The 53448-nt window shown below is 43.7% G+C and overlaps 1 protein-coding gene across 5 annotated transcripts; it reads left to right on the forward strand.

Annotated features, from left to right (window-relative positions):
• Nucleotides 1-421: 421 nt before the first annotated feature.
• ENTPD7 (ectonucleoside triphosphate diphosphohydrolase 7) lies at nucleotides 422-47023 on the forward strand. Of its 5 annotated transcripts, none has more exons than XM_058671604.1 (13): nucleotides 422-606; nucleotides 1512-1614; nucleotides 2651-2833; nucleotides 14369-14574; nucleotides 15151-15301; nucleotides 22385-22488; nucleotides 27747-27803; nucleotides 31772-31905; nucleotides 37028-37194; nucleotides 40653-40977; nucleotides 43576-43661; nucleotides 44406-44567; nucleotides 45998-47023. In XM_058671604.1, the coding sequence occupies exons 2-13, from the start codon at nucleotides 1607-1609 to the stop codon at nucleotides 46212-46214; spliced, it is 1800 nt and encodes a 599-aa protein (XP_058527587.1). In that variant the 5' UTR covers nucleotides 422-606; nucleotides 1512-1606; the 3' UTR covers nucleotides 46215-47023. The 5 variants fall into 5 exon arrangements, with proteins under 5 accessions (XP_058527587.1, XP_058527586.1, XP_004580027.2 ...); XM_058671603.1 differs by lacking the exon at nucleotides 422-606 and adding an exon at nucleotides 828-1365; XM_004579970.2 differs by lacking the exon at nucleotides 422-606 and adding an exon at nucleotides 828-1215.
• The last annotated feature ends 6425 nt before the right edge of the window (nucleotides 47024-53448 follow it).

Consider the following 53448-nt stretch of genomic DNA (forward strand, 5'->3'; position numbering starts at 1 on the left):
TTGTTGATAGCCAGCTCTGAATGAATTAACCACTTTGTCCTCATTTGGGTGGTCTTCATTTCCCCTTCACAGTCATGCACTCAGGTATTCATCTTCTATTAGTTGCATTTTACTTGCCAGCATCTAGAATGTGTGGAAGCAGAATGTGTGTTAACGCCATGAAGAATATTTTGCCTAGTGGGACAGACTAACATTACGATTCAACGTGGAGTGAAACCAAAGGCACACTTACTAAAAAGGAAGTGTGAGTCAAGCACGGCTTTTCAAGCAATGCGACCGTCAAGGGGTGGATAGGGGTTGGTTTGGCCAAGAGGTGGGAAGGTTCCTGAAGGTACGCGGGGTGGCCGAGGTGCGTGACTGGCGCGCCGAAGGGAGGAGCGGCAGATGCGACGGGGGGGGGCGGCTCATGGATGGGGGTGGGTGAGCCACGCTGGAGAACTTGGACTTGACGGTGTCCAGGCAGTTCCCTCCTGGAAACGACTAGAGCGATTGCTGTCGGCAAGCAAAGTGAAGCAGCCGCAGCTTCCGTGCGCGTGACTGAAGGTCCAGGAGGGCGGCGGCACTGACGCGTGGCACCCAACGGGCATTCGTGGGACGCTGACTGATGTAGGCGTCCTGATTTCTGGTTTATTTATTTATTTTTTTCTCTCTCTCTTCCTCTCTCATGGGCAAGATAGGCTGGGGAGGGAAGTTTGAGCTAGAAGAACTGCTATTCTGAGGGGAGGGCTGGTGGCTACGGAACCCTCAGGAGGTTGAGGGCAAGGAGTGCGCGGCTGCGGCGAACATTCTCGCAGTGGCCGCTGAGAAAGCAGCCGGCAGAGTCCTCAGCCGGAGAGCAGCGGGCGCCGAGCCTCACGATCAGCCTCAGCTCAACGGCCACCACCGGTCCCCTCAGGGCGGGCCTCGGCACGACAGCTTTCCGATTGGGCGCGGCCCGAAATCCCAGGGCGGGCATTAGAGGCCGAGCACTCTTGGGGATTGGTCACCGTGGCGGACGGACGTGCTGCCGGCGGGGCTGGTTCGCCCGCGGCGCCGCTGCGTGGCGGGCGGGCTTCCTTCTCTGATCCCTTGTCGGTCATTGGCTCAGTGCGGTTTCCTTGGGGACGTGGCGGCGCCGCCGGCTTGGGCCCTCCTTCCGGCTGGGCTGTAGCCGGCGGAGAGATTCCCTGCTTGGAACCAAGCGGAGCACCTTGAGCCGGCGGGCCGTTGGATCCCGTGAGTATCGTCGCGGGAGAGTGGCGGGACCAGGAGGATCGGGAAGAGGGAGCAGGTCTACTCCCCCTCGTCCCCGTGCCATCCTGAAGAACGGCCGGTCCCTCGAGGACAGAGCTGACCACGAGAGCCGTGGGCCCTTAAGATGCGCGGGTACGGTCCGCTGGGCCTGAGGAGCAAGAGCGAGTGGGTTTGGGGTGGGAACCCGGGTGGCGCGTAGCAGCCTTGGGATTTCCGGGTAGGGCTAGTCTCATGGGCTTTGGTGGAGGTGTGACTGACGCGCAACCAACTCTTCCCAGGCTGCAGGCGTGGGAGATGCCTGGGACAACGAGGCCCCCTTCTCAGGGCAAAAGGAAAAGGAGGTGACACGCATTGAGACCACTCAAGGGAACCCATGGCTAGGTAAGGCTGCGTGCACACTGTCTCCGGCCGTGGGGGCTCAGTGCAGGGTGGCAGGCGGGCAGATGGCGTGGGGGGGGGGGGGGGCGCCTCGGAGGCTGTGACAAGTGAGATTTGTTCTGGGGTTGCACCTGGACTTTACAGCCATGCCAAGTGGATACACAGATGAGCCAAGACCCCGGGTGGGAATGATTGAGTGTGCACGGTCAGCTGTGCAAAGCACCTGTTTGTACATGTATCAAATTGTTTCAAATTGAATGAAGCTAGGTTCCTCCCACAGAAGGTTAAACCAAAAAGGTTTTTTGTTCGTTTCCTCCTTTTTGTAACGAAGTGGTTTTAAATCAGTGTAGAAAGGGAGCTTGACAGTTTCCTGCACTTGTTTATAGATTATAATTCTCTGAAGCTTTTTCAAAAAAAGTTAGCCTGGGTTTACCTGTACCAGCGTGGGACTATTGCCAAATAGCCAAGGTTGGGTGGACAGGCAGGGGAAGCAAAACCGTAGATGTGTTACACTGATCTGTGGTGTAACACCAAACGAATGAAGACACACAGAGATCTAGAACCACATATAACATTTATATGTTAGTGTTTGAACAGCTGTAGGATATCCCTGGAAAAATACATAGAAACCAGTGGTCACCTCTGGGAGAGATAGTGGGGTCAGGGAAAAAGCTTTGCTTTCACAACATAGCCTTTCAACTGATTAAAAAACCACACACAGACACGTACGAAATAATTGTTTCTTCTCCAGTGGTACCAGGTTGCCTTGGGAGATGTGTTGTTTTCATTAACATGAGATGAATTCTTTGAATTACACTCAAAAGTACAATTTGGGGGAAAAAAAAGCAGATTAAGCTTTTCTGATTTTAATAGTAGATGAAGCATCATGAGCAGTTTAGATCCTTTTCTGAAATTCCAGACTGAAAGAACACTTAGACTTGTGTTGACGTGGGTTTTTGACTTTGTGAGGAGGTCTTCCAGCTAGCTGGAAGCCCTGCTGTAGAAATGTTTTCAGACTTCCTGATGTGTCTCCTTGCAGGATCAGTTTTTCCTACCTCTGCCCAGCCTCCTGGTACTTCACGGTGCCCACAGTGAGCCCCTTTCTGCGCCAGCGCGTGGCATTACTGGGATTCTCCTTCGTATCCTGTCTCCTTTTACTTCTGTTAATCATGGACTTTCGACATTGGGGTGCTTCATTACCACGAGACAGGCAATATGAAAGGTGAGTCAACTTTAATCACTTCGATCAGCTTTGGCACTGAAGGCATAAATGTTTTGATAAGCTGTTTAACTTACTGCTACCTTTGACCCTTCTTTGGGGAGCGGGGAGGAAGGAGGATTCTACATTTGTGAGTACACTTTGCACACTATTTGTGACAGAGTGAAATTGCTATTCCCTGTTTTGATGATGTGCAGTTTGGGTTCAGGAGTGCAGATTCTGCGTTTTTCACCCTGCAAGGGGCCTTTCTGTTTCTTTGTTTCCATGGGCTGAGACTTTTTGGGTGCACAAATGTTTAGAACTGTGGTGGGATAGGGAGTGGGTTAAGTGTCGCTTGTGAGGCTGGCATCTGCTTTGGGTCCTGATTTGAGCCTCAGCTGCTCCACTTGCCATCCAGCTCCCTGCCTGTGCACCTGGGAAAGCAGTGGAAGATAGCCCCAGTGCTTGGGCTCTGGGTTTAGGCCTGAATGGACCAGCATATGGAAGATTTCTGTCTCCTTTTCTGTTTCCCACAGAGAAGTCTAGATAGCATTGTCAGCTATCTTGATAAATGTTAGCATGATGAATTTTATTTTCTACTTTTCAGTTTAACCTATGTATGTCTTTAGAGTGAATTTTGTATAGATAGTGTTTAGGTGAGTTTTGCTTTTGCTTTTATCCAGTCTCACAGTTTCTGCTTTTTATTTGTGTGTGTGTGTGTGTGTGTGTATATTAAAGATTTATTTACTTTTATTGAAAAGTCAGGTATACAAAGAGGAGGAGAAACCAAGATCTTCCATCTGATGATTCACTCCCCAAGTGGCTACAACGGAGCTGAACCAGGCCAGGAGCCAGGATCCACTCTGGGTGTCCCACCTAAAACTCACTGTTTTGAGTTTTAGTTTTGTATCTGAATGTTACTAGTTCTGCTTTAAATAGTCACTTTTTTTTTTTAAAAGATTTAGTTTTTGTTTTGTTTTGTTTTGCTTGAAATATAGTCACAGAGAGGGAGCACTTTCACCTCAAAGGACTACATTGGCCATGGCTGTTTTGATTGAAGCCAGGAGCTTGGCGCTCCATCTCAGTCTGTCGTGTGGGTGCAGGTGTCTGAGCATTTGTGCCATCTTCCACTGCTTTTCCAGGCATGCTGGCTGGGAGCTTGGAGGGAAATGGAGTAGCCAGGACTTGAATCACCATCCATATGGGATGGCAGTGTTGTACAAAGTGGCTTGATCTATTGCGCCACAAAATGGAACTCTCAAATATCTTTTTTCCCCCCAAATATCTTAAAGCGGTTTTAAAAAGGGGGGAGGGAGAAAGGCTCACGTATATAGTTACATACTTAGTATTTTTGGCTTCTTCCTTTGAAAATCATATTTTAATCTGATATCATTTGCCAATTGCTTAAAGAAATTTAACATTTCTAGTAATGCGAACCTGTGGTGATGAATTCTTTACATTTTTGTATTACTGAAAAAAGTCCTTATTTTGTTTTTCTTTGGAAAGAAACATTTATTGGCTATAGATTTCTGGATTGATTGTTTTCTCACCTTTCTTTACTTTAAAAGTGATGTTCCTGGTCTTCTAGTTTGCAGTCTGACAGTTTTTCTGTTTTCTCTGCATAGAATGTTTGTTTCTTTCTTTCTTTCTCCAACTGCTTTTAAGAATTTCTTTTTATCACTGATCTTAAACAGTTTGGTTATGCTGTGTTTGGTTTTAGGATTTTTGTGTTTGCTTGTTTGTTTTTTCATGATTGCTGTTTTTTGATTTGTTGTCTCCTGGATATATGGGCTAATAATGTTTAATCAAATTTGGATACTTTTTAGCCATTATTTCTTCCAGTTTTTCTCTGCCTTTCTTCCACTGAGGTCTCTGTAATTACATATGTAGTCATGGTATGTTTTTCCATTTTTTGCTGAAGTTTTGTTAATTTTGGTTAAGTTTTTTTCTCTGTGTGTTTTATTGCTGTCCAATCTGCTATTAATTTCATCCATTAGAGTTGAAAATCTTTTGTCACAGAAAGTACATCCGAGTTATTTCATCTATTTTTAATACTATACCAATTGTAATACTGTATTTTTTTGGTAATACTATGTTCTTTTATAGCAGTCTGTAATCCCTAGATGTCAGCAGTATTGTGAAAGATGGTTAGGGAGTGAGTGTCCAGTTGGATGGCTGGAAGAGTTATCTCAGTGAGTTAGACATATCCTAAGGGCAGAGAAAAGGCTATGAAAGATTTTGGAGAGAAATGTAATCTAAACCACATTTATAAGTTTATTCCAATGGCATTTTTCCAAACAGATGGAAGGTGAAAAAAAAAAAAAAAACTTGAGGGTGGTTGTTGTGGTACCGTGGGTTAAGCTGCCTCTAGGAGTGGCAGTTCAATCCCAACTCCTCTGTGAGTGCTTAGGTTCCCTGCTTCTGATCTAGCGTCTTGCTAATATGGTTGGGAAGCAGCAGAGGATGACCCAAACGCTTGAGTCTGTGCACCCACATGGGAAACCCAGATGGAGTTCCCCATTCCTGGTTTTGGCTTGGCCCAGCCCCAGCTGTTGTGACCACTGGGGAAGTAAATCAGTGGATGAAAGAGATCTCTGCTTGCTTCTCTCTCTCTCTTCTTGTCTGATATTCTGCCTTTCAAATAAGTAAATTTTTTTTAAGCAGTACTGAGGAAGCAGGCTTTTACCCGGTTAAGATGCCCATACACTGTCTCATTGCTCCTGATTCCAGCTTGCAACAGCGCAGACTGTGATGGCTCAAGTGTTAGGTTCTTGTCACTCCTATAGGAGATTGGATTGTGTTCCCAGCTCCTAACTCTGACCCCAATCCAGTCCTTGGCCATTGCAAGCATTTGAGGGAGTGAACCCCTAGACAAGATCTCTGTTTTCCTGTGTCATATAAGTAAAAATTGACTAGTTAATTAATTAAAAGCGAGTAACAGAGTAGTGAGGCTGGCACCGTGGTGCAACTCAATCTGTGGTGTAACCGATTGAGTTGTTGTCTCCAGGGCTGGCAGTCCTGTGCCTATCCGAAGACCTAGCTGCTGCACTTCTAATCCAGGTCCCTGTTAATAAGCCTGGAGAAGTAGCAGAAGATGGGCCAGCGTGTTGGGCCCCTGCTGTCTATGTGGGAGACACTGGTGGAGCTCTTGTCTCCTGGCTTTGGTTTAGCCCAACCCTGGCCATTGTGGCCTTTGGGAAGTGAACCTGTAAACAGAAGATTGCTTTTGTCTTGTCTCTCCTTTGCCCTCCTTTGCTCTTCTCTGTAACTCTGCCTTTCAAATAAATGCACAAAGTTGTGAAACTAATTGGAGTAAAATTGTGAAACAAATTGGAGCAGAGCACTTCTATAGAGAGATGAAGGTGGCCTGAACTTGAATGACAGCAACAAGAATGGAGAGAGATGAAGGTATTTGAGTGGTGTGTGGGAGGCATTGCCACTAAATAGCTCTTGTCTACACTGCACTCCTCAAGTGGCTAGATCCAGTAAACACTGGTTAGGTTGAATTCACTGAAACAAGTTAGCTGTAGAGCTGTGGAGCACACGAACTATGTGGCATTGTGTCCTGTAGTGCCCTGGCTGGGCAGCTAGCAGCTGCTTGCCCCAGAGCTCATTGTTATCTAGTGAAAGGTTATGTACATATTGCTACAAATTATCATGCATTGTTGAGCTTTACTCCTTTTTTAAAGCTTTTATTTTTATTAGAAAGTTGGATATACAGAGAGGAGGAAAGACAGAGAGAGAGATCCTCTGTTCGATGATTTACTCCCCAAGTGGCTGCAATGGCTGGAGCTGTGCCGATCCAAAGCCAGGAGCCAGGAGCCTCCTTTGGGTCTCCCACATGAGTGAAGGGTCCCAAAGCTTCGGGCCATCCTCTCCTTTCCCAGGTCACTGTCAGGGAGCTGGATGGGAAGTGGGGCCACTGGAATTAGAACCAGTGCCCATGTGGGATCCCGGCTCATATAAGGCGAGGACTTCGGCCACTAGCTACTGTGTCAGGCCTGAGCTTTACTCTTGACGGCCTCAATGAGTTATGCAGGAAGGGAACATTTGCTGAGAACTTGTTGTGCACTGAGTGTTGGGGTACAAAATGAGTGAGACGTGGCTCCTCGAATCAGTGTGTAATCTGGTTAGGGAGACAGAAAAGACGAGACATCATTTCCCAGTGAGATCATAGTTCAATACAGTAGTGTGGAGTCAGGATCAAAGATTCGGAAACTCTACCCAGTTACGACTAACAGATTAATCAGAGGAGGCCCAGAGTAACCAAATTTGCTATCACTAAGTTCATATTTGAAAAGGCTGTGTATTTTACTGAGCAGATAGGTTATCACATAAAGCCTGTTTGCTTTTATTTTGTATGCTAATTAGCACAGGTCTCTCTTGTCTTAGCACAATGGTAACAGCAGAGCAGAATGGTGGTGGCCGTGGGGTGGGGTACATTAGCTTAATTTTGTAGCTGTGTAGGTGAATTTAAAAGGTCTCCTAACTCCTCTGGCAGGACACAGTCCCTGCAGGTAAGCGCAAGAAGCACAATAGGAAACAGCCCAGAACAGGCTATGGAATCAGAGCGGAGAAAAGGGTGCTTTGGAAGGCCATTGAAACTCTTAAGAGATTGATTTTTTTAAAAAATATTTTTCTTTTATTTCATAGATACACAGAGAGGAGGAGTACAGAGAAAGATCTTCCATCTGCTGGTTCACTCCCCAAGTAGCCACAATGGCTGGAGCTGAGCCAATTTGAAGCCAGGAACCAGGAGCTTCTTCCTGGTCTCCCACGCGGTTGCAGGGTCCCAAGGCTTTGGGCCGTCCTCAACTGTTTTCCCAGGCCACAGGCAGGGAGCTGCATGGGAAGCAGAGCAGCTGGGATATGAACCCCTTTGGGTGCCCATTTGGGATCCTGGCACATGCAAGGTGTGGACTTTAGCCACTAGGCTACCATACTGGGCCCAAGATTGATTTATTTTTAAGATTACTCCTATAAAGACATAGAGACATTACTAAAAAAAACCAACATAAAAAATTTTTGGAAAAGTGGAATTAAAAGATAAGTCAGTTTTAGTGCAAAAAAATTTGAAATCTACAAATACAAAGATTTTCAGAAAGCTCATGGAAAACAAATATTTTTTAAAAAGAGTTGATTTCAAGATTGTTTGCACTAAGATAACCCAAATTTTGACTTCATTTTCCATGAATGGTTTGAAGAACCTTTGTCGTGAGCTTTGATACTGCATTCATCAGCTTTTCTTCACTATAAATAAAATAGCCTGTGGCAACTCATTTTATGATGCAAAAATAGCTGGGCCCAGCACGATGGATCAGTGGCTTAAATACTTGCTTGCATGCGCTGGTTTGTATCCTCGCTGCTCCATTCTTCAATCCAGCTCCCCGTCTGCAGTCTGGGAAAGCATTAGAGGATGGCCTTGGGAACCTGAACCTGGGTGGGAGATCTGGAATGAGCTCCAGGCTCCTGGCTTCGGGTTGGCTCAGCTTCAGCCATTGTGGCCATTTTGTGAGTGTACTAGTGCATGGATCTTTCTCTGTAAATCTGCCTTTCAAATAAAAATAAAGTAAATATTTTTTTAAAAAAAGGAAGAAAAAAGGAAAGAAGAAAGGAAGGAAGGAGGGAGAAAGAGAGAAAGAAAGGAAAAAATTAGTTAGCTGACAGATGAGGTGGTTCCAGGGCTGCCTGGGCTTGGCATCTGGTGGATGTGAGTGCAGAGGATGCAGCAGCATGGCTAGCTGGAAAGCAGAGAGCCACGGAGCCCAACTCAGGCTGCTGCTGCTCTTAAATATGTGTGTGTTTATGTGTGTATGTATTTGAAAGGCAGACTGACAGAGAGAGGAAAGGCCAGGGAGAGAGAGATCTTCATATACTGTTTTGCTCCCCAAATGCTTGTAACAGGTCAAAGGCAAGAGTCAGGAACTCCATCCTGGTCTCCCTTGTGGATTATAGGAGCCCAAGTATTTGGGGCATATACTGCTACATTCCCAGGAGGATTCATGGGAAGCTGGATAGGAAGTGGAGCAACCAGGATTCAAGCTGGCACTCTGACAGGGGATGTTAGCATTGTTAAGTGAGTTTTGGCCTAACTCTGTAGGCCACAACAATGCCCTGCACCCGCTTCTTTGTAACAGCCCAGCCTACCTGTGAACACTTATTCAAGAACCTCCCACTCGTCTACACCTGCTGATCACTCTGTTGGCAAGGTACCATCCCCTTAGCCATGCTTGAGAAGCAGTTGCAGTGGAGTAAACAGATGTGGAAGAAGTGTTAGGGGCTCACTGAAATCCCACCAAACTGTTGATAGGAAGCCTAACACTTCATAGTCTAGAACAGGATGAGCTTTAAAGTGTGGATACTATAAGAATATTATTGATTAGAGAATACTTTTTCAGTTTAAAAAATTATTTTCTTTAAAAAAAAAGATTTATTTATTTGGAAGGTAGCATTACACAGAGAGACAGGCAGTGGGAGGTCTTTCGTCTGCTAGTTCACTCTCAGAATGGCTGTAATGGCTGGGGTTGGGCCAGGCCTGGTCTCCCAGGTAGATGCAGGCGCCCACATGCTTGGGCCATCCTCTGCTGCTTTTCCCAGCTGCAGTAGCAGGGAGCTGGCTCAGAAGCAGAGCAGCTGGAACTCGGAAGAGATTCCTGGTTCCCAGCATCGGATCGGCGTGCATCGGCCCGTTGCAGCTCACTTGGGGAGTGAATCATCGGATGGAAGATCTGCCTCTCTGTCTCTCCTCCTCTCTGTATATCTGGCTGTAATAAAATGAATAAATCTTTAAAAAAATATATCTATGTATTTGAAAGGCAGAATTACAAAGAGAAAGGGAGAGAGAGACATTGAGAGCTCTCTGCTGATTCATTCCCCAATGGCTGCAACTAGAAGAGCTGGAGCCAGGAGGTTGTTTGCAGGTCTTTCACAAGGGCACAGAGACCCAAGCACCTGAACCATCCTCCGTTGCCCTCACAGGCCATGAGCAGGGAGCTGAATTTGAAGTGGAGCAGCCAGGACTCACCTACTCATACAGCCTACTCTGTATGCCACAGTGCTGGCCCTCCCACTTTAAACTTGTTAAATATTTATTAATTTATTTATGGAGGCAGAGATACAGATCTTTTATTGCTGATTCATTCCTCAGATGCCTACAACAGCCAGGTCAGAACCAGAAACTCAATTCATGTCTCCCATGTTGGTGGCAAGAAACCAAGTACTTAGCCTGCCTTCCCGGGGTTCTAGTCTGGCAGGAAGCTGGCTTGGAAGGGAAGCTGGGACCTGGACCAGGCTGTCTGATAAGTAATGTGGATGTCCCAGGTAGCATCTTCACCACTGCACCAAACACCGGTCCCATATCCCAGGTGGAAGCTTTGTAAAAGCTGGGAAGCACTGTGGGAGGAGCAAGAAAGCTGAAGAATGTATAGAAAAGCAGATGAGCAGAGAGAAAAGTTGTATCAGAGCAGTGACTTTCAAAGTGTTTGCTGCCCATAGGGAATTCCCGAGCTCCTTCCAGGGAATCTGTGAAGCAAGAACTGTTTCCATAATAATGCTAAGCAGTATGTTTAGTAACACATATCATCAAATTTCTTTAAGCATTTTTCAGAATATAGGTCCATAGCATTTGAGCATTTACTTTGCTGGAGTGGATCTTGCAGGCTGGAAATTCTATACTCATTAAACAACTCTCCTTTATTTCATCTTCCCAGTTTCTGTTTCTGTGAATTTGACTGCTTAAGCCATCTCTTAGAAGAGTAATCGAGCAGTATTTGTCTGTTTATGACTGGCTTATTTCACTAAATTGTTATGCCTTTGGAGTCATTCAGGTTATAACATGTGATGGGGTTTCTTTGATTTTTAAGGCTGGATCATATTCCATTATGTGAGTACAAGTTTTATGAAGAGCATGTTGGTTACTTCCCACGTTTGACTGACATGATGTTGTTTGCCTTTGCCACCAAGCTGCTGTTTGCTCAGATGGCGCAAAAGCAGCGCTGGTGCCTTAGTGTAAAATTCACGCTTCACAGGGACCTTGGGCTTTTTTTCATTTTCACTCAACTGCCATGGGAAATAAGATCCAGTTCCACGGGCCCGGCGGCGTGGCCTAGCGGCTAAAGTCCTCGCCTTGAATGCCCCGGGATCCCATATGGGCGCCGGTTCTAATCCCGGAAGCTCCACTTCCCATCCAGCTCCCTGCTTGTGGCCTGGGAAAGCAGTTGAGGACGGCCCAATGCATTGGGACCCTGCACCCGCGTGGGAGACCCAGAAGAGGTTCCAGGTTCCTGGCTTCAGATCGGCACGCATCGGCCCGTTGCGGCTCAGTTGGGGAGTGAATCATCGGACGTAAGATCTTCCTCTCTCTCCTCCTCTGTGTATATCTGGCTGTAATAAAATGAATAAATCTTAAAAAAAAAAAAGATCCAGTTCCACTTATGAGTATCTTTTTAACATTCTGTGTGATCAAGTGGGAAGTAGCTATTATTCTAAATACTGAAGTTATCTCAAAGATAAGTACTGGGGAGATTGAGTTGAGATAAACTTAGTTACTTTTATCCTGGAACTCTGTGTTTGGCTTGAAGAGTAACTGCCAGAAAAACTTGTTTTTAGACTTGGATATTTCATAGGCACTTTTTTGAAAATGAATGAAGTAAATTTGTTATTTGAAGGAAGACAGCTGTTACTATTTATTGCCAGTGCTAAAGTAGTACTTCCAGGGATTTTAGCTCTCAAGTGCAGCTTATCTTTAGGAAACTCCCCTTGCTGTGGCCAGCACAGTGGTGTAGTAGGCTAGTCCACCACCTGTATATCCTGGCTGCTCCACTTCTGATCCAGCTCCCTGCTAATGGCCTGGGAAAGCAGCAGAGAACAGCTCAAGGCACGCACTTAGGAGACCCAGAAGAAGCTCCTGGATTCCAGCTTCAGACTGGCCTAACTCTGGCTGTCGCTGCCATTTGGGGAGTGAATCAGCAGATGGAGTAGCTCTCTGTCTCTCCCTCAGACTTTTCAAGTAAAATAAACCTTAAAAAAGAAAACCTTCTTCATGCTGAGTTTTAGTATAGTATTAAAGAAGAGTATTCACTAGGGTCTCAAAGTGCTGTTAACATATGTCCCTCTTTGCCAACATGTATACAAAGCTGGATTTTTACAGAACCATCTCAGCCTAAACAATGTATCGTAAGAGATTGACTATGGAAGCAAATAGGAAACTACTGCAGTCTGCAGAAGTGATGTCTTCTATTGATTTAGACGCTGTAGAGATTTATAAAACAAATAAGACTATTTTTAGAACCTATGGTTATTTTCATTAAAAATGTGTAAATGTAAATACACTTATTTTTTCCTCTAAATTAATAATAAATATTTAATTTTTTGGTCTTATTTCCTGCTATAGTAAATATTGAGTGAGTAGATGCTGCCAGTGTACTCAAAAGCTCCTTGGGATGCAATCACTTCATAAGAGTTTAAAGGATCCTGAGACTTGAATATTTGAGAACCAATGCACTAGAAAGCAGTTATTCCTGAAGCAGAATGGGCTGGAAATCAGAATGTTGTTGACTGAGAGGTGGCAAGGGGCAGGTTCTCGGAGAGATGAGAGCAGAGAACATTCTGTGGTACATGTTGAGGCAGAAAGACTGCTTGATGGGAAATGGAAAGTTGCTTTGGACTGGGGGAATTATCTTGCCTTGTTTTCTTTCTTTTTTGTTTGAATCTGTGGTCTTCATGAGGTCACTACTTGCAAGACACCTGTAACTTGAACCCAGACTTCTGTCCAGCTGTCCTGTTAGCTGTGATAAGTTGATTGGTGAATTCTGAGCCCAGTTCAGCCCAGTCACTTGACTAGAACAGGAAGGACTGTGGCGAAGGGAATCTGTGGGACTGTAAACAGTCTAGTGTGCAACAGGTGTCTGCCACCTGCTTCATTTCCCGCAACTAACTCCCAACATAGACTCGCAAAATATTTCCACCTGACCCTGTCCGTCCATTATCTTTCTCAGGGTACACCCTGTTACTTCTACTTATTTCACAAATGAGGAAACGGCCTAAGAGAGGTTGAATAACTTGCTGTAAGTCACACAGTATAGAAGGGGATGGAGCTGACTCAGAACCTGGTGTGTTTGATGGTACTTTGCTGGCTTCATCTTCCTGCTGTCAGCCAGATATCTTGAAACAGATATCTAGGAAAAACACCCCAATATAAAATACTAATGTTCTAGGGCATAGAAGCACTCTCCCTTTTCTTACTTTTTAGAATCATGTAATAGTTTATTATTATTATTTGAAAAGATTTATGTATTTTTATTGGGAAGGTAGATTTGTAGAGAGAAAATGAGAGACAGAGAGAGAAACCTTATATCTTCTGGTTCACTCCCCATGCAGTTGCAACTTCTGGAGCTGAGCCAATCTGAAGCCAGGAACCAGAAACCTCCTCCTGGCCTCCCAAATTGGTGCAGGGGTCCAAGAACTTGGGCCCTTGCCTCACTGCCTTCCCAGGCCACCAGCATGGAGCTGGATTGAAAGTGAAATAGCCAGAACTTAAGCCAGTGCCCATAAGGGATGCTTGTGCCTCAGGTGGAGACTTAGTTTGCTACTCTACAATGCCAGCCCCATGGTAGTTTATTTTTAAAATTGAGCGAATAGGGATTGTATTGTGTTCGAGTGATTTAAGCCTGCAGTGCTAGTGTCCCATATGAGCTCTGCTTTATGGCCTGGCTGCTCAGCTTCTGATCCAGCTCCCTGCTAACATGCCTAGGGAAGTAGAGGAAGATGGCCTTACTGTTTGGCCCCTGCACTCACTTGGGAGATCTAGATAGAGCTCCTGGCTCCTGGCTTTAGCTTAGTCCAAAACGGGCCATTTGGGATGTGGATGGAAGATATCTCTTTCTCTTTCTCTCTCTCTCATTTTTTCTCTCCTGATGTATCTCTCTCTGTAATTCCCTTTCAAATAAAACAAATCTAAAAAAAAATAATAAAACTAGTTAGTAAATACACAGGCATTTGTTTTTGTAATTATTATTATCCTATAAGTACACATATTTTGTGAGTATTTCTGTATAAGATACTTTAAAATACAGCAATGAATATTATTCTTATGAAATGTATTTTTATTAATGGAATTCTAACAACATATGTACAAATAACAAAAACCAGAAACCCAATTAAAATATTGCTATTGAGACACATACATTAAATGATAATCATTTCACAATGTTCTTTATGTGTATTTATTCAGAGGATAAATAGAAATGATTAATATTGTCTGAATTATTTAATATGTATAATACTCTATAACCTATTATAACAACAACAAAACAATTATTCAAGTCTATAAACTCTTCAATGCGTGGTAGAAGATTTGCTTCCCCAGCCGGTTTCATTTTCTCGTTACTAATTTCACTGACTTGTAGGAAAGTGAACCAGATGTTGCCTCATATATGTCAGCATATTTGGTCAATATTGTCAACATTGCTGCAAACCTTTATTAGGGTTTATGGTCCCACTGAGTGAGGTTACTGATAGGCCTGGCTGTTGGCCACTGATTTCTCTTCCTGCCTGTCTTAGGTATTTGGCCCGAGTTGGAGAACTTGAAGCTACTGACACTGAAGATCCAAACCTGAGTTATGGACTTGTTGTGGACTGTGGCAGCAGTGGCTCTCGGATTTTTGTGTATTTCTGGCCGAGACATAATGGGAACCCCCATGACTTGCTGGACATCAAACAAATGAGAGACCGTAACAGCCAACCAGTGGTTAAAAAAATCAAGCCAGGTACTGTGGGAATATTTTGTTTTCAGTCTTACTTGTCTAGGTGTCAGAGGAGAAAAGAGAAGGGCAAGAGGCCGCCCTGGTTCCTAAGAGTCTGGGTCAGGGCAGAGAGATACTGCCGTCCGTCCTCTCAGAGAAGTAAGTGTTGAACATCTCATGCTCAATCTCAAGGGGGTGAGTTTTCTGAGTCTTTTTTTTTGTAAAGGTTTGTTTTTATTGGAAAGGCAGATATACAGAGAGGAGGAGAGACAGAGAGGAAGATCTTCCATCCGATGCTTCACTCCTCAAGCAGCCACAACGGCCGGTGCTGAGCCAATCTGAAGCCAGGAGCCAGGAGCTCCTCCGAGTCTCCCACGTGAGTGCAGGGTCCCAAGGCTTTGGGCCATCCTCAACTACTTTCCCAGGCCACAAGCAGGGAGCTGGATGGGAGCGGGGCCGCCAGGCATTAGAACCGGCAGCCATATGGGATTCCGGCGCGTTCAAGGCGAGGACTTTAACCACTACACTATCACGCCGGGCTCGAATTTTCTGAGTCTTACGTAATCTACTTTTTCAGAAAACTATTTTGTTGTACTTTAGGAATCTCTGCCATGGCTGACACCCCAGAACACGCCAGCGATTACCTGCGTCCTCTGCTGAGCTTTGCTGCTGCTCATGTGCCGGTGAAGAAGCACAAGGAGACCCCCCTTTACATCCTCTGCACAGCCGGCATGCGGCTGCTCCCGGAGAGGTGAGGCGCAGGGCTGAGCTGCTAGTTAACTCTCAGAATGACTACAGTGGCTGCAGCTGGGCCAGGCCAAAGGCAGAAACCTAGAACTGTGTCTGGTCACTCACAAGGGTGGCAGGGGTCCAAGGACTTGGACTGCCCTCTGCTGCTTCCCCAGGGATGTTAGCAGGGAGCTGGAGCAGAAGTGGAGCCTCCAGGACTCCAACACTCAGTGGGATGTCACTGTCACAAGGAGGCCACTTAATCCACCATGATACAACAGTGGTCCCCGGTGCTGTGTTTCTTAACTTATAAATTGTCTCTTGATAAATATATGTGTTCTTTCTTTCCTTAAAACAGTAACATCAAAACTCTCAACCATATATGTGGAACTCTGTGTTACTGAAGTCACACATGCTGGACAAGATAACATGTATCAGCTTTTCTTCCTGTGGACTTCTTTCCTTCTGTTTGAAACACAGTTACTGGTTTATGGTAGCCAAGTAGGTTATTTATACAGCCAATTGTCAACAAGAGAGATCCTCTAGTCATCTCCCCACACATCTTGGTCTTTTAAAATTTTTTCTGGGCCCGGCTTGGTAGCCTAGTGGCGAAAGTCCTTGCCTTGTATGTGCCAGGATCCCATATGGGCATTGGTTCTAATCCCGGCTGCCCTGCTTCCCACCCAGATCCCTGCTTGTGGGCTGGGAAAGCAGTTGAGCACGGCCCAAAGTGACCCTGCACCTGTGGAAGACCCAGAAGAAGCTCCTGGCTCCTGGCTCTTGGCTTCAGATTGGCGCAGCACCGGCTGTTGTGGCTGCTTGGGGAGTGAATGAGCAGACAGAAGATCTTCCTGTCTCTCCTTCTCTCTGTATATCTGAACTACAATAAAAGTAAAATAAATCTTAGAAATTGTTTTATTCTGTTTTTATTTTTTTATAGTTTAAAAATATATTTATTTTTGTTTAGAATGCAAAGCTAGAGAGAGAGAGAGAGAGGGAGAATTTTTCACCTGCTCATTCACTTCCCTTTCAGCTGCAGTGGTCAGAGCTGAGATGGTGGGAAGCCAGGAACCAGGATCTTCTGGGTCTCTCCCACACGGATACTGGGAACTAAGGACTTGGCCCTTCCTCCAGTGCCTTCCCAGGACATTAGTAGGGAGCTAGATTGAAAGTAGAGTTCCCAGGGCTCAAACCAGCACTCATATGGGATGGTAGCAATGAAGTTAGAGGGTTAGCCTACTACACCATGGCACTAGGCCCTGTTTTATTTGCTTTTAAAACCAAACTTTAATTATAGCTGCAACCTCATATCACTAAAGGAAAAATTGTTAAACAAAGCGAGACACCTTACAATCCTCCTGCCCTGTCAAAGTAATTTTATTTTCAGAATTGTAAATGTACTACACATACAATTTAGAATTTTTATTTCTGACATAAGTAATATTCAAATCATTCCAGCATCATAGGACCCTGGCAGGAGTCTAGATGACAAAAGAGGAATGTCAGGACAGACCATCTGACTGGGCTGGCATCTCACAAACCAAGGAATAGACAGAGGGTCCAGAGCACAAGCCTGCTGGGGGCCAGAGAGGCAGAGACGGCCTCCTCCTGGTCTGAGGAGGTGGGCTGGTGGTTTGGCAGCCTTTTTGTTGGTCAGGAGCAAAGGGGATAATTACCTCACCCCCTTGCTCTCCTCAGCACTGCCTCTGTTTGTCAAAGAAGGTTCTAGCCGAACAAAACCTGCCTTGTAGTTACATGTCTAAGATGTTAGCTGTTGGCATGAAAACTCTGGATATTAGTATTTATTATGAGGCATTTTAAAAAGATTTACTTATTTTTATTGGAAAGACAGATTACAGAGAGTAGGAAAGATAGAAACAGCTTCCATCTGCTAGCTCACTTTCCAGGTGGTGTGGCCAGACCTAAGCTGATCCGAAGGCAGAAGCCAGGAGCTTCTTCTCGGTCTCCCATGCAAGTCTCCCATGTGGATCTCATGTGCAGGGTCCTAAGGCTTTGGGCCGTCCTCGACTGCTTTCCCAGGCCACAAGCAAGGAGCTGGATGGAATCGGAGCAGCTGGGACATGAACCAGTGCCAATATGGAATCCTGGCACATGTAAGGCAGGGATTTAGCCACTAGGCTATCACGCTGGGCCCATATTAAGGATTTTTTAAAAAGAAATTTGCCTTTTGTTTATAGATCACCCCTGTGTGTAATGAATGCATCTGTTCTGAGCCTATGAAATCATTGCTGCCTCTGAGGCCAGGCTAGTTGTTGATTTAAGAATGATTATCGGGCCTGGCGGCGTGACCTAGCTGCTTAAGTCCCTGCCTTGAACGCCCCGGGATCCCATATGGGCGCCGGTTCTAATCCTGGCAGCTCCATTTCCCATCCAGCTCCCTGCTTGTGGCCTGGGAAAGCAGCCGAGGACGGCCCAAAGCCTTGGGACCCTGCACCCGTGTGGGAGACCTGGAAGAGTTTCTGACTCCCGGCTTCGGATTGGCGCGCACCGGCCCGTTGCGGCTCACTTGGGGAGTGAATCATGGATGGAAGATCTTCCTCTCTGTCTCTCCTCCTCTCTGTATATCTGACTGTAATAAAATAAATAAATCTTTAAAAAAAAAAAAAAGAATGATTAGCACTGTGAGAACCTGTGTTGTAGGTTTAATGCTTTACTGCTTGTTAGCATTTATGAGTAATATATTTTTTTAAAGATTTATTTATTTTTATTGCAAAGTTAGATATACAGAGAGGAGGAGAGACATAGAGAAAGATCTTCCATCTGCTCATTCACTCCCCAAGTGACCGCAACGGGCCGGTGCGTGCCGATCTGAAGCCGGGAGTCAGAAACTCTTCCAGGTCTCCCACGCGGGTGCAGGGTCCCAAGGCTTTGGGCCGTTCTCAGCTGCTTTCCCAGGCCACAAGCAGGGAGCTGGATGGGAAGTAGAGCTGCCGGGATTAGAACTGGTGACCATATGGGATCCTGGTGCGTTCAAGGCAGGGACTTTAGCCGCTAGGCCAGGCCACCGGGCCCTATGAGTAATATTTAAAATGAGTTTGAATCACCTGGAGTGTATTTTAAATCTGTTAGTGCTTGGTTTTATTTTATTTTATTTTTTGCCAAAGGCCTGGGCTAACAGATTTTTTTCTTTTTTTTTTTTTAAGATTTATTTATTTTTATTACAAAGTCAGATATACAGAGAGGAGGAGAGACAGAGAGGAAGATCTTCCGTCCGATAATCCACCCCCCAAGTGACCCGCAACGGCCGGTAAGGTGCTGATCTGAAGCCAGGAACCTGGAACCTCTTCCAGGTCTCCCACGCGGGTGCAGGGTCCCAAATCTTTGGGCCGTCCTCGACTGCCTTCCCAGGCCACAAGCAGGGAGCCAGATGGGAAGTGGAGCTTCCGGGACTAGAACCAGCGCCTATATGGGATCCCGGGGCGTTCAAGGCGAGGACTTTAGCCACTAGGCCACGCTGCCGGGCCCTCTTCTTTTTTTTTTAATAGTGAATATTTCCTTTAAATATAACAAACGCAGTGCAAAGCTATACTTAATTTAAAAACGAATTGCAGATGGAGGCAGTGTCGTTTTGCAGTGTGTTAAGCTGCCATCTGGGATGCCTGCTGCATGCCATGCTGGAGTGCCAGTTTGAGTTCTGGAGTTCTGATTCCTGTGTTTCAGGCTCCAAGCAGCAGGTGATGCCCTAAGTGCTGGGGCCCCTGCCACCATGTGGGAGGCCCCAGTGGAGTAAAGGCTGTGGGCTTCTGCCTGGCCCAGCCCTGTCAAGCGCAGGTTTTGGGGAGTGAACCGGTGGATGGAAAATCTGTTTGCATGTATATATCTCTTCCTCTCTTATGAATGTTCTACCTTTCAAATAAAGTTTTAAAAAATATTTATTTTATTTGAGAGTTAGAGCTACAGAGAGAGTTGAGAGAGGGAGAGAGAGGGCTTTTATCTACTGTTTCCCTCCCGAAATGGCCATAACAGCCAGGATAGGACCAGGCTGAAGCTAGGAGCTTCTACTGGCTCTCCCACATGGGTGCAGGGTATGAGGTATTTGGGCCATTCTTGGCTGCCTTCTCAGCCCATTAGCAGGGAGCTGGATCAGAAATGGAACAGCCAAAACTAAAAGCAGTACTCAAATGGGATGCCACAGTACCGCAGGTGATGGCTTAACCCTCTATGCCACCATGCTGGCACCTCATACATATATATATAAATCATTACAAAGCTTAAACAGTTAGCAATGCCTGGCCATTGAAAGTTAAGTTTTATAAAGAAATAATGTTATTTTACAAAAGGAAATTTCCATTACTATGTAACACAAGGAGTCTTTTTCATTTTTAGCATTAAGTGGAATCACTTATGTTTTGTAACCTATTAGAACTGAAAAAAATATATGTTTCTTCATGCCAGTACACATAGATATAAATCCATCTCACTTATTTTAATGTCTAAATGGGACATATATAAACAGTGTATCAATCACTGAGGCAATCCCAAAGTGGTTATTACCACTTTTTCATTGTTGTCAACAGTGCTGCAGTATTCCCCTTTGTGATCAGTCTGATCATTTCCATGGAGTACATTTCTAGAAGTGTGGTGGCCGAGCCAGTGGTTAAGCACATTAAAAAAAGGTGGAACACAGTCCTGCTTGCCCTTTGGAAGAGTTGTTACCAGGAGCTCACATCCTGAAGAGCCCATATGCTGGTGCACTTCTTCCATGTCACTGCTGAGGCCTGCAAGCCCTCCTTTTAGGGTAGCCCAGCAGCAGGGTCATCAGAGAGGGGAAAAGAGCCCCATTTGTTCCCCCATGGAATTTTTTTAAAAAAGATTTATTTATTTTAATTGCAAAGTCAAATATACAGAGAGCAAGATCCTCCATCCGTTGGTTAACTCCCAAAGTGGCCTCAACAGCCAGAGCTGCGCCAGTCCGAAGTCAGGAGCCCAGAACTTCTTTCAGATCTCCACATGCAGGTGCAGGGTCCCAAGACTTTGGGCCTTCCTTGACTGCTTTCCCAGGCCACAACAGGGAGCTGGATGGGAAGCAGGGTTGCTGGGATTAGAATCAGTGCCCACCTGGGATCCCGGCGCATGCAAGGCGAGGATTTAGCCCTTAGGCTAACATGCTGGGCCTCCCCTGGGGGAATTCTTAGTGTCAGAATTTAATTTGCATATCAGAGTCATTCTTGATGTTATATTGAGTGATTTTTACCTTACATATAGTTCTTCATGCTCAAGTGCTAAAACCCTTCATTTAAGTCGTCCTGACAGGACGTGAGCTGTAGAATACTTGTAGTAAGTAGTTTGAAGTGTCCAAGGCAGTTGATCTGATTTTTAGCTCACATTTTCACTTGATTTATATTAGTTCCACCTTTATTCCTTTGCTTTTTTCTTTGAAAATATGGTAGCTTTTTGAAAACTTTTCAAGAAAAATAACCCTGTAGATATTAAATTTCAACTTTACCTCTGTACTGGAAATACTGTCATAACCATTGAACTTTGATTCTGATTTGGATTTTCAAGCAATAAGATTTATTTTATTGTATTATTGTTTTAAAGTTCTATTTGATTTGGAAGTCAGAGAGAGAGAGGGAGAGATAGAAATATCTTCCATCTGCTGTCTCACTCCCTAAATGGCCTCAATATCCAGTGCTGGGGTGGTCCAAAGCTGGGAGCCATGAGTTTCTTCCAGGTCTCCCATGTGGGTACAAGGTCCCAAGGACTTGGACCATCTTACAACTGCTTTCTCAGGTACCCTAGCAAGGAGCTGGCTCAGAAGCAGAGCAGCTGTGACTAGAACCTGAGCCTGTAAGGGATGCTGTCACAGCAGGTAAAGGATTAGCTTGCTATGCCACCACACGGGCCCTTAAATAATAAGAAAACCAACCTTTGAAATAGGGAAAAGGGGTCCCAGTGGCCTGGCCTAGTGGCTAAAGTCCTCACCTTGAATGCCCCGGGATCCCATATGGGCGCCGGTTCTAATCCCGGAAGCTCCACTTCCCATCCAGCTCCCTGCTTGTGGCCTGGGAAAGCAGTCAAGGACAGCCCAATGCTTTTGGACCCTGCACCGTGTGGGAGACCCGAATGAGGTTCCAGGTTCCCGGCTTCAGATCGGTGCAGCACCAGCCGTTGCGGCTCACTTAGGGAGTGAAACATCGGATGGAAGATCTTCCTCTCTGTCTCTCCTCCTCTCTGTATATCTGACTTTGTAATAAAATAAATAAATCTTTTTTAAAAAAAAAGAAATAGGGGAAAGGATATTGAAAAGTTCATTTTTAGTTCACATGAAAGATTATGTACAACTTTGTGGAACTAATAGTACTGCTTGGGTAGGGATGTGAAGTATTGTTTCTGTTTTATGCTCAGATCCCAGGATGAGATTTTGTTCCTTATTTTAACATCTTTTTTTCACAGCACTTAGGAGTAATGTAATTAAATCATCTTTATGGATTGTGAAAACTATGCTGCAATTTCCTGTGGTTTATTCATACTCAGCAGTGAAAGACCAACAAGCACTGGTCTCATTGTTTAGCACTATTTGTATTATAACACTTTTTGAAAAGATTTATTATGTTTATTTGAAAGGCAGAGTTAGAGAGGGAGAGAGATATCTTGCATCTGCTGGTTCCTTTTCCAGATTGCTGCAGTGGCCAACACTGTGCCAGGCCAAAGCTAGAAGTTTCTTCCAGGTCTCCCACATGGGTGCAGGGGCTTACGCACTTGGGCCATCCTCTGCTGCTTTCCCAGGCACATTAGCAGAGGGCTGGATTGCAAGTAGTCAGGACTTGAACTGGTGCCTGTTTGAAATGCTGGCATTGCAGGCAGAGGCTCGACTCATTACTCCTCAGTGCCAGTCCTGAATGATGTTATGTTAAGAGGAAAGTTGCCACGACTACCACTCTGCCTTTTATATGGGAGGCTGTGCTTTGGCGGGTATTTAAACCCTTGAAATCAAAAGAGATATTAGAAAGAAGCAGGGCTCAACAAGTAGATGAGATAGATGAACAATGATGTCATTACAAGGCTAAGTGAAATGACTAATTGAGGCAGTTTGTGAGAAGAGCTTATAAATAATCTTTGTACTGTCTGTTCTTTCTTGCAGGAAGCAGTTGGCTATCTTGGGTGACCTGGTGAAAGATTTACCACTGGAGTTTGACTTCCTCTTTTCTCAGTCTCAGGCAGAAGTGATCTCTGGGAAGCAGGAAGGTACGGGGCCTAGAGGGAGGGGCTCAGCTGACCACTCATCAGCTACCTGCATTGTCATTTGTCATCATCCATCATCATCTAATGAGTGATCTTTATCTTTGTGCCAACAACTTTATTGGTTCTGCTATATAGTTCTTTTGTTTATTCTACTTAAGTGATTGAGAATGCTGTTTTTTAAAAATCATACATTTGTATCTATTTTAACTGAATGCAAAGAAATATATTTATAAGACTGTGTTAATGTTTAATGGCTCTTTGGTTAGCTAACTATACTTTTGAAAACATGTAGTAAATTCAAGTGAAGGGAAGCTTTAATTTGAGGGAGTGATCAAGGTGAATTTTGTTATGTGCCATCTCTTTACTGTAATCATTGTGCAGGATTGATGCTTCCCTAAAAGTTTACACTGTTGGGTTTGGGGTAGAATTGGTTCTCATGCAGCCCAGATGTGACCTGTGGCATGGTGGTTAAGATGTGCTTGGTATAGGCAGCAAGGTTTGGGCTGGGTAGCCCGGGCCCTTCAGTCAGCCACTGGATTGGAGTCGGGTGAGTCGGTTTGTCTCTAGACATGGCTTGGGTCTGGATGGAGACCTAGGCCCACTGGCCCACCATGTGCTCAGAACCAGTGGGTCGATTTACCCCAGGGGCAGGACTTGGGTCTGAAGGGAGGACTGAGCTAATGGCCTGCTGGCTGCCATTAGCTCCACCTGTCCAGATGCGTGTGGGGTGGCTTGGGAAGGGGGTGAACTGGGCAGAGCCAGCCCAACCTTAGTTCACTGGCAAGTGCAAGAACCAGGCTGGAATGAGGGACATGTCTGGCGAGGCTATTACACCTGCTGGTTTGCATGAGTTGTGCATGGATGAGAGTGGACTGGGCATGGCCAAGCTGTAGCACTCACCAGCAAGAGTTGGGACTGGACACGGGCCAGGACAGGCCTAGCTGCAGCATCCAGTGGCAAAGGTCAAGGCAGGGGATGGGCTGTGCAGAGCAGGGTCAGATCAACCACTGGCATGCACAAGATCTTAGGTTTGGAATAGGCCTGGTTGGGAAGTTTAGGGGATGCCCCGGTAAGTTTGTGATTCCCACTGGTGAGCGTGAGAGCCAGAATGGGGTGGTGGGCTGGGCTGGACATCAGTACGGTGTACCTTGGCATAGGCTTGGACAGGCTCTGGGGCATGCTAGACTGGGCTAGATTCCAGCATTCACTGGTGCTTGTGAGACCCAGAGTGGATGTAGGACAGGTTGGGCTACGTTTCAGCTCCCACTGGGTCACATGAGAGCTGTCTCAGGGCATGGACTAGGTGTGGCTGGACTATAACACACAACAGTAAGATCCAGATTGGGTGTGGATCAGTTGGGAAAGGCTACTGTTCCTGCCAGGGTAGGAGGTGGATTAAGCCCAGACCAAGGATTCACCAGTGTACACAAATCTGCTACTGAGAGGAGGCCCAATAGAGTGACTTGGGGAGCTCCTTTGTCAGGGCACAGTCCCTTCAGATGAGTGCAAGAACCAAAGCAAGGAGCAGCCTAGAGCAGACAAAGTTACAGTACCTGCCAGCATATGTGTGGCTCAGGTATGGGGGCAGGCCAGACTGGACCAGTTCATGACACTTACTGGCAGATCTGAGAACCAGAATGGGGTGCAGGACAGGCTGGGTCAGGTCATATCACCAACCAGTTCACATTAGGGCTAGGACTGGAGTTGACTGCTGGTTGGGCAGCAGCCCCAGCCAGTGCGAGCTGGAATAGGGACAGACTGGGCCAGGCCATGCAACGGTACCCACCAACTAATGCTGAGGTGCGACAGGCCATGCCATACTGGGCCATAGCACTCACCAGCACGTGCGAGACTGGGACGGGGGTTGAGCTTGGTAGGCAAGTGGTGGGAACTCCAATGCTGACCACCACTCATGCTGGCAACCAGGTTGGGCAGGGCTGTAACACTCCTTGGCATACCTGTGAACTAGGGTAGGAGGAGAGCCAGGCTCGGGTGGCTGATTAAATCCACTGGTACAGGCATGAGCCAGAATAAGGGCAGGTGGGTTGGGCTTTACTGCAGCATCAGCTGGCAAGTGCTGGGACTGGGGGCAAGTCATTTCAAGGTAGACCGCAAAACTACCTGGAGAGTGTAAGATCTGGGGTGGGGAATGGGTCCAGTGGGGAAATTGTGGGCTCCTCTCTGATGGGCTGCACCTCCCACTGGTGAGCATGGAACTAGGACTGGGGGCAGACCTGGCTGGACAGGCAGTGACACCAGCTGGCATGAGTATGTGCTGGAGGGGAGATGGTTGGGTTGAGTTAGACTTCAGTGCCAAGTCATGTATACAGAATTTCAATGGGATATGGGGCAGACCAAACCAATCGAATGCGCATGCTGGCAGGCACAGGAACCAGAGCTGGGGTACCAGTCCAGTGAGGTTAAATTGGGGTTTATTGCTCTGACTAGGCTACAGCTCCCCCTGTGGTATGTGACGGCCAAGCGTGTGTTGGGCAGGGCTGGTCTGGGCCGCAGCACCCATTGGTTTGCTGAGGATGGAGGGAGGGCAGAACAAACCGATCAATTACCCCAGTAAAGCTTGACAGCAAATTTCTGTGCTGATGAAGACTTGGAGGTGGACAGCCAATCGACCTTGGAAAGATTTGGCAATGTCAGCAGTATCTAGGAACTATCGAAAATACAAGAACAGAGCTCTCAGAAAATGCTCCACAGTGGGGAACTTGGGATGTTCCTCAATCTCCAGGGTAATGTGGCAGTTAGGAAGATGGGTGTGGTTTCTCCTCTTATATCCTCCTCTTCCCCGTATATGGGAAGAAGAAAAAGAAAATGTGTAAACAGGGGTCTCACTATCCTTGACCCTTCCCACACTGATCAACTATGTAAACATCAATAATTAAAAAAAAAAAAGATGTGCCTGGGATGCCATGGGATGGAGTGCCTCAGTTGGAGTTCCTGCTCAGCTCGTGATTCCAGCTTCCTGCTAGTGCTCACCCTGGCAGCAGCAGGTGATGGTTCAAGGACTTGGGAACTTGCCGCTCCAGTGAGAGATCTGGATTAAAGTCAGGGTAGCTACCTTGGGCCTGAGCCATCCCTGGTTATTGCAGGCATTTGGCAAGTAAATCAGGAGATGGAAGATCTTTAGCTGTATTTCTTTCTCAGTTTTTTAGGTTAAATTTTTTTTTTTTTTTTTTTTTTTTTACGATTTACTTGTGTGGCTTGAAAGAATTACAGAGAACAAGAGACACAGCATCCATGGTTGCTTTTCTAAGGCTATTAGCAGGGAGCTGGATCAGAAGTGGTGCAGCCAGGACTAGAACCAGTACCCGTGTGGAATGCTTGTGCCACAGGTGATTAGCCTGATAGACCACCATGCCAGTTTTTGAGATAATTTTTTTACAAAGAGCAGGTCTTACATTGTTCCAGGTGAGATCTACAAAAGGGAAGTTATTGGACTTTACCTTGCATTTTGCATTACTGATATTTCCATTTTCTCCTTAATATTGTTTCTTTGATGAGAATCTGTGTTCTTTGAAATTCACTTAAGATTGCATGTATTCTTGGTTAGATACCTATTTTAAGATTTTTGATAATTCTGTTGTGTATATCACTTCAGGGTTTTGACAGTCTTGTGAGTTGAAAATTTCCTGATTTTTCATATGCCAGATAATTTTACATTGTAACCTGGAAATTTTGAATATTCCTCTATAAAACCATAATCCCTATTTTAGGCATAAAAAGAGAACACTTTTTTTTTAAGGCAGTTAACCTGGTTAGGGTCATGTCTCAAGTTCTGTTGTACCTTCTGTGGGCTGTGTGATTGTTTCTGTCTGTTTTCTGATGACTGGACATCGCTGTTTGGACTTTTCCAGCCTTGCCAGTCAGTAGACTGGAACCTGGCAGTGGGCCTGCCCTTAGTTCTGTTCTCAGAGTCTTTGGTGTATTGTTAGGATCAGACCAAAGTATGCTTGGCCTGGAGGTCTGTGTAGCTATCCATGACTTCACTGCCTGCTCTATAATCTGTGCCACTCCTTGTGCTTCCTTGGAGTTCAATTTCACGGTCTTTTAGTCAGAAAACGAGGTTTTTAATTTGTGCACTTTGCCACTCGCTTCTTGTGATTGCATCTGTACCTACCACCTGGTGGCAGGAAGACAGATGGAGAAAAATTAGCAGTATGAATGCACTCCTCAGCCCTGAGTTACAGACCTTCTGGTCAGGGGGAAAATGTGCATCCTTTAGAATTTCTAGTACAGGGCCCACCACGATAGCATAGTGGTTAAAGTCCTCGCCTTGCACGTGCCGGGATCCCATTTGTGCGCTGGTTCTAATCCTGGCGGCCCCGCTTCCCATCCAGCTCCCTGCTGTGGCCTGGGAAAGCGGTCAAGGACGGCCCAAAGCCTTGGGACCCTGCACCCGCATGGGAGACCCGGAGGAGCTCCTGGCTCTTGGCTTCGGGTTGGCTCAGCTCCAGCTGTTGCTACCGCTTGGGGAGTGGACCATTGGACGGAAGATCTTCCTCTCTATCTGTCCTCCTCTTTGTGTATCCACCTTTCCGATCAAAATAAATAAATCTTTAAAAAAAAAAGAAAGAATTTCTAGTGCTTGCCAGACTCCTCTAGTACATGATGGCTTAGGGTAGGAAAGAGAAAAGATTTCAGAAAGAAAGGGGGAAAATATGCAGACCAGTTTTTCTCTCTCTGATCCTTTGGAGTCGCCCTCTCTGCTGTTAGGTCCAGGAGCAAGATCTTGTAGTACTTTCTGTCCACGTCTGGTGCTTGCCTTTGTGTTTCAAGCTGCACCTGAGTCCAGGCCAAATGATATCTGAGGAGGTAAAAAAATGGGATAGATACTCAGGAGCGGTTTGGTGGTACTTCAGCTTGGTTTCTGTCCCACATCGCTTACTTTGGGAGCTTTCAGAAAGCTGCTCTGTGCGTCTGTCTGGAGTTGATATTTGTGTTTGGCGTCCAGACAGCCTGGGGGTGCTTATTTCCTCCATCTTGCCCAGAATGACAATTCCAAGATTTACATTTTTTTTTTAACATTTGTTTTTGCAATTAATTCCTAGTCACTGTAGGAATTTGGGATAGTGCAAATAATTATAAAGGGGAGGAAAATCACAAGATAAATGGTTTTAAATCTATATACTGAGATTATGTAATAAAATTATGTAACTACAGGAAAAAGGCAGAGTAGCTATAGTGAGAGGTGTATAGCTGGTGTAACAGCATAGAATTAACTGAGACCTTTTATATTTTCTACTTAGGGGTTTATGCGTGGATTGGAATAAATTTTGTTTTGGGAAGATTTGACCATGAGGATGGTGAGTAATAATGTCTTCATGTATCAGTTCCTTAAGTGCTAAAAGTTTAGTTTTAATCTATCAGTGTATGTGTGCTCATTTTTAATTGTTTTTCCTTTTTGCTTTTTTTTTTTTAAGATTTTATTTTTATTACAAAGTCAGATATACAGAGAGGAGGAGAGACAGAGAGGAAGATCTTCCATCTGATGATTCACTCCCCAAGTGAGCCGCAACAGGCTGGTGCTGCACCGATCTGAAGCCGGGAACCAGGAACCTCTTCCGGGTCTCCCACACGTGGGTGCAGTGTCCCAATGCATTGGGCTGTCCTTGACTGCTTTCCCAGGCCACAAGCAGGGAGCTGGATGGGAAGTGGAGCTGCCGGGATTAGAACTGGCGCCCATATGGGATCCCGGGGCTTTCAAGGTGAGGACTTTAGCTGCTAGGCCATGCCGCCAGGCCGGGCCCTCCTTTTTGCTTTTTTTTAAAAAACTTAAGATGCTTCATTTCCAGTCATGACTTGCTTTCCTTTATTTGTTTTTATTTTTTTAAGTCTGTTTTAAACATATAGGCCAGTGTTGTGGTATAGTGGGTTAAGGCATGACCTATAGCATCAACATCTCATAGGTGCTAGTTTGAGTTCATAGCTGCTTCACTTCTGATCCAGCTCCTTGCTAATGTGCCTGAGAAAGTGTCAGAGGATGGTGCAGGTTCTTGGTCCCTGCAACCACACGGGAGATCTAGAACAAGTTTCTGCTTCCTGGCTTTGGCCTGGCTCAGTCCCAGCCACTTTGACCATTTGGGGAGTGAACCAGCAGATGAAAGACTTTGTTCGTTGTCTCTCTCTCTCTCTCTCTCTCTCTGTAACTCTGCCTTTCAAATAAATAAAAATTTAAAAAAGAATTATTTATCTAAAAAAATTTATTTATCTGAAGGCAGAGGAAGAGGAAGATGTATTTTTATCTACTGATTTACTCCCCAAATGACTGCAGCAGCCAGAACTGAGCTAAGCTGAAACCAGGACCCTGAAACTGTGTCTGGGTCTCCCTTGTGGGTGGAAGGGGCCCAAGAACTTGGACTGTCTTTGACTGCCTTCCCAGGCGCATTAGCAGGTTGTTGGATTAGAAGTGGAGCAACCAAATTTGAATTAGCACTCATAAGGGGTGTCAGTGTCACAGGCAGCAACGTAATCCAGTGTGCCATTAAACCAGCTTCTGTTTTCAACTTTTTAATATGAAAAGTTTAAAATATCCTAAGTGGAATAAACAATAAAATGAACCTCTATAAATCCATAACTGAGACTCAACAGTTTTGTTTAACATTTAGTCATTTTTGGGATCCTAACATTTAGTCATTTTTGGGATCCCCGTCACTCTTTCCATATAATTCAGGTTCCCTTCCCTCATTGGATTTTTTTTTTTTTAAGATTTATTTTATTTTTGTTACAAAGTCAGATATACTGAGAGGTGGAGAGACAGAGAGGAAGTGGAGCTGCCGGGATTAGAACCAGCAGCCATATGGGATCAAGGCGAGGACCTCAGCCACTAGGCCACGCTGCCGAGCCCCCCTCATTGGATTTTAAGGGCAGAGTTACAGAGAGCAGGAGAGAGATCTTCCATCTTCTGATTCACTCCCTACATGATTGCCATGACTGGAGCTGGGTTGGTCTGAAGCCAGGAGCTTTTTCCCAGTCCCCCACATGGATGCAGCGGTTTAAAAACTTGGGACATCTCTTCTGCTTTCCCAGGCCATTAGCAGGGAACTGGATTGGAAGTACAGCAGTTTGGACTTGAGCTAGCACCCATTGGGATGTCAGCACCACATGCAGAGGCTTAAGATGTTATGCTATGCTACTGTCCACAGATTTTTTTCGTAAAGATTTATGTATGTATGTGTATATTTAAAAGGCAGTGTTACAGAAAAAGTAGAGAGAGAGAGAGAGAGAGAGAGAGAGAGAGAGAGAGAGAGAGGAAATCTTTACTCCTTAAGCAGCTGCAACAGCCATAGCTGGGCCAATCTGAAGCCAGGAGCAAGGTACTTCTTCCAGATCTCCCACATGGTTGCAGGAGCCCAGTCATTTGGGCCATCCTCTCTCATACCACATTAGCAGGGAGCTGGATCAGGAGTGCAGCAGCTGGTACTTGAACTGGTGCCCATATGGGATGCTGGTGTCACATGTGGTGAGTTTATAAGTTAGGTTACAGCGGTGGGCTCCTATTCAATTTTTTAAAGCAAAAGACATGCCATGTTATCTTCATGTATGTTTTTTGTATCACGAACAGATAACGAGTTTCAAAGCAAAAGAAGGAAACATTTCTGCTTTGTCATTTTGTGAACTTCACAGAACTAGGATTCCTAATACTATGCAATTCCCATCTAATATCTAGGTAGAGGTTTTCCTGATTTTCTCAAGAATACTTGTTATACTTGGCTTGTCAGAACAAACTGCACAGGAGTCACGCATCACATTTGATTTATAGCCTTTGATCTTACGCCCCTCCTTTTGACTTTTTTCACACTGTTCATTAAAAACCAGCAGACAGGGACCAGTGCTGTAGTAGAGGTGGTTAAGTCACCATTTATAGTGTCAGCATCTCACATGAATGCTGAGTAAGTCCCAGTTGTTCCACTTGTGATCCAGCTCCCTGATAACCCAAGTCATTGTACTGCTGCCACCCAAGTGGAAGGCCCAGATAAATTTACTGGCTTCGTTTTGGGAAGTGAGCCAGTGCATGGAGGATCTTTCTATGTCTGTAACTCTACCTTTCAAGTAAAATAAATAAATCTTTGAACAAAACAAAAAGTAAAGACCAGAAAACAAAGAGATAAACCAAGCCAAACTGGATCACGTTCAGAGTGAATTTTCCACGTTCTGAGTTTGTCGATTGCATCTTTGTGAGATATTTTCAGTTGCTTCTCATCACTTCACCTGTCCTGTGCACTGATGGTCAGAGAAGCTTGGTTCAGCTTGATCTGCAAGGGAAAGATCATAGGTGGCGCTGTGTTTCCTTCAACCTCACAGCAGGAGCGTGTGTAGCCGGGTGCGTCACTTTGGGCGTGTTTAGACCAGGTATTCAGGGCTCAGGTATTGTTACCCTGACATAATCTGTTACATCACTTCTTCATCTGCTTCTTAAAGCTGTGTAGCCGTTCATGGTTTTTGCTCGCATAAGTTTTTTTGCATTAGAGATTGCGAGTGGTGCATTTTCTAATTCTGTCATTTTTTTTGCAGTTAATATGTATGCTATTTTTTATAAATTTAATTTTTTGTAATGATTACATGGTGGATCAGGGTGGGAAGGATCGAAATTTAGGGAAAATTGGGTGTACTCGTTTGTAAATTTGCTCTTTCTTCTTGTTTCTAGGGGAAGGGGAGAGACAAAGGTGGAAACCACTCATGATTTTCATTTTTTATATAATGAATTGTTTTCATTAATTCTTTGGTTATCCTACAATAGTTTTTATGAGAATGAAAGAATAAATCCACAGTTCTTTTCTTTTTTATCTTGAATTTTTGAAAGAGCTGGATCTTATTGGTTTTGAAAAGTAACCAATAAAAATCTTTTGTTTGTTTTTATATTACTATGAACTCATGCATTTCAATATGCTTGATGCATTAGGGTCTATCACATTATTCTAGGAGTATCTTTAGGCTGACTCCTGTACCCTTTAAATATGACCCCACTACCCTTTCATGTTTTCCTTGCTGTCTTCATACCAAGAGATTTATGTTCATCTTGTATACTTTCTTCCTTTATTTTGTTATTTTTAAAAAGGACTTTGATGTCTTTTAGTGGAAAATGAGATTCGGCAACTATAGATGGTAGGGTGCTGATTGTTTTGGGGTTATCATTGTTTCTAAGCTTTTCAGTGAAAAGAGTGAGGAAATATATGCTTTCCATTTTTAAAGGGATTGCTTCCCACCCCACCCCACTTTTTATTTAATTTTTGTTTCTAGTTTCTAAAACCTTCTTTTGTCTTGTTGATTTCAGAATCAGATGCGGAGACTTCCCAAGAGCTGGCAACAGGCCGCAGAAGGACAGTGGGGATACTAGATATGGGAGGAGCCTCTCTCCAAATTGCTTATGAAGTTCCTACCTCAACCTCTGTCCTTGATCCAAAGCAGGTATTTATATTTTGTGGAAATTCAAGTTGCTTGGAAAGGCAGTATTCCAAGAGAAAAGAACACCATCTTTGAACCAGCCTGCCTGAGTTCAAATGTTTGTTCAGACTTTCTAGCTTGTGTTTTCTTCAGTGGGTTACCTTTCTGAGCCACTGTTTCCCCATGTACGAAAAAGGAAAAATAATAGTATCTACCTCATAAAGTTGTGCAGATGAAACTATTGCATGAGTAAAGCAGGCTGCCTAACAGATGACAATGTTTGGTACATTTTAGTATTTCTATTTAATGTTGGTTATCACCTAAGGTTACCTGTGGATTAATCTTGATGATACATACAGATCCTGGAGCATGGTATTTGATGCATGCCTTTTAATTTAGTGAATGTTATTTCCTTTCCCCTTACTGAGGGTTCCACTCCTCTGCTTCTGATATTCCTTACCCTATTAGAATGTGAATAATGTATCTTGAAAGAGACATTTCATCACAGAGACAGAGAAAAATGCAGACAATTTTGAACACCTAGTGTGTGAGGAATAAGACATGCTAGTTGCACTGTTCCCCCAGAGCTCATAATCAGTCCATGGAGTCGGTCAGTGAGAACAGGCAGAACCTGATGGGGTTGTAATCTCTCATCTTTGGTACTACTGACTTGGGGGCTGGATGACTGTCCCATGTATCATATGGTGTTTAGCAGCATCCCTGGCCTCTACCAGATGCCAGCAACAATTTACCACTCCTCTAGTTTGGATAATCGAAAGTGTTACCAAAGAATGCTACATGTCCGTTTTGGAATTAGAATGGAAATCACCTCTGGTGACCTTTCTGGTTTAAACAGGGCTGTGACATTGGGATTGGTTCCTGGCAGGGTTGACCGCATTTGGAAGTGGAAATGAGAACCATGGAAGGTAGCATATTTACCTGGGCCTTGAATGATGGTAGCCGTTTGCATAATAGAGGTTGAGAAAAGACCATCTGCACAGAGTGGGACAGGATGTATGGAGGCACAGAAAAAACAGTAAGAGCTCAGAAGATTGTAAGAATGTTGAATAGCTTGTTGCAGTAAAGACTGGGAAGGTAATGTGGAGTTAGACCACAAGGAACCTGGAATGCCATGCTAGGAGACTGACTTCTGTAGGTCATGGGAAACCAGTGAAAGTGTTTGATAGGGAAATCGCATGGGCTTCACTTTCATTATCTGTAAATAATTAAACTCTGAAGGTTCTTTCCAGCTCTGAAGTTATGTTAACTACATAACTATGATTTGGTGTATTTTTTAGGGAAATGGTGGTGGTGTCAATAGGAGAAAGAAATATAAGTCAGGACTGCTTGAGTGAGAAATGATAAGGGACTGAACTCAGCAATATCAATAGAAATTAAAGGAAGGGAACAGATGTCCAGTGTTACTTCAGAATGATGGATAGTGGTGGTGTGGGCAGGACAGGGAGGGATGGCTGGTGATGCTGAGTGTCTCTCCTAGGTAACTAAAAGGGTGAGAAGCCCATCACTTAGAGAAGCCCCACAGGAGAAAGGGCCAACTTTCTGGATCTGAGAGTTTCAGTAAGAGCGTATCTGGATTTTAGTTCTGAAGTCCTAACACTAGTGAGATCAGTTTTGGGTTATGTTGTATTTGCAATAGCCTAGGCTCATATGTGTCACAAGATCCATGGGACTACTGGAAATGGGACTTGAGCAGTTTGCAGTGGGATTGAGTATTTGTGGAACTAACGTTTGTGTGACATACTAGTATTGTTGGTATGTTAGTACTAGTATTGTTAGTATGTATTCAGCAAATATAATGATGATGTATTTCTGATGTTGAGAAATAGTAGACAAAGACTTAAGTGGCTGTTTGTATTTAGAAAGCAACATCAGTGTAGAAAATATGCTTCCAAGCAACACATTAAGTGTATCAGAGTACTTCAGACAATTTATAGAAAGATAAAATGAAAAAGTTTTTATTTTGGCAGAAAAATGTTTGAAAACATGCAGTTTTTTATACTATGGATTTTCCATTCACTTTGGTAAGACTCCTTGTGCATTTAGCAAAGTGATAATCTTAAAGATGGATCTTTGTTTTTAGTGGAGAAAAAAAGGAGGAAATGAAACATGATGGTTCTTCAGAAAGTTTGGGAAAATGGAATTTAAAAATGCTTATTTGGGTGTAAAGGATTTTGAAGTTCACACATAGTTCTTTGTAATATGAATTTTCCACAAAATTTTTGAAATACTCTTGTGCACAGAAACATTGTTTAAAAGCTAAATATTCCTGACAGAGTTGTACATGGCCAGTTGCTCAAACCCTGCTATTGAATTCCAGAACTTCCTCTCTTCCTTCCTCTCCATCTCACTTTCTCCTTTCCTTCCTTTTCTCTCTCCTCCCTTGCTCTTCCCTTTTCTGTTCTCTTCTTCCTTCCCATGTTTCAAGTGGTTTTTTTTTTTAAGATTTATTTAATTTTATTGGAAAGCAGATTTACTGAGAGAAAGAAAGATCTTCTATCTGCTGCTTCACTCCCCAAGTGGTTGCAATGGCTAAAGCTGAGCCAGTCTGAAGCCAGGAGCCAGGAACCTCCTTTGAGTATCCCATGCAGGCTCAGGGTTCCAAGGCTTTAGGTGGTTTTCTACTTCATTTCCAGACCAAAAGCAGGGAGGTGGAAGGTAAGTAGAGAAGCCAGCATACGAAATAGCACCCATATGGGATTCTGGTGCCTGCAAGGTAAGGGCTTTAGCCACTAGACTATTGCATTGGGCCCTCAAAATTTTTTTTCCAATATATTTTATTGACTTAAGAACGAAACAAGGCAACATTTGTTAAGTGTTGTACATAGTAGGTTAAGCTGCTGCCTGGGATGCCGGTGTTCTATATGAATGCTGGCTCATGTTATGGCTGCTCTACTTCCAATCCAGCTTCCTGCAGTTGTGCTTGGGAAGGGAGCAGATGAGGGTCCAAGTGTGTGGGTTGATCTATCCACTTAGAGACCCAGATGAAGCTACTGCCTGTGGTCTGGCCCAGCTCTAACTGTTTTGGTCATCTGGAGAGTGAACCAGCAGATAGAAAACCTCTCTCTGTGTATCTTTCCTTCCCCTACTCCTTGTAGCTCTGACTTTCAAACAAATATGTAAGTAAATATATGTATTTTTTAAAAAGGCAATTTGTCACAGTGTTGTCTAGTGATACCAGTTACAAGATTTGAGGACCTATGTGGGATTCTGGCTCATGCTAGATAAGGACTTTAGCCACTAAGCTACCACATTGGGCCCCAGGTTTCTCTTTGTGCTCCTCCATGGTGTCCGCAGTATTTTGTGCTGTCTCACAGTCCCAAGCAGTGGTGTCTAAAAGAAAACCGTTTGCATGAAATGTTCTCCAGGTTCTTTTTCCTGAATTCCACTACCATTTTGTCACTCATCACTTTCCCAGCATTTATAGTTTTTCTTCAGCTTTTCTCCCAGCTCTGAGCCAGAAGCTCCCATGGCCCTCAGCATGCCCGTCAGGGGCCCAATAGCCAGCGCAGATGTTTTCTGCCGATCTAATGAGTGTCTGCCCTTAGCAGCCTCACCAGCAAGTCCTGGAAGTCTTCAGCGTCCAATTTGGTTGTTGGCATGTTGGGAGCTGGGCCTGCCAGAGTCTTTCAGAATGTTTTCATCACGCCTCAGAACAAATCTCTTATTCCTTAGCAGTTATTTTCTGTTTTGCCCCCTACCTAGCCCAAACGACCTCTCATCTGCCTTCTGTCTTCAGTGAATCTGTCTGGGTATAAATGGGGTCGAATGATATGTAGCCTTTAGTATCTGGCTTCTTTGATTTAGCAAAGTGCTTCTAGGATTTTGTAGCATGTTGTAGTATGTGTCACTACTTCATTCCTCTTTATGGATGAATAACCTGCATGGCATGACCATGCCACATTTTGTTTGTCCATTCATCTGTTGATACAGATCTGGATTGTTTCCATTTTGGGGGTTATTACGGATAATACTGTTAGGAACATTCACATACACATTTTTGGTTAGGTGCAAGTTTTCAGATCTGCAGGGTATATACTGAAAGTTGACTTACTGGGTACAGTACAGCCTAAAACTAAGTATAATACAAGAAGAAATCCCAATTTTTCAAATAAATATAAAATAATATTGCATATTAAGCACATTAGAATGATTATGTCAGTGAGTGGGAATGGGATTGGACTGGGAATAAAAACAAAAGAGATACTTTGCCATGATGATAGGCCATGAGCCAAGGAATCTCATTACTTGAACCTCTGTACTTGAGGTTCAAGAAAAGAAAAAGAGCACCAAGCCAGGCACAGTAGCCTAGTGGCTAAAGTTGTCACTTTACATGCTCCGGGATCCCATGTGGCACGGGTTCTAATCCCGGTGGCCCTGCTTCCCATCTGGCTCCCTGCTTGTGGCTTGGGAGGGAAGTCAAGGATGGACCAAAGCCTTGGGCCAAAACCTGCATCTGTGTGGGAGACCTGGAAGAGGCTCTGGGTTCCTGGTTTCAGATTGGCTCAAGCTCCGGCCATTGCGACTGCTTGATGAATCACTGGATGGAAGATCTTCTCCTCTACCTCTCCTCTTCTCTGTATATCTGACTTTCCAATAAAAAAAAAATCTTAAAAAAAAAAAAAGCACCTTTTTTTGGAGGCACAGTAAGATAAACTTTCTCCATCCCCAAACCGTTTATAAGCAATATGAAGACTTCCTGAATAGTTTCAAAAAGATCATAGGATAAATCTCATGATGGATTTCTCAAGTTCCTTAAATTTGTTTTTGTGTTACAGGATAGTTTTATTACAAAAATAACACATTCTCATTATGGAAAATTGGAAAACCCTGCAAAGTAGTGTAAGCAAATGATATCATCTGTAGTTCTATAGCCTGTTTAGCCAAGGATAGTGTTTCAGTCTCTAATTTAGTGTTTAGTCTGTAATTTGTACTTTTTTGGATCAGCCTGTCACGTTACATCTTTCTTTGGTGTAGTGCTATGAAGATGAAGGGATGCTGCAGGAAATTTTAGCATAGTCACAGAAAATAAAGCCTACTCTATTTGTAGTACTGTAGCTTTCTAGAAAGCAATCAAAAGTAAAATCCTCCCACCGCCTTTTTTCTTTATCTTGCCATTGTGTTATAGGAAGAAGCTGCCAAGAACCTACTGGCTGAATTCAACCTGGGCTGTGACGTGCAACATACTGAACACGTGTACAGGGTTTACGTCACCACCTTCCTGGGTTTTGGAGGCAACTTTGCCCGGCAGCGCTATGAAGACCTTGTGCTGAATGAAACTCTTAACAAAAACAGGTGCATTTGACATCTGAGATACAATGTTGTCAGAAGTACCAGCTTTTACATGCTACTGAAATAAATATGTTAAGGCTTTCTTGTTTCTCACTACCTTTGATGATGGTTAACACCTATTAAGGACCTCTGATTAGTATTTCCACTTGATCTGAGACAGGGTGTTTTCTTTTTTTTTTAAAAAAAAAAAGATTTATTTATTCTTATTGAAAAGTCAGGTATACATAGAGAGGAGAAGAGACAGAGAGAAATATCTTCCATCCAATGATTCACTCTCAAAGTGAGCGCAACATCTGGTTCTGCACCGATCTGAAGCCAGGAGCCTGGAGCCTCCTCCAGGTCTCCCACGCAGGTGCAGGGTCTCAAGGCTTTGAGCCGTCCTCGACTGCATTTTCAGGCCACAAACAGGGAGCTGGATGGGAAGCAGGGCTGCTGGGACATGACCCAGCACCCATCTGGGATCCCAGCACATACAAGGCGAGAACTTTAGCTGCTAGGCCCCAGCACTGGGCCCGAGAGGGTGCCTTCTTAACTTTGGGGTTGTGACTCTGAAAAACATATCAGCCATTTGTGATCTCTGGGTGTGTCCCACATTCAGATGTGGCCTCATTGGCTTGGCTATTAAAAAATTTTTTTTAAGATTTATTTATTTTTATTGGAAAGGCAGATGTATAGAGAGGAGGAGAGACAGAGAGAAAGATCTTCCATCTGATGGTTCACTCCCCAAGTGGCCACAATGGCTGGAGCTGAGTTAATCCAATGCCAGAAGCTTCCTCTGGGTCTCCCACGTGGTTGCAGGGTTCCAAGGCTTTGGGCCATTCTCCACTGCTTGCCCAGGCTACAAACAGGGAGCTGGAAGGGAAGTGGAGCAGCCATGATATGAGTCAGCTCCTATATGGGATCCTGACACATACAAGGCAAGGATTTAACTGCTAGACTATCATGTCGGTCTCTAAAATGTTTAGTATAACATAGCTCCCAGTAGTTCTTTCTCCATGGAAGTGTTTGTTGAATTAGGGTGGTATTGCATTTTAAGTGAGAGTTAACATTCCTCAGTGTGTGTAAAAGTACAGAGTTTGTGTTAATATTATGATCCCTCACTGGGTCCAGAATAGGTCAGTTTTTCTTGGAGAATTGGGCAGATTACTGTTGTTGTTTTTTGTTTTGTTTTGTTTTGTTTTGTTTTGTTTTTCATTTGAATACCGAAAGAAGTTGGGCCATATGTATGTATGATTGATTGTGGGTTTCTTGTGTTTTTTAGGATTTTAAATTATTTTGTCATTATGCACATTGAGGGAGAGCATAGTAGACGGCAGAATTCTTCTCCACCTTAAAATTATTTTTATTTTTCTATGGCTTCTCTGAGTTTATTTAGCCAGAAACACTAGCTTGAAGAGGTACAGGCACATTCTGTTTGTCTTATAGTTAGAATATGTCTAGGAAAATTGTCTTGTGGCTTTTTTTTTTTTAAGATTTATTTATTTTATTACACAGATATACAGAAAGGAGGAGAGACAGAGAAGATTTTCCATCTGATGATTCACTCCCCAAGTGAGCCGCAACGGGCCAGTGCACGCCGATCCGAAGCCAGGAACCAGGAACCTCTTCCAGGTCTCCCACGCGGGTGCAGGGTCCCAAGGCTTTGGGCCGTCCTCAACTGCTTTCCCAGGCCACAAGCAGGGAGCTGGATGGGAAGTGGAGCTGCCGGGATTAGAACCGGTGCCCATATGGGATCCCAGGGTGCGTTCAAGGCGGACACTTTAGCCGCTAGGCCACGCCGCAGGGCCCTCTTGTGGCTTTTTTGTTTGTGTAAATCTCCATCACCAGGAGCTCAGGTGCTTTGGAGAATCCTGGTGTGCTGGATGAATGGATGCATCACTGTTAACCAGTGTGTCCTGCATTTCCTCCTAAATCCCATGACACTGCTTGGGGACCGGGCCATGCTGATGCCAGCTATCTTCTGGCGTTTGAAGAACACTGACTGCGAAAGCTTCACATCAGTTTTTGTTTTTTCGTTCTTCATTAGCTGATGTGCCTCTTTTTGTTTGTATGTTGCTCTGTTTTCTTTCTGTTTTTTTTCTGCCACTGCAGGTCAGTATCTCTCTTTTTTTTAAAGATGCATTTATTTTTATTTGAAAGGCTGATTTTCAGTGAGAGCAGAGAGGGAGGGAGGGAGAGAGTTCACACATCAATCAGGTATAACAGCTGGAGCTTTGCTAGCCTAAAGCCAGGAACCTGGAGCTTCTTTCAGGTTTCCCATGTGGGTGCAGGGGCCCAAGGCCTTAAGCCATCTTGTGTTGCTTTCCCAGGCACATTAGCAGGAAGCTGGATTGGAAGTGAAGCAGCTAGGCTGCTGGCAGCACAGGAGGAGGCTTAGGTTACTACACCACAGCACCAACCTCTTCATGTCTTTTGGTCAGGCTGTCACATCTTTCCCATTTTCTTTGCAAGCATCTACCTAAGTCACCTGCATATTCTAGAAGGTTGATAAGCTAGTGGCATATCATGTTTGGCTGCCACTTTCCTGAAGGGACAAGTAACTTCATGGTTCCCACTTTTTAAGAACAATTTTATGAGTTTTCCTCAGAGTTAGGATCATATTGGTAAAATAGTCAAATCCCTGTTGTTCAGATTATTTTGCTGTGTTGCCACAATCTCATTCCTTTCTATAGTCATTATAGTTGTGAGTGCATCCTCATCCCAGCAAGTCTGTTCTTCATTGTGTGTCCTTGTAGAAGCTGATGAATTATGAATTGCAGTTGGCCAAGTTATTTGGTCTCCCTTTCATTTCTAGCTTTGCACAGATGTGCATATTAGTCTCTTTAAGAAGAACACAGGGGTCCTGATGCAATAGTCTAGCAGCTAAAGTCCTTGCCTAGCACGCGCCAGGATCCCAAATGGGCACTGGTTGTAATCCTGGCGGCCCTGCTTCCCATCCAGCTCCCTGCTTGTGGCCTGGAAAAGAAGTCTAGGATGGCCCAAAGCCTTGGGGCCCTGCACCCATGTGTGAGACCTGGAAGAAGTTCCTGGCTTCAGATCAGACCTGGAAACAGCTCCTGGCTCCTGACTTTAGATCAGCTCAGCTCTGACTGTTGTGACCACTTGGGGAGTGAACCAGTAGACAGAAGATCTTTCTCTCTCTCTTTCTCTCCATCAACCTGACTTTCCAATAAAAATAAATAAAAATCTTAAAAAAAGAGGATGTGGAAGTGAAGACAGAATGGAAAACAGTCTGTGACCCCGGCTACACTGTATACAGGGAAGTTTGCATTATCTGTCTGTCTGTCTCTCTCTTGGCAAAGTGGATTGGCTTAAGTTAACTGTATAGCTGATGCCATCGCCTGGTGATACTCCACTGCATCCTTGTTTGCAGAGAAGCCGTCTGTGAAGCACATTGGGTTTTTTTAGATAAAACTGAGTACAGTGGTGTCTTGTTTTGTTTTGATCATTTCATGTTTTAGATTACTGGACCAGAAGACGGGTCTGAGCCCCGACAATCCATTTCTGGACCCCTGCCTGCCTGTGGGACTCACAGATGTGGTGGAAAGGAATGGCCACATCCTGCATATTCGAGGAAAAGGAGACTGGGCAACTTGTGGGGCAATGCTGAACCCTCTGCTGGCTCGCTCCAACACCAGCCACGCCTCCTTGAATGGCATCTACCAGTCACCTATTGACTTCAACAACAGTGAATTCTATGGCTTCTCTGAGTTTTTCTACTGTACAGAGGACGTGCTGCGCATTGGTGGCCACTACCACGGGCCGACATTTGCTAAAGCCGCTCAGGTAAATTACTGAGAGTAAGCATGACTCATGCTGGCAGTGCCACTTTTTGCCTGGCGCTGTGGACAAGGTTTTGCAGGCAATTGCTTCTTTGCCAAGTGCTCTCTGAACCTTCAAGTTAAGGAATGTACCATGCTTTACTGCCTTCTAGCTGCTGGTTAAGTTTTCTGTAGGGGGACATAGCACCCAGTTTATTACCCAAGCGTAAAATTGCTGTGGCAGCTAATTGTTTTCCTCTAACTCTCACACATGTTTGTGGCAAAGTGAAAGTGTCATCGTAGGTGTGTTTTCCTTACCGGGTACTCTCGGTTGTTATGTCCTTTGGCAGAAATTATCATACAGGTGGGCAAGTATTTTCTTTTCTTTTGATTTACACTATAAATCTAAAGTGATGTGGAGTCACTTAGCATGTTAGAAAGGAGTTGTGAAAAACCATGATAGTGGAAGTATTGTTTAAATTAAAAATTGAGGAGTTTAAAATGTGCTTGGAGCCAGTGTAGGACTTAAGCATTTTATATGCTTAAACCATTAGTTACTTGGACAGGCAAAAACTGCTTTCTTTAATTCCCTGAATTCATTTAGTCTTCTCTTTGACTTACAAAAATATGTATTTCCTTGTATATTTGAAGCAGTTACAGAAAGAGAAGGATAGAAAGAGAAAGAGATATCTTCCATCAGCTACTTTATTCTCCTTTTGACTGCAACAGCCAGGACTGAGCCAGGCCAAAGCCAGGAACCCAGGTACTTGAGCCATCTTCCATTGCCTTTCCCAGGCCAGTAACAGGGAGCTGGATTGAAAGTGGGAGACCTCAAGCATTGTGGAATGCTTTATTTACATCTGGTCTTTCCTTTCCATCCTCCAGGAATCTGCTCGTATTTCCTTTCCTTTTTCAGAGTCCAGGGCTCCCTGTCTGTGCGCCCTTGACCAAAATCTTACTCTTCCCTCAAAACAGTTTCAAATTCTATTCTCTTTAAGTCTAAGGGCTCAAGACTTGCTAGTGACCTAGTATTTTTTTTTTCTCAAGTAAAAGATGGTTCTGTTCTCTTAATGTTTTCTATTCTGACTCAAATGTTACTTTGCCAGAACCACCTTTCCTTTGCCCTATTCAAAACTTTCCCTCCACATGTTACCTGTTGCCCTTTCTTGCTTTATTTTCCCCTTGAACATTTACACCTTGTATTACTATAATATATGTACATGGGTGTGCGTATATGTGTGTGCGTATGTATATGTATGTTTATTGTCTGTCTCCTACCAATAGGATGTAAGCCGTGTGAGAATAGGAGTTTTTGTCTTTTTTTTTTTTTTAATTCTGTGATTGACCTTCTGGCACTTAGAATATTGCTGGCACATGGTTGACATTCAGTAAATGTTAAGTCACTGAACAAGGACCCAGCGCGATAGCCTAGTGGCTGAATTCTCACCTTGCATGTGCTGTGATTCCATATGGGCACCAGTTTGTGTTGCAGCTGCTCCACTTACATTCCATCTCCCTGTTAGTGGCCTGGGAAAGCGGTGGAGGGTGACCCAGCTGTTAGGTCCTTGCACTCAGGTGGGAGACCTGGAGGAAGCTCCTGGCTTTGGACTGGCTTGGCTGCAACATTTGCAGCCTTTTAGGGAGTGAATCAGTAGATGAAAGATTGTCCCTGGATCGTTCTCTCACTCTGTCTCTCCTTTCCGCTCTGTAACTCTGCCTTTCAGATAAAAACAAATCTTAAAAATTGAGTTTTATTAATTGATTAATGAATTGAAATGCAAAGTTACAGAGAGAAATCTTCCATCCACTGGTTCACTCCCCAGATGGTCATAATGGCTAGAACTCAGCCTGGCCAAACCCAGCCAAGAGCTTCTTCTGGGTCTCCCACATGCATGCATGGGCCCAAGTGCTTGGTCCATCCTCTTGCTTTCCCAGGTACATTAACAGGGAGCTGCATCAGAAGTGTAGTAGCCAGGACTGGAACCAGCACCCAGACAGGATGCCAGCACCATAGGTAGCAGCTTAACCTGGTGTGCCTGAAACTCAGCCCCTCTCTTTGGCTTTTTGTCTTAGTTCATTATTATTACTGTTATTATTGTTTGAAAGTTAGAGAGCCAGCAGGTAAGCAAGCACAAGCACAGACATGCTGCCCCTCATCCGCAGGTGCCTGCAATCCTAGCGGCTGGGCTGAGCCCAGAGGGGCTCAGTTACTTGAAGCATTCCTGCTGCTTCCCAGGATCTTCATTACCAGAAGGCTGGAGTCAGGAACCAGAGACTGACATTGAACCCAGGTTCTCTGATACCCATGAGGGATGTGTGCATCCTACCAGCATCTTAACACCCACCCTGTCCTAGGCTTTTGATATTGCTCTTCCTATCCTCACTTGAACATTGCCTGAAGCCTCAGGGACTTAGGAGCTGACTTGGACAGGATTGTGCTAGATTTGGAAGCAATGCAAATAGAGAGTGGTCCAGCACTCCTTGGTGAAACAAATATGCTGTTTCTGTTTCCTTCATAAGCTGGTAGCCCACAGCTTGCTTTAGAGGTGGAACAACTATGACCCTAGGGGAAGCTGGAATGCCTCCAATTTGTGTTTGCATCATTTCTATGTGATTGTTTTAGGATTACTGTGGCATGACGTGGTCAGTTCTAACTCAGAGATTCAAGGATGGCCTCTTTTCCTCACACGCAGATGAGCATCGCCTCAAGTAAGTAGCTTCCCGTCTTCCTTCAATGCAGCCCTGAAGTGTGAGTGGATAGAGCACAGTGAAGAGATGGAGCAAGCTGTTAGGGCCAGTTGGATTTTATGTTGAAGGAGAATTTTGTTATTTCAGATTTTGATTTTCTAAAGCGACAGGGGCCAATATAGCCTGCTCCCTTCAGAAGCCAGTGCAACCAGTGGTTTCCAAAGGAGTGTTCCCAGTGGTTTGTGATCAGAAGGATTGGTCTTTTTTAATCAACTTTTTATCATAGAAAATGTCAATAATGTGGAAAAGTAGATGGAGTAATAACATATTGTCATGGCAACTCAACAGACATTAACATTTGGTTACATTGGTTCACTGCTCCTGCACTCTATAAATGCTTTAGTTAGTTTAAAAATTTAAAAACAGAATTACACAGAGAACAGCAGAGTGAACTTCTGTATGGTTCTATTAACAGTTACCAACTCCTGATCAATTTCTTGTTCATTGGTTTTTCCCTCCCACTGTCCCCTCTGATTACAAGTGGGTTATTTTTAAGCAAATTCCAGGCAGATATTTCAGCACCTTCTCTTAAGGGAGAGGCTCTAAAAAATAAATAAAGAGAAAAAGGATCATAATAGTAAGGAAAACAGCCACAATATCATTAACATCTAAAGTATTCACTTTTATGATATACAGAGGTAAAAACAGGTTCAAATAAGGGTGTTAGAATTAATTTTTTAATGGAATTAATTTGTTGTCTCGCAGATACCAGTGTTTTAAGTCAGCATGGATGTACCAAGTCCTACATGAAGGATTCCACTTTCCTTATGACTACTCAAACCTGCGCACAGCTCAACTGGTCTATGACCGAGAGGTTCAGTGGACCCTGGGAGCCATTCTTTATAAAACCCGATTCTTACCACTCAGGTAAGTGATACTCACCATGCCCAGAGCGTGGTAGCCAAGGCCTTAGAATAGGTTCCTCCAGTGACCCCACTCCTCGTCCATTTTGAGTCCACATGAAATATGTTGAAACAGCGAAGGCTGAGAAGGATAGTGCCTGCCCAGCTAAAACGTCATTCTTAAGATGCCCAGGAAAACACACTTGATTAGGGAGCTAGGCTGTTGTATCAAGCAATTTTTTCTCTTGGGTTAAGTATTTCAGAAATTTTGTGATTGGCCTGGCAGAATTTTTGATGAATTCAAAATAGGATGAACGACCTGAGATGTTCTTGGGGTAGATGTTTTTTTTTTCTTTGAAGCATTTATTTTTTATTGGAAAGTCAAATTTACGGAGAAGGAAAGACAAAGAGAAAGATCTTCCATCCACTGGTTCACTCCCCAAGTGGCTGCAATGGTCAGAGCTGAGCTGAGCTGAAGCCAGGAACTTCTTCCAGGTCTCCCACACGGGTACAGGGTCTCAAGGCTTTTTGGGCCATCCTCAGCTGCTTTCTCAGGCCACAAGTAGGGAGCTGGATGGGAAGTGGAGCAGCCGTGACCCAAACCGGCAGCCATACGGAATCCTGGCACTTGCAAGGTGAGGATTTAGCCCCAAGCCATGATAGACAAATATAGTAGTGCCTTTATATATTGTAAGATTTTGAATTTTTTTTTCTTGCCACTGGACTCTTTCAGATAAACCAAGATGAATTTCAAATGTTTGGTGCCTGTTCCTATAAACTATCAGGAGCCAGGCAGATGCTAGACATGAGAAGCCAGAAATCCATATTGTAATTTATACGGAAGTCTTTTACTTTGGAGACTCACATTGGAAACATAACAAAACTCTGCAGATCAAACAAAGAAAAAGGAATCCAGTATCTGGACCAGCCAGGAGCAGCTTTTTGTCTAACCAGACCAGTAGATTGTTACCCTTTTGTTTATGTATCTTTTTTTTTATTTTATTTTACTTAGATTATGGTATAGTTGATCAGGTGATAGCTTTCTCTAAGATACAGCCTAGATTGTAAAGGGAAACAGCAACTTTAAAAAAAAATTAGACACATGTTGAGTTTTTTGGTTGGATTCAGAGGATACCCTAATTCCTATTAGTACTGCATTTATAAGCTGTCGTTTTCGATTTAGGTTACAGATGGCTAGGTTTGTCTTTGTTCATTTTTTTAGCTTCAGTGTCAGAGGCCTTCCAGGTTGTCCCTACATTCGAAAGGATATGAGCCTGTGAGCCTTGAAGCTCTCTCTAGGCAATGGAAAGCAGGGAATAGCCTGCAGCTGGAGGCAGTCTTGAGTTTGGGTTGCTCTGTGTAGCCAGCGAGAGAATGTGAGCACTATCTTGTCAAATCAGGGCGAACCATGCCCTGTGAAATTAACAGTTCTTTCTGCCCCCAACTCCTCCCTAGGGATCTTCGGCAGGAAGGGGTCCGGCAAGCCCACGGTAGCTGGTTTCGTCTCTCCTTTGTCTACAACCACTATCTCTTCTTCGCCTGTATCCTGGTGGTGCTGCTGGCCATCATCCTGTACCTTCTGCGACTACGTCGGATCCACCACCGACAAACTCGCACATCAGCTCCAATGGACTTGCTGTGGATTGAAGAGGTGGTGCAGGTGGGGCCATGAGGCTGGACCAGAACTAGACAAACTCAAGTACCCCCAGACTTCCTCCACTTTTCTTGTATTGGCCTCAGATGCTGCTTTGCTTGACCTTGTGGATATTTTTCCATGGAATTTCTACTTCTAATTCCTTCTCAGTTCCCAAGTCCTCTTCTTTGAGAGAAGCTGTGATTTAGTCTGTGAGGAACTAAATGATGAGAGATTGGTGCTAACAAAGGGGACCACATGTGGGCCAAGGGAAAGCATCTACTCCTCTGCCTGAGAGGGCTGGGTGTCCCGGGGTCTGACCTTCTCTCCCCTTGCTGAAGCATGAAGTTTGGCGTTGGGCACTCCAAGGGCCTAGCTGAAACCAAACTTGGAGCATCTGACACAAAGCTATGGAGCACGTGCAGCGGCTCCTTCTTTCTCTGTAGCAGAGATACCATTTATGTGGAGATCCACAGTCTTTCCTAGGGAACCAAGGTCTTGGCAATTCAGTGGACCAAACAGGAATTTCCAGGCAGCCAATATGACATGGCTTCCTTGCTAATTTGAGGGTATGATCTGAGATCCCTGACGTATTGTTGACTTATGGTAGTATCCAACTTTAAAAAGTTAGAACCCTTTCTAAATGAATGGTCCATTGAAGGCTTTACAATATTATCTGATTCCTGGTATGACTAGGATAGAAAAGTTCTATGTCTATGTGGCTCACAGGCTGTTTGGGTATTAACCTTGGTTTTTGGTTTTTGGGTTGGTTGGTGGGTTTTTTTTGTGTATGTGTTTTGTTTTGTTTTGAGCCTAAGTATGCTGGTAGGATGGAGAAACTGATGGGGACCAGGGACCTGGATTTATCTAGGAGATATATATATATGTGTGTGTATATATATATATATATATCCTTATATATTATTTATATATGATATATATTTATATATTATTATTATTTTAAGCCTGCATATAGATAGAATGCCTTCATTTCAATGCTAAGATCAATATGCAATTTGGAAAGGACTGCATTTGAGTCTTCAAAGATAGAAGGGATAGTGTGAGCAGAGTTGAGAAAAAGCAATAAAATCAAAGCTCTTGTTTATATTTGAGAAATGGACAGCGTCTCGATTTGGGACCCTTAGAATGTCTGAAAGGGAGTAAATTCTAAACTTTGCAATATATGGATCTGCTAATAAGCCACCTGGAAACCTCCAGAACTTCTGTTAAGAACAACAGATTGCTCAGTCACAAGCACCACTTCCATTAAGGAGAGAGGAAAAGCCATAGCAATCCTGTTTTTATCCGCTACCTTGAGGAGCTTGCTTCTCCTCTATGGTTAGCCTTTAAATTGCACAAAACTTTGTTTGCATCAACTTCTTCCCTCACGGAGTCTTTACTGTTTACCCTTTATGTACATGGTTGTGATTGTTCTGTCTACAAGTAAGCCTCCTTTTTGTCACCTTTGATTTCTAGGATTAAATGAATGATTGAAAGTATCACATTATAATGAAAAAAAGCAAACTTAAAAAATAAAAAACAGAAGAAAAATTAGGATCCTTCTAGAAATAAATTGTGCTGAAAGTATACTGACCCTTGGTTGATAGCTAAAAGGGTATTGAGTCTAAATTGTTTTCATATTGTATAAACATGGATCTAGCAAGCAGGTTCCTTTGGAAATATCTCCTGCCTTTCAATAGGTATTAGATCCCAGAATTCCTTTAATCTTTTAAGACCTTTACATTGTCTTGACTTCATTTTACTTCTTCATTTTACTTCCATGACTGAGTCCTCATCTGTGAATGCTGCTCAGAAATGATGTCCACATGCTTTTTCCGGCTATTGCCTACTCAGGTAACCTTTTCTTTTCCCCTTGTCTTGGTTTCCAAACACTATTTCTATTTTTTTTTTTTAATGGTATCTCGTTGATGACCTTACCAAAAGCTGCCTGAGTAGCTAACAGCAATCATATTTGCATGCTTGATATGATACTGTATCAGGGACTTAATGATTAGTTCAATTTGAAAGTTCTCATTAGCAAAACTATTTATCCTGGATGCAATAATAGCTACAATTTGTTAAGCACTTGTTGTGTATCAGACGCTCTGTTAAGATTTGTATATCTATTATTTAATCACCATGATGAGCTTTCAGATTGACATTATTATATTCTTTTTATAGTTGAAAATCTTGGTACACTTATGTCTAGCAATTTTTGAATATAAATTTATTTCTTAATTTATTTTAATTAGTCTGAGGTATTTTTAGTGTGTCTATATCCTGTTTATATTATTACTGTGGTCCTAGACCTGTCTTCATTACTGTTGGTCTTCTCAGAGTCTCATGATATAGAAGATAAGGAACAGTCATAACCCTCAGAACTGAGGTGTTGCTTCCTGTGTTTCTCCCAGTGCTCCCAGTTAGTACATTTTAAATGAGTTGTTACTAGCCAGGAACAGAAGCCATTTATTCCTTGCCGAGGGCCAATCATAATCTTCATATTGCTTCCTTTTATGAAATATTCTTGTCCAGGAGCACAAATCTATCTTGCTGTACTCTTTACTGTCTTAGCTTATAGATTTTAAAAAATTCTTTCATCTTTTTTTACATTTTGAGTGACTCTTCCATGAAGATTATTATTTGCTGTTGAATCTTTACCAACCGTTCCTGATAACAGCAACAAAAAAACCTGAACTGTAGTTAGTACATCTGTTATTATTGAGGTCAAGATCGGAATCCATGGTTGATGCATAACAACTATCCCTTTCCCTTGAGTTCCTGTCGACAGAACACAATGAAAATATGTGCCACTAAGGTGGCATTATGTTCTCTTTAAGTTGCCCTAAGCCAGATTATTCATCTTTCTTATTATACCTTTGTTGCTTGAATTTCCTTTGAGGAATTCTGATCATTTTTGCTAACCTTATATTTATTGTGTGAAGTTCACCCAAATTATTCCATCCTTCTATGTCTTTTTATCTCCAAGAATTGTGACAATTGAAATGTGTTTGACTGGCAGTCTGCTATATAGTTGCTAAGCTAATCCAATAGGCATCAGCATTCCACATCAAAATAAAAATAACTAATGCTTCCCACTGGTATTATCTAAACAGATTCTCCCTTCCCCCATTTACCTGGCTCATGGTTTTTTTGTCTTGTTTTTTTTGTCAAGGGTGAAAGACAAGTGGGAATATGGTTTGAGGGAAAAAAACACTGGACCTGTTATAGAGCAGGCTTGGATTCTAGTCCTGATGCTGTCATTTGGTAGCTTTGGTACCAAGACAAGTCATTTGATCTCTCTGGTTCAGTTCCTACCTATAAAATGAGGAGACATGATAAGGAACTAGAAGGCAGGGGACAAGATAGAATAGTCATACAGGTGTGGACAGAGGGTTTGAGCTTTTGAGTTAGAAGACCAGGCTGCACAAAAGAACCTCCTGTTTTTAAAAGTTTTTATTTATTTGGAAAGCAGAAAGAAAGATAAGGACCAATTTTCCATCTACTGATTCATTTCCCAAATGTCCACTATAGCTGGGACTGCCAAGCTAAAGCCAGCTTTGGAACTCAGTCTAGTCTCCCACATGGGCAGCAGGAAAACAAATATTTGAGCCATTATCTGCTGGCTCCCAGGATGTGCATCAGCGGGAAACTGGAATCTAAAGTGGAGCTAGGACTTAAACCCACGTGCTCCAATTTGGGATGTGTCCGTCCCAAGTGGCGTTTTAACCACAGTGCCAAACACCTGCCCCAAGCCTATTTTTTTACAACCCGTGATGATATGGTTGAAAGGAATGACATTTCTGTAGCATTCTTAAATGGCAAATCCCCTTGGTTCTATATACGATGAAACTGGGGCCTAGCACAATGTATTTGGAATATTTGTACAGTTGTGATAAATGACCTCATAGAGCCTAGGTTTTTCTTTATTATGGAACACATACATACCCCAACCTTCCCCTTTTTTAATGAAGGATATTTTTTGAAAGGCAGAGTTACACAGAGAAAGATCTTCCAACTATTAGTCCAGTAGCTACAATGAAATGCTTGTTGACAGAATCCTTATAGCTGGCTGCAATAAAGCACACCCAGTTTTCTAACTGCTTCTGATACTCATTTGTGATTACTTTATTCACATTTACGATTATGCTTTACAAGAAATACTTTGATTTTAATTTTTGAAGTCTCTTAAATACTTAATTTTGTACAATTTTCTTAACCATAACATCCAAGCAGTTTATATGCTGGGTAAAATATAAATGAGGTTAGAAATACCAATTAGGTCCACCTCATTAAAGAACTTCGTTTATGCTCTTGAACAATTTCCATATACCTTGAGAGAAAAGTATTGTTTTTTTGCTGGTGTTTTTTTTTTTTTTTTTAACTTTTTCAGAGTAATTTAGAGCGGATTCTTAGACCCATTTTTTGCTGTGGTATGTACTATAACTTGGTTTCAATTGGGATTAAGAATTCAGGTCTAGTGATTCAGACTATATGCTTCTGTCATACTTGTGATGATTTTGTTGGTATTACAAAAATACTAATTTTGAAAGATGAGGACTGAAAAACAAGTGGCTCCTGGTTAACCATAAAGAATAGGAGATATTCCTGCAAACAGTGAATGTCATTGGAATTCTGTATTCCAGCTGCCTCTAGGATTTCTCAAGCCTTGGATCTGAGATCTAACCTTTAAAGTATCCTGTTTGGGTATCCTCCTGTTAACCGTTTTGGCAGGTGGCTTATTGGAACTTCATTTTTAAGGCTGTTTTGTCTCTTCTTAATGCTTGATAGAATTCCTGTATATTATTGCCTGTTTCCCCTTTCCCAATCATATTATTTCCACCTTTGCCAATAGCACTGGTAGAGAAACATGGAAAGATTAATTTTCTGGAAACTTGGGCAATAGAAATCCTTCTGTGTGTGACTGATTACTCATAAGGGCTTTCACTTTAATATTATAATCACTTACTGCTTGCTGTCTTTTATAAAGACCAAAGTTGAAGACTGTTCTGTATCATAGGAGTTCATAGCCATGTATGGAAGGTGTTGGGCCAGCCTGAAGACATGTCTGCTTCCGCCTTTTAAGTGGGGCTGCCACCACTCTTAAGTCCACTGTGGTAGTAATTCCCTAAATTGCTCTTTCTACAGAGTACCTGTCAGTTTGGCTTGTCTATTAGTAGGTTTATAATTCCTTCTCTGCAAACATCACAGATAAATACTTTGCTCTAGCATTTCTGTGATTATGCTGTATTTGGAATTCTCGTTCTACAGTTCTCTTTCAGCTAAAGCCCTGAATTGTATGCTGTGTCTTCTCTATTATTTCTACTTGAGCCATGGTCTCTGTAGTAGATTAATAAATAAAAAGGTGTTTTTATTGTGATCCACAGGTAGGCACTCCACACTTTAAAACCCAAAGGCTGCCTGAACTACATAGCTCCTGGGGGCTGTGAAAATGTTTTTCTAAAGCTTCACAGTTATATAAGGATAGTGCTGAGTAACCACTGCCAGTTTCACTGGTGAACAGAAAGTCAGCTTTCAGTAAAACATGCAGTGCCTGTGAGAGGCGATGCATTCTCCCTTCATGCAGGCACAGGGACATGTCACCCATGTGATATACAACCTACCATTTGTCACCAAATCCAGGACAGATGTAGATAAGCTGGGCTACCCAAGGACATTTGACCCAAGAATATCAGTGTTGGTCTTTACAACTGTCACTCTTAGCAGCTGCTAATCATTATCCTTACCAACAGTGGACAGTATTGTCAGTGTTATTTAAAGGTAAAAATGCTAGGCTGACTAAAAAGCAATTGATAGAATTGATGAGACATCTTTGAAAATATTAAGGAGAATTTATTTAATCTGGCAGGTATGTGATGATTTTGGAAAGGACTGTAATCATTTTTAATAATTCATACATTCATTTACTGAATATCTGGAATGATATAACTAAGATAATTTCCATTCTGCAGGAGATTATAGATACACAATAATGTATTTACAGAGCTAAATGCAGCCACATGTTTTTCCAAACTTACCATCTGTAATAAAAGAAAAATGAAGTAAAATGACTGAAACTTGAAATTCGTCCATGAGCTGCCACTTTCTTGTGGCAACTCTGGCAGTGCTTGTGTTGTGGGGAATTCGATGCAAAACACAGCAGCAACAACCTCATTTCTTATCTCACACAAAAGAATTCTCATGCAGACAATTCCAGTTTGCATAGCAGTATTTATTTAGGGGGGAAAAAGGGACTTCTGCCATAGTTGCAGGGATAACGGTGGAGATGGTGTCTTTTATGTACTAACGCAAAGACGAAAGAGAGAAAAAAATTCCTTTGCAATAGCACCTGGTTCTAAATCAAACTTCAGAAGGGTGGGCCTGGTTAACTCCCTCCTCCCATCTCTGACAGTGACCCAAAATGAGATTAGATGGGTTTTGACAATTCTGAGGTGGTGAACTGATATGTTAGTTCTGCCTGTCTGTCCTTCCTCAAGGAAAGAAGGTGCCCTTGAAAAAAGAAAAGAAAGAAAGAAATGGGGAGAAATACATTTCTATATATATATATATTTTTTTCTTTTTTGGCGGTTTGGTTTTTGTTTATTTTTTTACAAAAGCCCCTAAGTCTATGGCTTCCAGGAAGCACGGGTGGCGCCGGCCCTGCCCGCCCGGCCGCACAGCTCGCCGGGGCGTTAAGGCGATCGTGTCCGCGGGGCGGCCAGCTTTGGTGCAGCACGTCGGTCGGGGGGCGGCCGCCCCGCCGGCCCCTTTGGTCTGGGGCGCCCCCCGCGCCCGGCCCCGTGTCCGGTCGGTGTCCGCGTCCGACAGCGGCGGCTCCGCGGCTCCCTGGACACGGGCTGCCCGCTGCGGCAGAACCAGCGCGCGGACATGGCCGGCGGGCGGCGCTCCACATTTCTATATTTTTGACTAATCTGACCAGGGACCAGAAACCCTAACTGCCCAATACCCCCGTCTGACTTCTCACACATTTGCATTTGGTTTTTTGGGTGGGACTGTGCTGCCTACTGCTGAGGATTCCTTACTCAGGACAACCTGGGTTTAGGGGATCAAGAAGTGATGGGGGGACTTACCCCAGACAGAAAAAGAGAACATGGAAACAATGGTCTTACCCACTTTCCTGTAGCCCTTGACCCTTTGTGCCCTAATCCACCATGTAAAGATTATCAAAATCAAATAATTTTAAAAAAAAATGATGGGGGTGACTGCCCTGGTAATGGGATTTCTTTGTTTTTTAGAGAATGTCTTCTACCTAGAA

Source organism: Ochotona princeps, chromosome 13 (assembly GCF_030435755.1).
Source record: "Ochotona princeps isolate mOchPri1 chromosome 13, mOchPri1.hap1, whole genome shotgun sequence".
NCBI classification, from domain to species: domain Eukaryota; kingdom Metazoa; phylum Chordata; class Mammalia; order Lagomorpha; family Ochotonidae; genus Ochotona; species Ochotona princeps.

Bases quoted from the DNA above. Each gene is read 5' to 3' on its own strand.
- ENTPD7 (XM_058671604.1), top strand. The intron at 14,575-15,150 runs GTACTGTGGGAA...GTTGTACTTTAG, and splicing joins GGTTAAAAAAATCAAGCCAG to GAATCTCTGCCATGGCTGAC. The intron at 27,804-31,771 runs GTGAGTAATAAT...TGTTGATTTCAG, and splicing joins AAGATTTGACCATGAGGATG to AATCAGATGCGGAGACTTCC.